General features: G+C 43.8%; 2 protein-coding genes and 2 pseudogenes across 3 annotated transcripts; 3 read left to right on the top strand and 1 right to left on the bottom strand.

Moving 5' to 3' along the window:
* The first annotated feature begins 14380 nt into the window (after positions 1-14380).
* LOC106007722 (olfactory receptor 2A12-like) lies at positions 14381-15339 on the top strand (annotated as a pseudogene).
* Positions 15340-32773: 17434 nt separating this feature from the next.
* LOC101711215 (olfactory receptor 11L1) lies at positions 32774-33787 on the bottom strand. Its single transcript, XM_004875344.2, is given in 1 exon segment — positions 32774-33787. A coding segment is annotated over 1 exon segment (1014 nt).
* An 11616-nt stretch (positions 33788-45403) lies between these two features.
* LOC101703341 (E3 ubiquitin-protein ligase TRIM58) lies at positions 45404-56861 on the top strand. 2 transcript variants are annotated; one of them, XM_013065325.3, is made up of 7 exons: positions 45404-45896; positions 47803-47898; positions 50655-50885; positions 51052-51074; positions 51180-51280; positions 54710-54821; positions 56138-56861. In XM_013065325.3, the coding sequence occupies exons 1-7, from the start codon at positions 45468-45470 to the stop codon at positions 56682-56684; spliced, it is 1539 nt and encodes a 512-aa protein (XP_012920779.1). In that variant the 5' UTR covers positions 45404-45467; the 3' UTR covers positions 56685-56861. The 2 variants fall into 2 exon arrangements, with proteins under 2 accessions (XP_012920779.1, XP_004864337.1); XM_004864280.4 differs by lacking the exon at positions 56138-56861 and having other exon boundaries at positions 54710-55780.
* Positions 56862-64483: 7622 nt separating this feature from the next.
* Positions 64484-65429, top strand: LOC101716524 (olfactory receptor 2W3-like; annotated as a pseudogene).
* The last annotated feature ends 6660 nt before the right edge of the window (positions 65430-72089 follow it).

The following is a 72089-nucleotide window of genomic DNA, read 5'->3' as shown; positions in this document are numbered from 1 at the left end:
AGTGGGGTGGGTGCTGTTGGGGGTCTCATGGATGCGGGGATGTTTGGTCTAGGGCTACAGCACAGTGTTTATACCCAGAATTGGTGTCTCTGAGCCCAGGCTTTGCAGACATGGGACCCACACATCTTAGGGCCAGGGATGAAAATACCTCTGTCCTCAAGTTTCTGCAGGAGGGACACAGTGGCTGGGGCTGAAGGTGTCCTGAAGGCAGCTCAGGGCAGGAGGAGCTCCCACCTCTGCCTCCCTGTTACATCTGACTCTGCTGTTACCTTAATCCCTGTGAGCCAGAGCCTGCTCAGCTCTCCACATTTATTACTTAGGAAGAATCTATCAAAAAGCTGGTGACACAAAGTTTTACAAACCTCAATTTCCCTACTTTGTCTCATCTTCCCTCAAGAGGGAGAACATGAAGATAACAGAAATACAGTACACCACAACTCTATCAGACACTGTAAAATTGGTTCAAACATTAATTTTGATCAAACTAATTTCCATCATCATGTAAGAAGATATGGAATGACTAGGTTTTATGCTCTTTTGTCTTGTTTTATATGCCTTTATGTGACATTTAGTGTAACACTTGACACTTGCTATACATTCCATATTTTCCTTGGAGGATTATTGTTCTCTGTATCTCCTCTCCTGTGTATGTGTGTGTGTGTGTGTGTGTGTATGTGTGTGTGGCTACAGACTTTTCTGCTAGTATTTAACCAGTAGTATTCAGAAATATATACATATTATCAGAACCCATAATTTCTTGCTCTTAAAAACTACATTGCTGAGGGGGGAATTCGAGTTGCTATTTTGTTTAAGAAATCTGTCTCCCCATGCTTTTATTCTGGGTCCTATGTTTTTATCTCCCAATATCTATAAGAACCCAGATTCATTAGGGAAGTGAGGAAGTCTGTTTCACCACCTATGAGAGCTGCTAGAAGAGAAAGGAATTTCAGCACACACTCAAGCCAAACCTCTCTCTCTCACATAATTTTAGTTGTTTTGGTGATGTGTGTTGAAGCCTGAGCCTCCCCCACACTAACTGCACATCTGTCATGGAGCTATATCCTGACTCCCACAAGCTCATTTTACCTGAGATTCAGGAGAAGCAGGTGTGGAGAGGTGAGGATCCTAGAGTGAGAGTGTGGAGATCTAGGTCAGAAAATGCAGACTGTTCTCAGAAGGCCAGGGATTTAATGTGGAGTTGCAACTCATAACAATCCATGGGGAGTTAATAAGAATACAAAGGGGGGAAGACTGAGAGGGAGAAGGGGAGGGAGAAGAGGGAGGATGCTGCTATCTTGGGGACCCTCTTGAGGTTTATTCCCTTAGATCCTCTGACACCTAAGCAACTGCATGTGGATAATTAATGCTTTGATGAAACTTGTAGAGATGAACTTTCCATAAGGAATTTCCCTTCTTCCAATTTATTAGTCTTTAGGGTCATCTTTTCCCTGAGGAATTTGCCTGGGTGAGTTGAAGATAAGACCACAAAACAATAAAATTATTGCACAGAAATATTGAAATTCTCTGAGACTTCTATCAAAAATTATGCATGGGAGCAGACTCTTCCTATGCACACAGGATTCAAAAATAACTTTCACAGTTAATTATATGTGAAGTAGTACACTTTAAATAGAAACACTCCTTCTGTAGAAAGTTGAGAAGGTCTTTAGTTGATTGGAAATTTATTTTCTTGTCATGGCACAGTTTTATCACAATGTTTAAAAAGTTTGTATGTCAAAATATCCATTCTGACTTTGTATAATATAATTTTTATCACTACGTGTTTGTGGTACCTAATGATTACATCCCTTGTGGGGAGTTGGTGCATCTACAAAACAGATCTTACCTGTTTTTATAAATTGTTCTCTTCCCGCTTGCCCTCCCTCTATCTCTTGGTCCCTTTCCCTAATATAAAATATCTAATTCCATGTTTTCCATTCCCTGTTATCTATTTTTCTCTTAAAGTTATTTCTACTTTGGGATTCTCATATAAGACAAATCTTGTGATATTTAATCTTGCTTCTCTGGTTTATTTCACTTAATGTTGTCTCAAAGTGTATTCATTTTTCTAAAAAGAAGACTCACAAGAGGAAGGTGCTTCTGGGCCACCATTCCACCACTCCAAGTGCAGAGGAAGGGGCATCTGGGCCACCGTTCCACCACTCCCAGCTCAGAGGAAGTGGCTTCTGGGCTGCCATTCTATTGCTCCCAGCCCAGAGGAGTTGACCTGTGAGGGTGCCAATACCACACCCCCCCCAATCAAAATGAGAAGACACATAAACAAGTCTCTAAACCAAACTTACAGATGACATACAGCAACCTCAAAGGGAAACGAGCTGGAACAATCTGATACTCAACCACCTGGATGGCCTGAACTGGCAACAAAAGAGGATCTGGAGAAAATGAAATCAGAAATACTTTCTCAGATGACAGCAGAGAATGCACTAATAGTGCAAGACATGATTAATAGATCTAGAGAGGAGCTGAGGAACATGATGGAATCCCAAAATAGGAAATAAATGGAGTCCATCAATCAGCTGCAAACAGATTTCCAAGAGATCAAAAACTCCACTGAAAGTCTGCACAGAAGAAAGCGCTAATGTGAGGACAGAATTTCAGATATAGAAGGTAAGATTGCAATTAGTGACCAGGAAAAGAAAAAATGCTTCAAAATTGTAAGGGACCATGAGAAATCAATCCAGCAGCTGCTACACGATGCAAAGAAGAATAATATAAGACTGATTGGAGTCAATGAAGAAACAGGAGAATGTGCAGATGACATAAAAAACTGTTCACAAAAGTAATGGGAGAAGACTTTCCAAGAGGGGAAAAGAACTTGACATACAGATAAGTGAGGCATATAGGACTCCAAATACCCTTGATCAAAAAAACTACACATAGACATATAATTGTTAAGATTCCAGAAACCCAACAGAAGAACAAAGTTCTACAAGCAGTTTGAGAAAAGAAACAAATCAAAGGAAAGCCCATCAGAATCACAGGATTCTTCTCAATGCAAATCATCAAGGCAAGAAGAGCTTGAAGTGACATGGAAAACAGCCTCCAACCCAGATTGGTGTACCCTGCAAAACTATTTTTCAAAATTGATGGAGAAATAAGATACTTTCATGACAAAGAGCACCATATGAACTTCATTAATTTTAGACAATATGCTAGGAAGAGACAATATGGATCACAACCCCAGGAAGCACAACAGAATGAATCCATCAGGTGTGACCAAGAAATTAAATGAAAAAGGGGAGAATGCAAGAAAAAGAAAAAGTCATGACAATGATAACTCAATATGTGTCAATTGTAACAATCAATGTTAATGGTCTGAATTCACCAATCAAAAGAATTAGACTGGCAGAATGAGTCAAGAAGCAAAATCCAACAATATGCTGGATAGAAGAAACACACTGAATTCAAAAGGAAGCTCATAGACTGAAAGTTAAAGCATGGAAAACAATACTCCATGCCACAGGAACCTCAAAAAAAAGCAGGAGTAGCTATCCTCTTTGCTGATCAAGTAGATTTCAAACCAACGCTGATTAAGACAGACAAAGAAGGACACTACATCCTTGTAAAGGGAAGAATCCAAGAGGAAGAGATGACAATCATAAATATCTAGGTACCACACACTAATGCACCCAACTATATAAAACAAATACTAACGGACATGAAAAACCATATAAGGACAAATACAGTTGTAGTAGGGGACCTCAACATGGCACTGTCACAAACAGATAGATCAACTAGACAAAAAATTAGTAATGAAATACTAGAACTCAATCGAACTCTTGAACAAATGAACTTAACAGATGTTTACAGAGCCTTCCACCCCACAAAATCGAATACACATTCATTTCAGCTGCACATGGGTCGTTGTCCAAAAGAAACCACATACTCACTCATAGAACAGGTTTAAGTAAATGCAAAGGAATTGAAATTATCCCCTGCATACTATCAGACCATGGTGTGATGAAATTGGAGATCCATAGCAAAAGAAACTGAAAAAATTTCATAAACATGTGGAAATTTAACAACACGATTCTGAATAACAAATGGGTCACAAAGGAAATTAAAGAAGAAATCAGACAGTTCCTACAATTAAATGACAATGACAATACAACATATCGGAATCTATGGGACACAATGAAAGCAGTCCTATGAGGGAAGTTCATAGCAGTGAATGCACATATTAGGAAAACAGAACTAGCTCAATTAAACACCCTGATGCTGAACCTCAAGCTTCTAGAAAAAGAAGAACAGGACAAACCAAAAGCTCATACAAGGGAGGAAATTATAAAGATCTGAGCAGAAATCAACTCAATGGAGACTAAGAGAATGGTATAAAAAATTAATGAACCCAAGAATCAGTTCTTCAAAAGAATCAACAGAATTGACAAACCCTTAGCCAACCTTATCAGAGAAAGAAAAGGCCCAAATCCATGCAATTAGTAATGAAAAGGGTGAAATTACAACAGACCCAGATGAAATCCAGAGGATCATTAACACCAAGTTCCAGAACTTATATGCCAATAAGATGGAATACACAGAAAAAATGGACAGATTCCTAGATACACATGAATTAATAAGTTGAATGAAGAAGATCTAAAAATTCTAAACAACCCAGTATCAATCAATGAAACCAAAAACATAATTAAAAACTTACCAACCAAGAAAAGCCTGGGACCTGATGGTTTCACTGCTGAATTCTACAAGACATTTAGAAAGGAACTACTGCCACTACTGTTTAAACTCTTCAACCAAATTGAAAGAGAAGCAACACTCCCAAAATCATTCCTGGAAGCAAACATCACCTTGATGCCCAAAGCAGAGAAAGACTCAACCGAAAAGGAGAACTATAGGGCAATCTCACTAATGAGCATAGATGCAAAAATACTTAATAAGATACTGGCAAACAGAATGCAGAAGATCATCAAGAAGATCATATACTCTCATCAAGTGGGATTCATCCCAAGGATGCAGGGATGGTTCAACATATGCAAATCAAAAAATCTAATACACTATATCAATAGAGCCGGGGACAAAAAACATACAATTAACTCCATAGACACAGAAAAAGCATTTGACATAATCCAACATTCATTTATGATAAAAACCCTACAAAAAATTGGAATAGATGGTCTCTACCTCAAAGTGATAAAAGCCATCTATGAAAAACCTACAGCCAGTATCATACTAAATGGTCAAAAATGGAAATCCTTCACACTAAAATCAGGAACAAGACAAGGATTTCCACTATCACCACTCCTGTTCAACATAGTTTTGGAAATGTTAGCCACAGAAATTAGACAGGAGAAAGAAATAAAAGGAATATAGATGGGAAATGAAGAAGTTCAATTGTCGTTATTTGCAGATGATGTGATACTCTACAAAGAAGACTCAAAGAACTGCACCAAAAGTCTTCTAGACTTAATAACCAAATACAGTAAAGTAGCTGAATACAACGTCAACACAAAAATCAATAGCTTTCCTCCACACAAACAACAGATTCACTGAGAGAGAAATAGGGCAAACAATTCCTTTCACAATACCATCCAAAAAACTGAAATACCTAGGAATCAACCTAACAAAAGAAATCAAAGACCTTTTCTCTGAAAACTATGGCACTTAAAAAAGACATTGAAGGGGATACCAGAAAATGGAAAGACATCCCTTGCTTCTGGGTAGGAAGGATCAACATAGTGAAAATGGCTATACTTTCAAAACTGCTATATAGATTCAATGCAATCCCAATTGAAATCCCAGCAGCATACTTCATAGAAATTGAGCCTTGAGAAAACAATCCAAAAATTCATTTGGAACAAGAAGAGACCCAGAATAGTAAAAGCAATTCTAGGTAACAGAGACATTGCAGGGACTATTACAACCTCCAACTTGAAACTATTCTACAATGCCACTGTGGTAAAAGGGCATGGTACTGGCAAAGAAACAGATCTGAGGACCAGTGGAACAGATTAGAAGAATCAGAAACAATTCCAGACATACTCAGCCACCTCATCTTTGACAAAGGAGCCAAACACACTTGCTGGAGGAAAGATAGTCTCTTTAATAAATGGTGCTGGAGAAATTGGGTTTCAACTTGCCAAAGACTAAAACTAGACATATCTTTCACCATGCACTAAACTAAAATCAAAATGGATTAAAAATCTAAATATAAAAACAGAAACCTGAACCATCTGGAACAGAGTTTAGGTAGAACTCTTGAAGACATTGGGGTAGGCAAAGACTTTATGAACAAAACCTCAGTTGCCCCTGAACTAGCACAAGCAATCAACAAGTGGGATCTCTTTTTACTAAAAGCTTCTGTGCAGCAAGAAAAACCACCAGCAATGTGAAGAGACAAACCACAATGTGGCAAAAATTTTTCACCAGCGGTCCCTCAGACAAAGGTCTACTATCTCAAATCTATAAAGAAAATTTAAAAACCTGACCTCCCAAATTTAAAGACCCAGCCTGAAAATGGGCATCTGAAATGAACAGACATTTCTCACATAAAGAAGTAGAAATGGCAAATAAACATATGAAAAAATGTACAACATCACTGGTCATTTGAGAGATGCAAATGAAATCAACACTGAGATTCCACCTCACTCCAGAAAGAATGGCTGTTATCATGAAATCAATCAACAAAAAATGCTGGCGGGACTCTTGGGAAAGAGGAACACTGCCCCACTGCTGGTGGGAGTGTAGACTGGTGCAACCACTGTGGAAATTAGTATGGAGATACCTCCACGAACTAGGATTGGAAATTCTATTTGACCCAGCTATTCCCCTGCTGGGTATCATCCCCAAAGAATTAAAAGAATCATACCACAGTGATATATGTGCACCCATGTTCATAGCAGTACAGTTTGTAATAGCTAAAACTTGGAAATAGCCCAAATGCACATCAACTCGAGACGGCATCAAGAAAATGTTGGGGTTTTTTAATAAAATGGAGTACTACTCAGCCATCAAAAATGAGAAATTAGAGACATTTATTGCTAAATGGATGCACATTGAGGCAATACTCTTAAGTGAAATAAACCAGACACACGTGTAAATACTGAATACTTTCTCTAGTGTGAGAAATTGAAAGTGAAAATAAGGACTAAAATGCATAATAAATAATATGAAATAGGGAGAAAGGGGGCAAAGGGGAGGGGGAAGTGGTATGGGTAGGGAAAAGGAAAGAAGGGAATGGAATTAATAGGAGAAAATGAAAAAAAGGGAACAAAGTCTTTGTAAATAGGGGGGAATTGAGGGGTTGAAGGGAGGGCAGAGGAAGGTGGAAAAAATAAGAACCAAGGGAGTATGTAAAGGTGCATATCTCCAATGATGAATGTCTTTATATTGTACACCTAAAATGTACCAATAAAAGGATATACAAAAAAAAAGAATCCTCTCCCAAAAGAGTTATTTTTAAAATATCACACTCTTGTCTCTTTTAGGTCTTTACTCACTGTTATATCACTTTGCAGATTAGCCTCTGTTGAGTACAGTAAAATTCAAAATACATTAGTAAATTTTAAAATCCATAATATTGGCTCATCTAAAGGATGAGAAGCAAATTCTCTTGGATTTTTGCAATTGGCTGGTCATCACTAGCTGAAGCATGTGGTCCATTTTTAGTACATAAACATGAAGACTGAGATGGCCTGCAAGCTCGAGGGTGCTCTACACACATAGGCTAAGTTAGCTCTGGTGTTGAGTAATGTTTCAAATATGTGACACAAGGCTTGCATTGTAGACATAAAGATCAGCTACAAAATTAAATTACATGTGATTATTTAAAAAAGATCAGATTCTTGCTTACATTGAACAAAATTAATTTTTCACGTGATCACAATTACGTATACAAACAAGATGTATATATGTTGTGATTTCTACATTTTCATTGAGATAGGTAAATGGTTAATAAAGATTGCATTACAAACATATATGTCTGTTTCCTAACCATGAGCAACACAACTTTTATATTTTTTTATGTGAAAGCAATAAGAGTAGTTGAAAGCTAGCATAATTGCCAATCATAGTCTGTCTTGGCTAAAATAGAGCACAGAGGAAATGACTGAGCTCCATGTATCTTAGTGACACATGCTGGTCCCTTCTCTGCCTCACGGCACTCCCTCCACCCCAGCCTGGGGAGGCTGCTTGTGATTTTCTGCTGTCCCACTGGGTGGCAGTCATCAGAACATCTTCATTTTTACCCTGGCTCTTTTGAGCTCCAGCCTTTGTGCCTATGTGCTTCTTCCTTAATAATCTTTCAGTGCAATGTTAACCACAACTAGTGTGCTTCCCACAGTGTTAACACACTTCTTACTGGGAAGGAAAAGTATTGTACTGGGTGGTGCTTTGCCCAGTCGCATACTTTCTTTCTGGAGGCCCTGAGCTTGCTCCTCTGGTTGTCCTGTCTGTGAATGCTGGGTGGCCCCTAGCAGCCCCCTGCAGTGCACTGTGGCCCTGATCAGGTTCTCTGTGTCCTTCCTGGGTGCTTTCTCCTCATTGTCACACCAGTTGTTCTTACCAGGACTGCCACAGTGTGGCCTCAATGTGACAGATCGCCATTGCTGTGACAGGTCCCCTCCTCCTTGTCCTGTGTCCCTGAGCCTCTGCTCTTCCTCACCTCTGGGTCCTGCTCCTCGGCTCCCCATCATTCATGTGGTCTCTTATGGTGGCATCATCTATAACATCAGAATGTTCCCATGGGCTCAGGTGAAAGCAAAGCACCTCTCACTTCACTGTGGTCACTGAGGGCTCAGGGATTCCCCCTTTGTCTATGTCCACCCTCTCAGAAAAGCACCCTGAACTTTACCAGATCCTTCTGTCCTCTCCAGGGCCAGGGCTTCTCTGTTGAGTCCCTTCATCTTCAGTCTATGGGATGAAACCTTGAAAGATACACTGAAGGATGCCTTGGTCTAGACCCTGACACCCTCGAAGAGATGAGGCCCAAGTGACAGGAACTCTGTGATACATCCCATGCCTGAGCATCTCAACTTTGCAGGAGATGAAGTGAGCAACTGGTGATACCAGAAGGGAGCACCCATGCTGCAGCTCACAGTATTCACATTCATATCTCTGGTGTGGAGGCCACACTGCTCTCCCATGATCAGCACCCATGAGTGAACACGTGCATCAAACCCCATTCATGCCACATCAATTGTCTATTATATGCCCAATTAAAAATTAAATAAAGTTTAAAAACAGAAAATTGCATTTAAATCATTATGAGTCTCTGCTACTTACATGGAATTTTGTAATCTTGCTTTTGCATGATAATGAGATCCTAGTGCTAAAAATCTCAAATACAGTCATCATTATTAAACAGAGCATGTTTCTAGTTATCCCTTATTCTCACTGTGTGTGATGATTGTTCTGTTTTCAAGTCCTTCTCCTCTTGCTTATATTCCATGCCTTTTTGCACTGTGTTTATCCCCTGGGTCTTACCCGCTCAGAGTTCAGAGACTCTGGTCCTTGCAGTGGATCCCCTGGGTGGCTCCACCAGCTAGTCACCCTCTAAGAGGTGATGTGGTTTCCTCATAACACAGTCTATGGCTGTCACTATTAGCAAGTGCACTGAAGTTCTACACCTGTATCTGTGTCACTGCTGTCTTATCTTTGACAAAGAGGGCACATTTGTCATTGGAAACATAGCATTGGACACACACCCTGGAATTTCCTGGTGCTGGCACAGTGTTTGGTCTTGGCCAGTGGGACAGACAAAAGGATGCCTCCTGACACCTGTGGTGGGTGTGCAAGGGCAGGGCCTGCAGGTGAGGAAGGTTGGACAAAGGCCTCATGGAACTTTAGTAAGGTAAATAAGAAAACTCACTACAAGCAGTTTCTGCCCTCACAGGTAGACCCTGCAGTTAGGGTAGTTAGAAAGGCAAGGGAGGGAAAAGCTGACCAGACTTGGGGAGGCCCAGGCACCACAATTACCAGGAGAACCACCTCCCTTCACCCACCTGACCAATGCAAGGGTGATAAGAGACAGCCGACTAGGACTCGTATTTAATATGCAAGACACACATGCATACACACACACAAACACCTACACATATACACATGTTAAAGTGAGAACACTTTAACACCAGTATAATATTATACAGATACACACATGTACGTATGTTTCCTCATAGGGCCTCCTGTTCACTTATTCATTGCATAGGAACAGGAGGAAACCAAATGGCCAGAAGGCCGAGGTTAGGCTCAAAGTCAGCCAGGGCCACAGCTCAGACAGTGCCCAGCACCCACCAGGGAAGGGGAAGAAATTGATCTCCAGTAAAGGGTTCTTGGGCTTTCAGCCCTGATGCCCCCAGCACCTCACAGTAGCTGTCTATCCTCTTTCTTTTCCACCTTTTTCCCCAGGTAAACTGTCTTTTGTTATACTAAACTGCCTTTTCTCAGTTCTTTACTGATTCCAGGTTCAGAATCAGGAGCTGCATTTTCAGTAGAGCAGCAGCTGGTGTGACAAAGTGTTGTGAGCTGTCCACCCCTGGACATTACACTTGGATGATGAACAGGATGCAGGGGGTTCCACATCAGAGGCCAGCATGTGGGAGCATCTCCAAGCCAGATCACCTAAGTCTACATGCAAAGCAGCATACAAGTGGCTCCTCTCACATCGTAGTTACTGTCCAAAATCAGAGACAAGAAACAGCCCTGGTCTGGTGGGTGCTGTCTGCAGGGGACCAGTGGGTAATAGGCATTGTAGGGCAGCATGGAGACCAGACCCAGGGCCAGCAGAATAGCCATGCAGCACATACTGGCATAGTGTTTGCATTGATGTTATGTTCATGGAAAGACTCAGGGGCTCAGAAAAACAAAGACAGAAGACTACAAGGCTTTTGATCCTGGGAAGATGAAATTTCACTGATGCACTCTGGAAGTCATCCTGCCTGAGAGGAGAACTGGCTACCAGCGACCAGAGGGTGAGCAGCCTGATAACCCTCTGATGAGTCCATTTCAGGCTCTAAACTGATAACCTGAGCTCAGCTACTTAATGGGGGAGGCTGGGGTGTAGGGGGCGAGGGATATAAGAACTGGTGTCTCAGATTGTCTACCTGGAAGTCACAGCATTTCCAGGAATGGGATTGTGGCAGCTGTTTGGTAGAGTTTTTCTTCTTTGCTTTTTTTTTTTTTTTTTTTTTGGTACCAAGGATTGAACTCGGGACCTTGAGCGTGTGAGGCAGGCTGTGGAATTACTGAGCTAAATCCCTGGCCCTTGTTTGCTTTTGAGGGTTTACTTTTGTCCACTTTTAGTCATCAGACAGAGACAACACAAAGCACACAGGTACTGGCTGCGGTGGTCACCCAGGCTCTAGGAGCCCTTGAGACTGGCCAGATACCCTCAGGGCATGGGCTGTGTTAGGTTTCCTCCTTGTTGGATATATAAGATAGTGACAGATGCCAAGGGGAGAAGCAATGCATCTAAGGAGCAAAACCTGGCACCAGAGGTGACCCAGCACCCACCTCCCAGATCGGATGGGGCGGAGCAGAGCAAGGGGCATTGCTGCCATGTGGTATGGGGGTTGTTGGGCAGAGCGATGTCCACACTGCACATGGTGGTGGGCACAGAGAGAGTTCACAGTGCCAGCTGGTCCTCCTGCAGAAGGACTGTTATCTTGCAGCCCAGGGAGTGTAACTGCTCTGCCAATGCCACCCCATGGTAGCAGGGGGCAAACATGTGCACCAATTCCTACTCTCCACATTTGTGGTTCATCCCCAAACACTGCATGCAGAGGTCCTTGTGTGGATTGGCATCTGCTCTGTCCACAGCATGGATCACCCAGATCTGCACCAATGACAGCTTGTCCCTGCATTGGAATACTCACTGTTCAACCAAGAACATTTATTCTGAAATATATAATTGAATTTATTATAGAAGTTAAAGTATAGCATAGAACTGTATTTTAGGTAACTGAAAAAATTGCTAATTATTGCATAGCTAAATTTGTTCTTCCAATATGTGATTCCAATTTGTTAAGAGTTATTAGTGGACATAGGCCACTGTTTTGATCTAATTTTCTGAAATGAGAAGTTTTCCCAATGCACTAATCTTTTTACATTTGATCTTAGCCAAAAGGCCAAGAAGCGATTGCACTAATCTTTTTAAAGCCAGATCAGAAGACTTCTTATATTAGAGTATTATATAATGACTTTTACCTTAATTTTAGTTATGTCAATAACATAAGTGAATTCCCCTAGGATTCTATAGTTTCAATAATGAAAATTTGTGTATAAAAGATATGATGTCATTCGCACATTACTTTTAAAATTTTATAAACTTTCAAATTGAGATGTTTGTCTCAGAGAAGTAGTGGAGTTAACATGTTCAGCCATAAATAAAAAGTTTTGAATTACATTGAGCTGCCTGTCACTAGAAGTGGACCAATGATTAATTTGTTATTTCTTACATAAAGTTACTGGTCCCCTTTGAGATTTAACTAAAACTTTACCTCTGTTAACAGATTCCACTCATTTGTGGATGTCTCCACCCTGGGCTTATAATGCCTGCAAAATGACTTTTGTTTATTATGCCCCCTTTTCAGTTGTTACAATGTAATATAAATTGGAGCTCATAAGGAGAAGACCTCAGAGACTGTGAACAGCATCTACACTGAGATTAATAATGTGAAATCAGGCCCAAGAGTGCTAAGGGTACAGATTAGCAGCCTCAGTTCTCCTTTTTCTTTTCCTTTTGGTACTGGGTGTGAACCAGAGCTTTCTCACACCCAGCCTGTTAAATTTTTTATTTTGGGGCAGGGTCTTGCTAAGTTGCCCAAGCTAGGGGTGAACTTGCCATTCTCCTGCCTCCCTCTCTGTGAGCCCCCCTCTCTGTGAGCTGAGATTACAGGTCTGTGCCACTACGACAGACTCTCCCATGCTCTTCAACCTAATTTCCATGGATCAAAGGAGAAGATTGTGAAATAAAACAAATTCTGGACAGTGTTAAATAGGGTGAGCTCTAGAGGTTGAAAAAGGCCATGTTCTCCTGCCATGGCCTTTCTAGGTGAGGATTTGAAACTTGGCTCCTCTTCTGGAAAACTAACATACAGCCTGGCCATCCGACTGTGGGTTGATCAGGTCTTCTGACAGAGGATGGTGGGGTGTGTGCTACTCCTCACCTGAGCTTGTGCCTTCCCACCTGGAATGGAGCTCTTCCTGTGGAGATTTCAAGCTGTCTCTCTCTCTCTCTCTCTCTCTCTCTCTCTCTCTCTCTCTCTCTCTCTCTCTCTCTCTCTCTCTGTCTGTCTCATCAAGTGGTTCTCTTTTTTTGTCTCTCTCCCCATCATCCACCACTTAGAAAACATAGAATCAAGGAGGTGACACAAAGAAAATGAGGAGATTTTAACCAAGAAAAGGGGATAAGCCTAGAAGTTAGCAGAGGAGAGGTGTTGGGTACAGGAAGATGGAATCCACATTAACTTGAGGCCCCAGGCCCTGATTTATGTACCTCGGTAACTAAAGTAGTCTCAGAAACAGGGTTAGGGATCTGGCTGAGCTACAGGACCTTGCCTGTGTGCCTGGTGCCCTGGACTCAGTCCACAGCTCCAAAAAAGAAAAAGATCACCTCGCAGCAGCACTGTTCTGTTTTTTCTCAGAGTGTGTTCCTGTGCTAAAATTTTGTGTTGCAGAAGATATTCCAGTTTATGCAGTGATTTCAGCCCACACTGGAGAATTTAATTTGCGTTTTCTTAAATATTAGTTTAAATTTCATAAAGGCAATTCACCCTGTGCTTAAAATGATCAAAAAGCCTGGTTTGAAATAAATACATTATATTCTATAAATCATAAATAGAAATCTGAAAACTCAGTTGTTGGGAGGTTGAACTACAGTATGTTTACTACTACTGAAGTAGTTAACATATTCCAAATAATTAAGTTAGCTATGTTGTTCTACTTTGTAAGATAAAAACTCATTTTCTTTAGGGATCAGGAATACAGATTTCATCTGTTAAATAAAAACTACATAAATATATGTTTTTAATGCTGTTGGAGAATAGGTTATTTTCAGCTTTGTATTTTCAGCTATGCATGTTAGGTAAGAAACTCAGTTTTACTAAGTCTATTGCTTGTTTTAAGAAATGGGTAAAATAGTCAATATGGAAAATATAGCAGACTGCTTTGTAGTATATATGACAAAATGGAAAGAATAGCATGATATGTTCACCTTGGAAGATCTTTTGTAATTAATTAAAGTAGGTGATCATATGATAAAAGTGTGACTTGGGATTGCTCTGAATGTAGAAGATCTCACACATGAATGTTACAATCATCTAAAACACGTCCAGCTTCAGCACTCAAGCTGCTGTTGAGGGATGCATCTAACTCCCAGTCAGCCATGAGCCTCGGTCTCTGCCTGGCTGAGATGCAGCCTGAGAACTGCCATACTGCCTCCAAGCTGGTCCTCCTGGGCTTCTCCAACCACCCCCGCTAAGGGGCCCCTCTTCTTCCTGTTCTCTGTGATCTACCTGACAGCTGTGGTGGGAATGCCATGGTCATCACTCTGGTGGCCCTGGACTTCTCTCTGCAGATGCCCATTACTTCCTCCTCTGCCATCTGGGTTTCCTCACCATGTTCTCCAGCAAGGTTGTGGTTCCCAAGATGCTCTTCAACCTTCTCACCAGCAGGAAGGTCACATTGTCCCCCTTCTGCATCACACAGACCCATGTCACCCTGTCCCTGGAGGCCACCAAGTGCTTCCTGCTGGCAGTGATGGCTGTGGATGGCTGCATGGCCATCTGCTAGCCAGTGAGACACTTGCTCATCATGAGCTGGTCAGTTGTGTGTGGCACTGTCCTCGGGGACCTGGGCCATAGGCCTCTTTGCCTCATTGGTGCCTCTGTACTTCACAATCCTCCTGCTGTGCGATGTCCCCATTGTTGACTGCATCTTCCATGGACTGCCTGTCCCGCTGCACATGTTCTGTGGGGACACAGCCCTGCAGGGGACCATGATGGTAATGGGTGGGCGGGGACCATACTGTGCCCCTTCCTCCCAATCATCCTCTCCTACCTGCACATCCTGGTTATGGTGATGAGCATGGACTCAGCAGAGGGCATGAAGAAGCCTTCTCAACATGCACCTCTCACCTGGCTGTGGTGAACAACTACAACAGAGCAGGACTGATTCGGTACCTGAGGCCCAAGTCCCTGTAGTCAACAGAGGGGGACAAGCTGATCTCCATGTTCTATCCAGTCATCAACCCCATGATAAAACCTTTCATCTACAGCCTGAGGAACAAGGAGGTGAAGGGGGCCATGGCAAGGGTTATGAGGAGGCTGGAAAAAGCACGAGTTGCAGACTGGAACCCTTAGAAGGTAAAGGTGGTGATCCTGTTTCTAATGTGTTCAGACCTGACCAAACTTCTTCAGCAGATGCTGCAGTTTGGCTAACAAGGTTTCTACAAACCTCTCCAAATGTTCCCATTTCTGATTTCTACTCTGGAGGAGTAAACACTGATAGATGTTCACTTAGAAAGTATTAAAACCATGCTGTGTCCACTCAGTCAGCACTGTGTTAGTGCGATGAGGTGACCCAGGCCACAGACTGCTCATTCTCTGCATCACTACCTTTACCATATAGTGTTTATGATTTCCCGTTCATTTATAAACCACCCCAAACTGTGGTAAAGCCTGCATTCCTGTTCCACCATGTTGGGGAGAGCAATCTGAAGGTGAGCCAGCTCTTTCTAGGAATTAAGGAAATTCAATGAAAATTATGGGATAATATGGTGTTCGATATTATAAGCAGAAAATATATTTAAAGATACTAATGAAAATTTTTTAGCAGGACAGGTTTTTTGTCTAATTTTAGTTTTATGTTTCATTCATCTCGATTTTTTCTGGTTTTAATAATTTTAGGAAAAGTATTTTCTCCTCTTAAATTTAAAGCTGAAATTCTCAATTGATTTAATTTTAATTTGCACCATATGGAAGATGACTGACATGACTAAGTAATAACAGTAAGTGCATTGATTTATGTTTTTGCACATGTAAGTATATTGAATGCAGTATATTAACTGAGGTGTTATTTCAAAAAACCATATACTAATTAACTTAGGATTGCTGAATTTGAAGGATGTTTGCAAATTTATCAAACAACTTCTCTGTGGATACATTTGCCATTTAACAGGATGTGTGCATGAGTATGTGTGCACCTATGTGTTGTCAGAGAGCTGAGCACACATGAACATCTAAAACATATGAACATGCTAAAACACTAGATATTCTGATGCTATCACTTGCCATCTGCTACAAGTGAGAACAATTTCATGCTGGAATTTACATTTGCTTTAAAAAATCTAATGTGTTGCAAACATAGTAAATGGACAACTTCTCTACTGTCTTCATTAACCACTGTTGGAAGATGCTGTCCCCATAGAACTGAATATCCATTCTTCCAAGGCCATGTGCTTAGAAAACAGTAGGGGTTCTATCTATACAGTTAGAAGTAAGTCCCAAGAATGTAATGGGTTTACTTAACCTGCTACATGTCTGTGCATAGAGTAGAAATAACAGTTCCTGTCACATAACTGGACTTTGATGTTTTTGTGAAGACCTTTGCTGTTAAAGACATTTGCAGCTAGGAATTTGGCTTTGTTCCCCAATCTTCAATTTCATTATAGTTTTATATTCAATGTCATAAAAAACTAGCAAATATTAATCCAGAGTGAGACCATGGTCACCTAAATCATGTATCCATGTCTCCAGTGCAACTATGCTAACAGACATGCTGATGGTATTGAGTATTCTGAACTGTACGTTTTAATTTCCAATTTCTATCTATGAGTGGCTTTTGTTTAAAGCCTCATTGTCACTAAGGTGATCAAAGCATTTCCATCTTACAAATATAATTATACATTGCGATCAAATCTTGATCTCATAGTCATTGTTTCAGCTAGCGCATGACCCTGAGGAAATGTTTTCTTGGGAAAAAACACTGGATTAGAGTCAGAACTTCTGACTAAAATGCTTAGTCAAACCCAATTTTCTAAACATAAGGACCTATTTTATTCAAAGTGAATTTGATGGTTAGATTAGTCTTAAATCATGACAACTTGATCATTTTCTGGTTTTAATGAGTCTTTCTTATATGACTTACAATGTGCAAACAAATAAAAAGTAAATGCAGCAGTACTTTATGAGATTCCAGTAGGGATTCCATAAATGTATAATTATATATATAAGATATATAATTATATATAATGTATGCAACAAAAGGATTGTATTTGTTTCTATTGAAACTAACAATGTGCTAGGTGAAAAGATTTTTAAATAGCACCAGATAATGGAATTTTGAATTTGTGAATTTGTTTAGTAGAAATCAACATTAATCCTGATTAAAAGATTGTGTTTTGTAGAGAATCCTTATAGGCCCTCATCTGTTTAATTTTAATTTTATGCTCATTAGCTGTAACGTGTTAGACATTTCTAAATGAAGAATCCCTGTGAACATACATCCATCTATTCTGTTGTGACTCCCATTGCTTGTTACTTTTCTGGCCTCTCATAATAAAAACAAAATGTATGCATTTAATTTCCTTGGTTATAATCTCTGTTAAAGCCTTTGGGCAACCACCTGAACTTTACTAAGTTTTACACCTGATCCTGTAGATATCTAATTAATTCATTCTCATTTTTGGTTAGTCCAAATATTACACTCACTTCAAAAATACATTTTGAATTGGCTATAAACATGATGTGGACACAAAAATTTAGAAGAATTCTCCAAGGAAATCTGTTATTGGAAAACATAGACAAGAATAGAAGAAGACAAAAGATTGTCATTATAGGAGGATGGTGTGGGCTTAAATCAATTTCCCTTATGATTAATTATGAGAATGGGCCAGGGATTTAGTTCAGTGGTTTGAGAAAGTTTCTGTTCAAGTGATGACAGTGCAGTGTTCCTAGGAATTCTAAAAAGTAGGAAACAAAGTTTCTTAATTATGGCTCAATACTCTCTCTCTCACACTTGAAGACAATGCTTAGAGGGTTAAACATGACAGTGAATGTTCAGAAAGACTCAGCTGGACTACTGGAGATGATCTGTACAGATAAACATTACATAATACAAACACATTTGATACATAAATTAATGGTCAACTAAATTACGATGACACATGCATTCTTTTTTTTTTTTAATTCTTTTATTGGTACATTGCAGGTATACAACACAATTACATTTCTCATTGGGAATTGTACCTTTACATAATGAATCTTGGCTCTTATTTTTTCCCCATTCCTAGCCTTCCCTTCACGCCCTCCACCCTTCCCTATTTACAAAGACTTTATTTCCATTTTTTCCATTTCTCAGCATTTTTTCTTTCCCTTCTTTCCTTTCCCCTGCCCCTCCCACTACCCCTACCCCTTTGGACCTTTTCTTCCCATTTTACATTTTTGATTATTCATTCTAATCATTGTACATTTTAGGTATACAATATAATGACATTCATCATTGGAAATTTGTACCTCTAGATAGTCTCTCTTGGTTCTTATTTTTCACCCTTGCCCAGCCCTCCCTTCAACCACTCCATTCCTCCCTATTTACAAAGATTTTGCTCCTATTTTTCCAATTTCTCATATTAATCCCATTCCCATCTAACCTTTCCCCTAGCCCTCCCACTTCCTTCCCCTTTGCCCCTTTTCTTCCTATTTCACATTACCTATTATACATTTAGTCCTTATTTACACTTTCAGTTTCTCACACCAGAGAAACTATTCGGAAATTATTCACATGTGTCCTATTTATTTCACTTAAGAGTATCGATTCAATGTGCATCCACTTAGCTATAAATGTCTCTAATTTCTCATTTTTTATGGCTGAGTAGTACTCCATTTTATTAAAAAACCACATTTTCTTTATCCAGTCTCCAGTTGATGGGCATTTGAGCTGTTTCCAAGTTTTAGCTATTACAAACTGTGCTGCTATGAACATGGGTGCACATATATCACGGTGGTATGATTCTTTTAATTCTTTTCATTCCTAACTGCGTGGATTTGGGCCTTTTCTTTCCTTTTTCTGACAAGGTTGGCTAAAGGTTTGTCAATTTTGTTGATTCTTTCAAAGAACCAGCTCTTGGCTTCATTGATTTTTTTGTATCATTCTCTTAGTCTCCATTGCGTTGATTTCTCCTCTGATCTTTACAATTTCCTCCCTTGTATGTGCTTTGGGGTTGTTCTGCTCTTCTTTTTCTAGAAGCTTGAGGTTCAGCCTCAGGTTGTTTAATTGGGTTCGTTCTGTTTTCCTAATATGCATATTCACTGTTATGAATTTCCCTCATAACACATGCATTCTTATTCCACTAGTGACTGCACAGTCTTGGGATAGTATTCTGAAGGTGACTGTCAGCTCTTTCCAGGAGGATAGGTAAAGCAATGACAATTATGGGATACATACATTCTGCCATGTTACAAGATGGAATAAAAGTCAAATTGCTAATGAGCATGTTTAGCAGAAGAGTCTCCTTTTGTTATTTTTTGTTTTACTTTTATTCATCTAAATTTTGCTTATTTTTGTATAATTTTAGAAAAAGCTCATGGTTTCCTTAAATTTGAAATTGACAGAAATTCTTTCCAAGTGCTTGTAGTTTGCAACATATGAAGAAATTGGGTTGGTTGTTGGTAAAATGTGGATCTAAAAGTATAAACAATCTTTCAAACAAATCTGTTACTGGAAAACATAAGCAAGAGTAGAAAAAGGCAATGAACTGCAGTTATGGGAGTATGGTGTGGACTGAAGTCAATTTCTGTAAACATTAAATGAGAAACTTTCCACTGAAGTGATGACAGTGTGGTATTACTATACACTCTAGTAAGTTCACAGTAGGAAAAACGCTTCTTTGGAACAACACTCCTGCATGCACACATACACACACACACACACACACACACTCACACACAGGCACAACTGAAGAAATGTTTTTAGAGGTTTAAATACACTGCTGGATCTTTAAACAGAGTTAGCTTGACTAATTGAGATGTGCTGTTTAGTTACATAAGTTAATTTAATACAAACACATTATATAAATTAAGTAAATTAATGGCCTGCAAGTTTGTCCCTCTCTGTCTTGCAAAATGGGCAGATATGTGGCTTGCGTGTGTGTGTGTAAGACTAATAAGCACTTCTTTGTTGTGATTTTTAATCAAGTAAAAGTCTGTTGTACGGCTAAATACTTAGAATCATCAAAATTTGATCGGTATCAGAATTGCATTACAAATTAGAAGTAATCCTCTCAGTCCCAAATAGTAGTGTTGTCTACTAAAAAAGTTTTATATCTCTTCTTTTATCATAAATTACTTTATAATTTATATTTATCAGCTTTAAAAGGTTTTACTTCATAAATAAAAATTACTATATGTGATATATTTTGATTTATTAACATATTGCAAAATCATTTGATCAATCTTATTAAAATATCCATCACCTCACATACCATTACTTTTCATATGTGGTGAGAACATTTAAGATCTCCTGAGAGGTGTTTCAGTCTAGAATGCATCATTATTCACCATAGTAACCACATACATGAGGACCTCCTGCTTTGGGATCCTGTGTTCCTGACACTAACCAGTATCTAACCATCCAACCTCTGGAAACCAGCATCTACTCTTCACTTGTATGTATTTAACTGTTTAGAATAGCACACAAAAGTGAAATCACACAGCACTGATTTTTCTTTTTACCTTATTTTAGGTAGCATAATGTTCTAAAGGTTCATACCTGTTGTTGCAAAGAGCAGAATTCACATTTTTAAAGGCTGAATTGTATCATATATTGAAAACACACACAACATACATGTGTATGTGTGCCTGTATGTATAGTATGTATCTATGCACATCTCCCATTTTCACTATCCATTTATCTTTTAACTGTTTATATAACAATTAAATGATCTAATTAACAAATTAAATAATATAATTTGGTACCACAGGAATCAATTTTAATGTATTAATTTCCAGCTAATTTATGTATATTAGGAGGGGAAACCCTTCATTTAGAAAGCAAAAATTCTACTTTAGCTTCTAGTTCATTACAGTGATAAAGAAATGAAGCATCACTTTATTTCTTAGAAGTGAGGTGTGGAGACAGAGTAAAAGCCATGGGTGTCTATAAGACATCCCATAAATCTGCATTTCAGTTCCTGTTGCTATTCTACAGTTCCACCAGCTAAGCTGAGAGCCAAAGAGTCAGTCTCCTGCACCAAGCTATGTGTGTAGAGTGGGCCCTGATGTCTTCACTCAGCCTGCAGAGCTCAGTGTCGGGAGCAAAAAAGGGAGGCCAATTCTGAACTTGGCCTCATTCCACCCATGGTGTCCACTGACTTTAAAATCACGTGTCACTCTTTAGAATAAAGTCATAATATTGTAGTTTTTAATATACAATTAAGAGAAATATAAAATCAGTATGAATTTACACATTATTCATACAGTGAAATTGAGTTTTTTTGAGAGGATAACCCTACTACTTGTCAATACTTCTATTAATTTTTTGAAAAAGTAAATATATTTTAACATAAAATCCTCCTTTATGAGGAAACTATGTCATCTTCTCTTTCAGTAGTTTTCTTAAGCTGCAAAGAAAACTATCTGGTAGAAATGAGTACAAAGTTCAGTTATCTGAAGCCACAGTTATCTGTTCAACTCCTTGCTTTTGTGCCCATTTAAGCCTTTGTTTCAAGCCCTCCAATGCTTTCTCATTTTTTAAGCCACAGATCTCACAAGGGGACTCTTGAAAGTCAACCAAGCCACTGAGCACAGGGCCACCCACTGCCTGGCACCTGGGTTTCTCCTGAGTGAGACTTCTAGGTCAGGGTGGGAAGGGCCCAGCAGTCTGAGGAGTCACAAACACAGCCGCTTCTCTGTTCTCCCCTGAAATGCCTTCCCGGACTTAGTGTCCTTTATCACTCTTTTCTGGAGTTCCTCTGTGGTTCAGGAACCTAAGCCATCAAGTGACTCTGTCTCTGTTAAAAGTCCTGTATACCATACAAAAAGTGGTAAAGTCCTGTACACCACATGTGTAAGTTCAGATCTTAGGAGTCAGCACCCAGTTGGTTGCCACACAGATTGTAGCTAGGTATCATTTGATTATAGTATTTCCATTGTCTTTAGTTGTAATTACCTAAGACAAAATTCTGAATGGAAGACTTTCTCAAGAAGCTGCTTAGGCACAGGAAAAATAATTACCTGAGGTACCAAAAATAGAGCATCTTGCACCATCAAGTATGTTAAGATCAAATATTTGACCCCTGTGCAATGACATTTGCTTTGGTTTTATTTCAAATGTTCCGAATTTTCCTGTGTCCGGAAGTGCTGCATCACGGGGTGCTGTATACACAGGGACTCATCCAAGGGGAATCCTGTGCTGAGTGTGCTGCCAGGGTCTGCTTAGAGGGGGTCCTGGGGGTCACCTGTGACCCAGAAGGGCACCTCCCTCCTAGCGCCCCCCTTCTTGCTTTGCTTCCTGGCCCAGGCTCTGAGCAGAGTTCTTCTTCACAGGCCCTTACTCCCTCCTGCTCTTCCTACCTGGGGGCCAGCAGAACATGGACTGAATCTGAACAAAACAAATCTCTCCTCCTTTAAATGTGGGTGTGAGTGTTCTGTCCCTGAGATATGAAAATGTCTAAGTCAACAGTAAATAAGACCTAATCTTTATGCTGTAACAGAAATCAATACTACTATTAAGTAAAATAAACCTGTGTTACCTGTGTCAGATAAAAAGTACTTCATAGCATGCGAGCTGCACTTCCTAGAGCAAGAGGGATGATGAGATGTCAGATGACTCGGGACACGTTGGTCTGTATTCACAGAGTTTTCTTTCACCAGATACACTTAAAAACATACAGATTTGCGTATTTTTCTTCCATTTTTTTCCTGGCCATAAACTGATACTAATTCACCTCAATTTTTCAGTTTTTATCCAGTGATTTTACAGAGGAGAGTTGCAGATGCCCTGTGATGTCTGGATGCCTGTCTGCCACTTTATGACCTAGAGGCTGTCATTCCCAGACACTGAGGAGGTGGGGACCTTGGGGTGTGGGGCTGCAGGAGGGGACAACGCTGTCTTCTCTTGTGGATCCCACTTCTTCTGTTCCCTCTCCCGCTGTGAAACACTGATCCTCTCCATACTGATCACAGCTGTTGGTGAAGTCTCTCTGCTCACTCCCTCCTTATTGTGCTTCGTACTTTCAACCTTGTCATCTTTACTATGAAGAAAGGGGACCTTTTAAAAAAGCTTTCTTACAGTTGTAAAGAAGGCAATTTTTTCCTAATGGGAAAATACAGAATATTAATGCACTTCAAATCCCTTATTCTTCCCAGGAAAGGTTATATTGAACGTCAACATCAAGAAAATCAGATCTGAAGAGATGGATACAGAAGTGGTTTGTGCTTAGTGAAAGATATACCCAGAAGTGCTGTGAACCACCCAAGGTACTTGGCCTTCAGCTCACTGGGGTGGGAGAGGGAGGAGCTGAGACTGAAGCCAGTGTGGCTCCTGGTCAGTTCCTGATCTGAGAGAGGAAGGAAGCTCATCCAGAAATGACAGTGAGTACAAGGAGTAGCCTGCAGTGGTGCTGGAGGAGAGGACAGGCAAGGGGTGTCTGGAGCAGAGGCCTTTCCAGAGAAGCACCAGGCTTTCCTCACTGCTTCAATCTAGGACCTGTAGCTCTAAAGCTGCTTAAGGCCAAAGTCAAAGTTTTACACTCCAATTATTTTGCATTTACTCCTACTGAGCAGATTTTGACCTATTTAGAGCCTATTTTTTATACTCCAGAAAACCGTCAACAACATCTGGTAGATATAGATAAGACCAAATGTGCAACCGTAGAAGTCACAAGTCACCCTGTGCTTCCTATCACTGTGAGCCTGGGGCCTCGGTGTCCTGGGGCTTTGTGGGATACAGGCACCTTGTCAGACCTCCCATCAGGACCTCATCACCTCCTCCCTCTGCACAGCAGCCCGGCTCCAACCTCTGCCAAAATAAAGCCATTCTGTCGCACTGCTGCCAGCTGGTTATGCTCTTTCATCTAATCAACCCTCAAGCTCACTATCATAAATGACCAAGGAGGAGTGCCTAGAATAACATAAAAATTTACAAGAGTTTTCTCACTAAAGTGAAACAGGGCTGAGAAAATATTAATTAATGAAGTTACCGAAGGATTTTAATCCATAAATAATATATTCTCAATGTTGTGGATCAAACAGGGCCTCCTGCGTGCTGGCCAAGCTCTCTACAAGTGAGCTACATTCCTAGCTCTCAATGTTGATCTAATTACCTGGAAGTGCCTTGGAAATGAGTTGGTGTCATGAGCAGATGAATTCACTTTAATACATGAAGTAACCCTGTGGATGGCCACATTGTCTCTTCAATGGTTTCTCTTTAGAGTATGTGGACCTGGTGCACATATTCTTTCATTTATCCATGTAGTGCATTTACTTAAACTGAAGTCAGGTCATTTTCCTCTAGACTACTCTTGAACCATGACATTCTTAACTCTTTCTTAAGAAACACTATGGCCACTCTCATTGATGGTCTCTTACTCTAGCTGGGCTCTTGGGATAACCCACAACTGAATGTTTCTGTGATCTCTGAAGTAGCCCCTAACAGAAATTCTAGCTATTTGCACAAAATTCCTCTGCTACCACCTCTTTGTTACTCTCAGCAAGTGACAACTTGTTCCATAGGGGACAGTGTACAGGGTGCACCAGGGAACTACTGAACAGGTAGGGCTCTCTCCTCAGTTCTATTCTTTTGACTCACACAGATTTCTGTGTCAATAAATCATCATTTCGTGTAAGTCTCCAAGGTGCTTGCTACAACACTGCATTTGTTTCAGTGTCCCTAGTACCCTACTCTAAACAGCAGCATTCCAATAAGCTTAAGCCATGTAAACACAAGTTCTAAAAAGTGAATAGAAAAATAAGAACCAAGATACTCATGTAGTTACAAGATCCCAATGATGTGTGTAAATATATTTTATACCTAAAATGTACCAATAAACTTAATGGGTAAAAAAAAGTGAATAGAAAGTGTCTTCACAGCAAAGGAAATGAGAAAATAAATACACAAACTACAGAATGGGAGAAAATATTTACATCCCAAACAGATAAGAAATCACTACCAATAAATTACAAAAGTACTAATACCTTTAAAACTGGAGAAGTGGCCAGATTTTCTTTGGATATAATCCCCCAAACATAGGCAAACAAACAAAACTAGTCAAGAATTGTACTAAACCGAAAAGTATAGGGTCAGTAAAGAAAGCAATTAGCAGAGTGAAGAGACAGCCTAGGAGGAAATATTGATAAACCATTCATTTGATAAAGAGTTACTACCTAAAGCATTAAAAATAAACACACTTCAATGGGAAGAAAATAAATAAGTCAATTTAAAAATGGGCAATGGACATGAATAGACATTTATCAAAAGAATGGCCGATAAATGTATGAAACCATGCAGTGTCACTAATCACCAGGGAAATGCAGATCCAATCCACCATGAGATGTCTCTTCACACATCTAGTAGAGCAATGAGCAAACTGAAACTAAAAACAGTCTGTGTTGGGAGGATGGAGAAAGAGCCCCTTGTAAAGTACTGGTGGCATTGTGAGCTTGTGTAGTCACAACAGAAAGCAGCACAGAGCACTCTCACGGGCTACAGAAAGACCATCATTATTCCTACATCCAGTTATTTATCCAAAAGAGTTTAAATCGGGATCTCAAAGCAGTATTTGTACTCCCATATTGATTGAATCATAATTTACAAAAACCAAATTAAAGATATCTCTATCATCTATCCATCATCTATTTTTCTGAAGGAAATTATATCAGCACCATGAAATCATATCTGCAATCTCATGCTCTATGTAGCTATTTGCAAAATATGAAAGCTACTCACATGTTCATAGTGGTTGGTTGACTATTAAATACTTTGTGGTCTATATGTGCACAGAAGTAGTATTCAGCTTCATAAAAGTAGGAGATGCTGCCTTTGTAACAGCATAGGTGAAGGTTGAAGGAATTTTGCAGATGGAGCTCAGCCAGACACAAAATGGAAAATGCTTGTGATGCTCATGGTCTCTGTGATGTGTGGTGTCAGAACCAAGACAAATGCACAGAAGCAGGGCAGGGTGGTGATGGCCAGAGGAGGGTGGGATGGGGTGGTGTTGGAGTGTGCAGGGAGATCCAACTATGAACAGTGAGTAACTGTGGAGACTTAACTATCATGAATGGACAGGGAGGGCATCGAAGGGCACAGAGTTTCGATGAGACAAGTGGAGTGATCTCAGAGAGTCTATTATAGCACAACATGGTGACCACAGTTAAAAATAATGTACTGCATAGTTGAAAATTGCTAAGAGGGGCATTAAATAGTCTCACTACAGAAAATTAATTTTTGTACATGAGGTCAAGACCATGATAATTAGCTTAATTTGTTGCTTAAGGTATATGTGTATATGCATACGTATGCATGTTAAGTGTTCCAAGAGAGTAGAATTTAGGTGATCTTACTAAAAATGAAAACAAAATGTAGACAGGTACAATGGTGTATATGTTAGCTGGGTTGGCTATGGTCATAGTCCCATGCACCTGTTCATCAAAACATTGTGCTGTAACCTCAGCATATACAGTGAAATTTAATTTTAAGAAAACGAGGAAATGAGTTGGAATGGATAATTTTATATTTTCAAAATGGAATTTCATGGAGCATTAAAAATGAAAATTTCCCTTCTACACCTGAATTGCTATCAAAAATACAACTGTAATTAAAAGGAACTGAATGAAAACTAGAGAAATACAAATTCATTCATAAAATTTTCAAAAGGAGACAATGCTACACACTACACTCCTTAGGGATATACAGGAAGTGAAACCCACAAAGTTAAGTGAAAGAATGCTTATGGCAAACTTCAGAGTAGCAGTTATCTCAAAGAGAAACAAAATCTGTTGTTCTTTAAACTAAAATCTTCAATGAGTAGTCGAAAAGAACAGAGAGATTTTCCACCCAAGTTTACTGAGGTGCAGTTTGTGTGAGCTGAGGTCACTGATCGGTTCCGTTTGGGTTGCATGCTGGTTCAGAACCCCAGGTAGACCTGGGCAGCCCTGAGGATCTCAGGCCCAACACAGGCTCCACAGATCATTCTGGAATTGGCCGGGGCATGGGCACTGCAGGACTCTGGAACCCAGCTCCATGTGGCTGTGTCTGCTGTTTTGACCCTCTATCACCAGGAGACTGTTGGATTTGCAAGTGACACTTAAGATTATGACATGATTTCAGTGTCACTTATTCTCCTTGAGTATTTTGTATTTCCTTGTGTATTGAGTTGGCATTTCCCTAGCAATTAATGATGCTGACCAATGTTTGTGGACATATTTGTAATTTCCTTTTTTCTTTTATAATGTATTTGTGAAAATCTTTTGACTATTATTTTAAAAATTGAGTCATATGTATTATTATTAAATTTAATCAATTTTCATATGTTCTTGACATAATCCCCTTATCTGATGTGTCTCATAAAGATTTTCTCTTAAGAAAAGTTCCAAAGGGGTAGGAGAAGTGGGAGGAGAAGGGGAAAGGAAAAAAGGGAAAGGAAAAATTATGAGAAAAGGAAAAAATGGAAACAAAGTCTTTGTAAATAGGGAAGGGTGGAGGAGGTTAAGGGAGGGCAAGGGAATGGGAAAAAAATAAGAACCAAGATACTCATGTAAAGTTAAAAGATCCCAATGATGAATGTAACTGTATTGTATAGCTAAAATGTATGAATAAACTTAATGGAAAAATAAATAAATACATATTTTCTCCTAGATTTTAACCTGTCTTCATGTTTTTAGTACAATCATTTATGGGCTAAGATTTTACTTTTCATCAATATATCATTTGTTTTTCTTTTGTAGGTCATGTTTTACATGCCTGGGAAGTGGTTACATTAAAAAACTCAAAGAATTTTCCTGTGGTTTCCACTAGAAAACAGTAAAATATAAACTTTATAAAATGTAAAACTTTATGCCTTAAAACTATGACAAAAATAATTACACATATTAAACATGAGATATAAAAATATAAAATTTTATAACAAAGTTTAGATTTGGGCAATCAATGGTCTCTTTTGAATTAAGTAGCAAAAACTGTTGTGAGATAGGCATCCAGGTTTTTTTCTTATATACGATATCCAGAGAAAATGAACCACATTCCCCACATGCATAATCTTCATTAGAACCTTTTCTTAAACAAGAAGATGGAATCCCCAAAATTATAAGGGATAAAATCTGAAAACTTGAGTATATAAAAATTAAAACCCTTCATATAATGAAACCATTACAAACAAACGAGAAAGTAGGTTAAATATCTTTATCACATTCACAGAGGAGTTAATACATGGGGTACTCCTGTAGCGTCTCAGCAGATGATGGTGAAATACAGAAAGTACAGTGAGCACTGTGCATCTAGGGAAGCTCCGATTAGCATGTCCAAAGGCAGATGATGAGAGGATTTGCAGTCACGGTGCTCCTTCATCTCGGCCCACTGACACAGCATGTCTCCATCCTCTTCATTCCTCATCCCCCCATCCTCCATCTCTAGATCCCCTTCCCATTTGCAAAACATTTATTTCCCTGTTTTCTATTGTGTCTTCTATTTTTTAAAAAAAATTATATATACTTTGGTTATGAGAAGAAACTGTGCAACATTTAACCTTCCATGTCTGATTTATTTCACTGAACATTATGGTCTCTAGCTGCATCCATTTTCTACAAATGATTGGAACTTATCTCTCTTCATGGCACAATTGTGCTCCCACCATGTTGTCTCTATCCATTCATCTGCTAATGACACATAAGGCCCTTCTAAGGTTTAGCCATTCTGCTATAAACACAAGTACACATGTATTTCTGTAATATGATGTCTTTAGCTCTCTTGAGAAGACACCTAGAAGGGGAACAGCTAGTTTGAATAGAATTTCTCATTTTATTTTTTGAAGGATCACTATACTGATTTCCAAAGTGGATGGAACAGTTTAGAGTCCCACCAACAATGTACAAGGATGCCTTTTTATCTTGCAGTTTTCCAGCATTTGTTATTGTTTTTTAATTTTAGCCATTTTTGGAGTAGAATGGAATCTTACTGCTTTTAAAAAATTTTTCCTCTAATTCCAAAGATGTTGACTACTTTTTAATATTTTTTATATATTTGTATTTCTTCTTCTGAGAAGTGTCTATTCATGTCAGTTTTTTATTGGGTCTTTTATTTTGGGGGGTCGGGTTTGTTTGAGTTCTTTGTAAATTCTAGGTATTCTTCCTCTGTCCACTAATAACTTCTGTAGAAACTGCCAACAATCAGCTGCCTAGCAGGTGCTCAGTGAACAAAAGTAGGATATGCACTGGAGAATTCTGTAGAATACTCCAGAATTACATGAGTATCCAGTTTCTGTTGGTGAAGAAAGAGGTAATGGTTTGCTGGGAATGCTTACAAACCCTTCTAACAATGAACACACATGAAAGCTGTGGATTTATGCAGTATAAAGCTTCCTACCACACTGAATCTTAAAATACCGACAATGACATGAATGCTGCCTGCAACATTACCAGTTCTCTTTCAAACCAAGAGAATACAGCACCAGCAAACCCTGGAGACACTACTGAGAGCCAACATGGAAGCAGCTCTAGCACTCACGACATGTGTGAGTATGCAAAGTGCTGTATGCTGATGCCCTGAAGATGAAAAAGAATCAGGAAGTGTATGTCCATGTAGCAACTCCTCACAAGGAGTGTTATCATTAGGTACTACACATATGTCCCAAGAAAAGTAAATATATAAATAGATAGATAGATAGATAGATAAATTCTGTGTGTTACAAAAAGTTTACCCAGTTTAAAAACAAATGAAATTCTGACGTGTTACATCATGCATGGACTCAGATTTATAATACTTTCAGAAATAAGCCACCCCAAAAGGACAAATAACTGTATGATTCCACTCATAAGAGGTACTGACATTAGTCAAATTCACAGAGACAGAAAACAGAATGGTGGTTCCTAAGCAACAGGGGAAGGGGAAATGTAGAGTTCACTGCTTCCAGGCTAAGGCATTTCAGTTTCAAGGTAACAGGGCTGGAACGTGGACAGTGGTGATGAGTACACTACTTGTGTGTCTAACGCTATGGAAATGGGTAGTACAGACCGCCAAGATGATAAGCTTTAGGCTGTGTGTGTTCCACACAATAAAAGCTCAGGGAAAAACACATTATTCATGATTAACTAGGTAACTGAGGAGGAAAACTATCCTAGGGAGTGCAGCATTTTTACATCTTTTAAACTGGAGTTTCTTAAGCGTTCACTGATGAAATGCAGTGTAGCCCATGCTCTCTCCATTTAGAAGAGGGGGTGTCTCACACCCAATGGCAATTTCTAGAAGATTCCATCCTTGAAGGTCAGTGGCTCAGTGGAAAGGGGCTGGCAGAGGAGAGGGGCTCACCTCTAGAGATAACTGCTTCCAGCTGCAAGGCCCCCTCTTCTGACCAGGCCCCTGGCCAATAGCTGCTGCTAAGGTCCATCTCCTTCTAATCACAGGGGCTGGGGGAGGATTGGGCCCAGCCCACAGCCAGGGGATGGGGCAGGGGCCGTCTGTCCTGCATGCTGTCACAAAGGTGCCTCCTTTTAAGCATCCATAGACTGTGTGAGCCTGAGCCCACTGAGGGTGCTGGTCAGGTGAATGGATGCCCTGGCCCAGGCTGCACCTCCTCCCTCCTGCACACACCTGCCCATCACTCATTTCCAGTGCGGTGCTTCATTTTCCACCTTTGGGAACACAGGCGTCAGGTGAGAGCAGGGGCCGGGTCATCATGTTTTGCTCAAAGCACAGATACAGTGGAAATTCATCTTGAAGGGGACATTTATACTTCCAGAACTACACAGAGAATGCCAGGATCAGCTGGAGTCACTGGGGGTGAGCATTTATTCCTGTGCTTACCAAAGGCAGACACAAACATAACTTACAGAACACACCAAGTGCTGATGGCCCAGAACAGGGCACATCTGCTCGTTCTGCATTTGGTAAGTGTGTGTAGAAGAACTCAGATTTCTGAAATGATTTCTTTTAAGTATGAGACAGTTTCTCAATGGCTGGAATCAAAATAAATAAATAAAGTCATAGAGTATTGGCTCACATAACACTGAACACAATGGTATGGTGATCATTTGAAAAGGAACTGAGGATCAAATTGTCACACTGTATCAGCCACATTGTGTCCTCCTCCATCAGTGTGGTGTGAGGATATTCTACGAAGGCTGGTGACACACAGGAATGTCCTCTTGCCACGGTCATTCCCCCCTCGCCCATTTGGGCCTTGCTCTTCCTTTAGTTGAGGTTATAGTTTCAATTCCTTCATGTTCTGCTTCTTCTTCTCTTGACTCTGGGTTTGCAGTCTCCGTGAAGCTCTTCCTCTGGTGGGTTCCATTACCAAACCCAACCCCCTGGATTCCCACTCCCACATGAGCTACTGCCGTGACCCCAACTCTCCTGGCTCTTTTCTCCAAATGACCATGAGGTTGTAAATGCAGAATTTATCGTGTTTGAGTACCCTTTGAGAATCAGTCATTTTTCCTAGCCCCAACATCAGAACCTCTACAGGGCTTTAAATGACCTCTGTCTCCTCACTCTCTCCAGACTCTGCACCAAAATCCATCTCTCACTGCCTCAGTCTCATCCTCCTGTCACTCGCACCTGTGCCTACCAGGCCCACACCTCCCACGGGTGCTCTCCTCATCCTTGCAGTGTGCAGAAGAGCACAACATGAACAGAGCTTTGCTAACTCTGTGCTGATTTAGACCTTGCTGCTCCAAGGTCACAAGTCTGCTCAGACCTCACTGCATCAGTGAAGAAGTACATCCATCATTCCATTGTCATTCATTCTGCATTTCTCCTCCATTCTAGACCTGGCGCTTCCTTAAGGCCACGTCTTCCTTGACCCTTTCTATATCATTTATCTCTGGACAGTTCAGACAATAGCTCAAAACAGAGTTTGTGTGGAGTTAATGGCTGGGATACTGGGCAGGAGTAGCAGAGTTCTCCTACACTGTCATTGAATTAAAGAAAATAGGAAAGGGATGTAAGCACTGTTCTGTGCATCCTCTGGCTCCCAGGGTTACTGTTACACAAAGTACTTCAGATTTTCTTTTTCTTTTCTTTCCCTTTCCATTCTTCCTTCCTTGCTTCCTCCCTAAGATCTCCCTTCTTTGCTTTCTTTGTTTCTTCCTTTTCACTTTTTCTCTCACTGTTTCTTAGAATTTCACTTTGAAAAGCAACAATAGTCTAACATATCACACAGAGATCTTTGTGCTTCAATAAACCTGTTTTTCTATTATTACTAGGAGATAATCCAGGTCAACATCCATTTCAAATATCCCATTTTTTCTTTTTTCATTCATTGTTTCATAGAACTATTTAATAAGCACCAACGTCATACACCAGGCTTTAAGTTGACAAGGCCAGTCTCCTCACAGTACATAAAAATGCAGAATTTCTATACATAGAGGAATAATATGATTTTTGTTGCAGAAACTGAGGGTTATGTGTGCCCGGTCACCGTGCACTATAGCTGTATAATGAGATTCACTTCAAAAGAAAAGTGAAAGTATCTAGGGACAGAATTTCCCCAAAGAGCACAATTTGTCCCCTGCTTGTTTGCTGGCAAGGGGCCCCCAGGAGACAGTTTCCCTGTGGCTTGGAGAGTTCTACACAGCACCAAAGGGGATAGTCAGTGAGGGCCTCATTCACAGCTGTGCTCCTCCATGTGCCTCCCAAGACTCTGACATCTGATGAAGATCCCTCCCCTCACCCTCACCCTGTAGCTGCTGCACTTCCTTTCCATGGCTGCTCTCACAGCCTGTTTGAAGTCTCTGTTCCTCAAGCTGTAGATAACTGGGTTCAGCAGTGGTGTGACCACAGTGTAGAAGAGAGAGATGACCTTGTAGGCTTCAGGAGACAAGTGCACATTGGGACGCACGTACATGGAGATCATGGTCATGTAGTAGATGGTGACAACTGCCAGGTGGGAGCCGCACATAGAGAAGGCCTAGGTGTGGCCAGCTGCTGATAGGATTCTCAGGATAGAAGACACAATGGAGATGTAGGATACAAGCATCAGGAAGAAGCAAACACACAGCACTGCAATGGAGAGGATGAAGATGAGCAGCTCTGTGGAGTGGACACTGGAGCAGGTGAACTGCATCAGCAGGGGAAGGTCGCAGAAGAAGTGGTTGATCTGGTTGGGCCCACAGAAGTCCAGCCTACAGATTGTCAGGGAAGGCAGGAAGCCAGTACCCACACCTGCGAGCCAGCAGAGAACCACCAGCCGGGTGCAGGTGTCTGCACTCATGAGGGAGGAGTAGTGTAGCGGGCTGCAAATGGCCAGGTAGCAGTCATAAGCCATTGTGGCCAGAAGGAAGCACTTGGTGGCCCCAAAGAACATGAAGAAGTAGAGCTGCACCATGCAGGCAGAGAAGGAGATGGTGTGGCCCCTGGAGGAGAGGTTGGCCAGGAGCCAGGGCATGATGGTGGAGGTGTACAGGATCTCCAGGAGGGACAGGTACTTGAGGAACATGAACATAAGTGTGTGCAGGTGTGGGTCCTGGCTCACCATGATGATGACGAGCAAGGTCCCTGTGACATTGAGGAGATAGATGCACAGGAAGATGACAAAGAGGAGGGTTTGCCATTCCAGGAGGCTCCAGAACCCCAGGAGCTGGAACTCAGCAATGCAGGACATATTCTGGGGTCCCATTGCCTGTGAAGGGCAGAAAACACTTTTGAAAAGCACACATGCAAGGCACAAAACATTTATAATTATTAATGTTTGCAACTTCAGAGATTTTAAAAATTGTGTACCCTTGTATGTACAGGTTGTTAGATGAATAAATGCATAACTCCATCTTTCTTTAACATGACCACATTTTGAAATGACAAGCTGAAACTGAATATTAGATCTTAGGAAGGGACAATAAGTTTCATTTCTTGGGCTTCTTTTAAATATTGAAGTCTCCAGCAAGGGCTGGGGATGTGGCTCAGTGGTAGAGCGCTTGCCTAGCATGTTTTATCCCCAGGACTGAAACAAAAAAGATACAAAAAAGAACTCCAATTAGTCATTCACACACATGCAAAAAAAGAAAAAATTGCAACTATCTATGGTGATAGATATGTTAATAAAATTGAGAATAGCAATTATCACAATAGACACACATATCAAAATAAATTGTATGTCTTAAATACAAACAACTTTTACTTGTCACTGTATAAGAAACTAACAAGAACAACAGCACTGGATCAAAATTACGCACTTATGGAAGAAACAGCCTCTGTTCTTTTGTGTCTCTTGTCTGGTGGAGAAGACAGACACAGCATATTTCCTGTGACACCGTTGGGGAAGTTTGTTCACTTTCCTCAGACACTGTTTATCAGCTTCCTGCTCACCCTGGTGGCCTCTGCAGGTTGCACCCCAGAGCTTAGGTTGCCCTGCTTTCCACAGAAGCTTGGTGCTGAGCACCCCTCTCAGTCTCTGTCCTTCGTGGCTTCCAGAAGCCTCTTGCTTTATTCATATATGTGCTCACTTACTGTCCTGAGGGGTGGGAGGCAGGGCCCACACACTTGGGCTTGAATTCTCTCCCTGCTCCTAACCCACAAGCTTGGAATGAGCTTGTGGAAGCAGCTCCCCTGTGTGACATGCACACTGGGGCCTGCTCAGCCTGGGGAACTCTCCCCACAGTGCTCCTGACTCCTTGTAGTTCCCAACTCTCTCATGGGCTCAGCACTCTCCCTCTTCCTCAGGGAGGAGACCTGGAAGTCAGCCCTTGTTTCTCTCAGACCCAGTACTGTATTTTCCCAGATCCGATCTGATCACCGCTCACCACTGGCACCACTTCCTCTCTGGAAAATGCCGCATCTCCACCTACATCCTCATAGCTCCCTCACACAGCTGCCCAGGAACTTCAGCCTTCCCCAGGAAGCAGCTCCCATGACACATTTAAAACACAGGGAGCTTCCTGAGGGAAGATGAACTCACTGAGCATCACTTCTGGTCAAACAGCCAGGGCCAGTCAGATTGCCCACCTGTCAGTGACCCACTGCTCTGCTATCCATCTTCCTTTCCAATCCCTGGGGCTTTTTCTGTCTTGTTCTGTTTATCTCCATTGTGGGTAAACCACTGTGAATATCATCCTCATATGACCATGGGATACTAATGCCAAGGGAAGCTATCTTAGCACCTACACCTTTCCTATCAGAAGCGCAATAGTGGGTGCTTCACAAAGATGGGGCCAGACTGTGCTTGGCTTCTCAGAGGATGCTCAAGCAAGGGCAAAGGAAGCTTGGAGACCTCGATAGTCTCCTGGGCCCTGCTGCCTTCTCCTCCCTCTCCCTCCAAGCTCTTCCTCTGCTCTTCTGCATCCCATACTACTGCCCTTGGTCTTCAAATTAGCAGGACCCATGTTTTTTCACTCAGCAGGGTCCTCTCCTTGGGACACTGCAGAGGCTGATTCGTCATGCGTGCATCTGCTCTGCCTGACGGCACTTTCTCCAGGATGCCTGGGTGACTTCTCAAGAACTCAGTTTTAGCTACTTTTCTATTGTTATGGTTTTATATCCTGGACCATTTTGGCAAAGTCATTTACTATTTCCAAATAGATAGCATACCTCAAAGGCTAAGTTTTCCTTGACAATGAGGAATAATTTATGGGGCTCAGTGTAATTTTAGATTCCAACAACCAGAACCAGAACAAATCTACAAAAACCTGTGTGTCCCTCTGACACTTAAACATGTACCGCCCTGGCCTCCTCCTGAAGAATCGCATACTCATCTGTAGGAGAGCCCCTATCCTGCCCTTCCTGCCAGCATCCCCAGGCTCCAGCAGTCCCTGCTCCCATGTCAGTGTCTAGCCCCTCGAACCTGAGTCCCCACTGTGCTGTCATGGTGCCAGCTGGACCATGCTATCTTATGCCACTGTCTGATGCTGGGTGAAGCAGATTCTCCTTTTAATAACCCCAGGTTTCCTGTGGGCCTGGCCCTTCTGAGAATGCTGTCCCCAGATATTCTGTAATTTGCCAATGGAGCTAGTAAACAATGAAATCAGCCTTCTGATACTAGACTCTGCCCATTGAGGCTCCATTGTCAAAAAAACACTTGTGGTGGATGCAATTTTTTCATTCCTTTAGAAATAGATCTTTTAAAGTTTAACCTAGGACAGGTCATAATAATGGTGAATTAAAAACCAAATCAAACTAAAGGATTTCTTTAAACCCAGCAAGCAGTCCACTTGTGGAGGAACTGTTCTCACTCATGTGACAGCTGTGTTTTGCAGAATGGCATTTCACCATCAGGACTTTGTTACAGAGGTGGTTAAATATAGACATATATATGGAAAACAATTCACTAATTCAGCTAGAGAAATCTACATTAAAGGTTCTTCTAATGCAAATTTCTCAATTTAATTACAAATAAGCAATATATGAATTGGCCTGAGAAACCATGTTAGAGTTTTAGAAGGTAAGTTGAAGAAATTATTTGCAAAACATTTTCAATATAGCAGAATTTAAAAAATTCTTAATTTATGAAAATAATTAGTAGCAGCTAATGTATTAATACTTCTAGTTAAAATAAACTTACACTTTTAGTTTGAAATAAAATATTTTGAGAAATCTTTTTACTATAATTATTAGCATACATTAGTTACACAAATTAATGGGTTTAGCTATGACATTTACATGCATACATGTATCATGCTTTGATAACATCTGCTCTCCCTTCTACCTTATCTTTTAAAATTTCTATGCGTATGTGTCTGTGAGACGTAGTAACTACATCCATCTTGGGGACTGATACACACACATCACATTTTCATTAGTTTTATTCCCTGTCTGCTCTCCCTTTTCCTCCCACTACCTTCTCAGGTTCCTGTCCAATCTCCACAGAGTGTAGCTAGCTATTTCTTAATCTCTCTTCTTTCATTTTGCTTTGGAGCTTATTTATATTTTGAATCTCTCATATTAGAGAAATCATGCCATATTTAGCCTTTTATATCTGATTTATATTACTTAGTATTATGGTCTCAAGATTCATCCATTTTCATACAAATGACTCAAATTTATCTTTCTTTATGGCAGAGTAATATTCCATTTATAAATTCATTTTCCTTGTCATCTGTTGATGGACACATGGGAAACTTCCATGATTTAGCTATTATGGACTGTGCTGCTGTAAACATGACTATGCATGGTGGACTGCAGTCTGAGGATTTCAGCTTTCTGGGGAAGATACCTAGAAGGGGATTACTGGGTTGAATGAAATTTCTAGCTTTGGTTCTCTGAGAAGTCTGCACCCTGACTTCCCTGCTAGTTGTGCTGGTTTACATCCCAGCAACTGTGTTCTTTCTGTGCTTTCCTGCAGCCCCTTCTCCCTCTTCTCTGCCTGCCCCTTCCTCTTACCTCTTCTACTGGAAGAAAATATTGAAAGTTTGAATATTTCCCCTCCCTCATTCCCTTCCTCTTACCAAATAGTCCCTCATCTACTGAAAGAAAATATTGAAGGTTTGAATAAATAATGACCAAAAACAAAAATATGTACTTTTTTGGTTTTTAATCATCATTTTATCCATTTAGCATGCACTGTATGTTTGAGACTGGCATAGACATTATATCAGTGAATTCACATGTAGTTGAAGGGAAGTCTGCATCATTTATTATTTACTGATGATTAATTCTAATATGTGTTGTCTCAAAAGAATATGATTTATGATTTCAGAAACATGATTCATAGCTTTTAGAGAATTCAGCAAAGGAAGGAAATATAGGCCGAAATATGTCTTCTAGAATACCTACAGCCCTGTCTCCCAGAAGTAGGCATCCAGCAACTCACTTTCCACACACAGTTGAGTGCCCCACACACACCGTGGCACAATTGGGTTCCTGCATGTGGCTCACACCTTGGGTCTCTCTGTAATACTTCCATGGTAAGCACTCATCATAGGCCTTTCCTCCTGTCCAATTTTGGAATAAAAATTAAAATGCCCTTCATGGACGCACAGTTGTCCCCTGTCACATGAAGGGCTTTTGCTGTCTGATCCAGTGCAGATCTAGCTGCCGGCTCGCAGGGACAGCAGAGCGCGGCCTGCACAATTGAGCGTGTACACTTTTCCTGTCCGTTGCAGATACTAATGAGGAAACTCCCATGCATGTCAGGCCCAGCTGGCCCTGGAGCTGGGTGGGTCCTCAGGCTCCCAAAGACCCTCACACCCACCCATGGAGCCAGCCATAGGGGCCTGTGACATCTGCATGTGCACAGCCACTAGTGTCAGGCATCACTGTGGCCTCCAGGGAGAGAGCTCAAGGCAGGCAGAGCATGTCCAGAAGCTGCCATCCATGTCCAGTACCTAGCCAGGCCACAGCAACCTGATGTCTCTTATTCTGCAGCAATGGAGATATTGGATACAGGTGACTTTCAAGAGTGCAGTGGATACAAGGGATTAAAAGCACGCAGCACGGAGTATGCAATTACAGGGCACAGTGTACATGTTTACATTTCCAGCATCTCCAGGACACAAGTGTGTTCCACCCAGGAGCCACCAGAAGAACAGTTCTGAAGGTGCTGCTGCTCTGTGGCCCTCTCCCCTTGGCCCTGCTATGGCTTGAGCACTTTTTGTCCCTCCAAGGTTCCTGTATAGGAGGCTTTATCCCCGAGCTGTGGCACTGATAGACAGAAGGCCCTGTAGAGGGTCCCGAGGTCACTGGAGGACCACAGGAGGCATTCGAGGTTCTCTGGCAACTCCTGGATCAGTCCTTACAAAGCCTGAGCCTGGCCTGACCACTTCCTCCCTCCCTAGGTGTCCTGTTACCACCATCCCCACCAGGGCACAGAGCCTGGGATGCTCACCAGAGCCCAGCAGAGCTGACCTTCCGCCTCCAACACTGAGCTCTGACTAGATCTTCAGGAAGCCAGCCCGTCTTGGTGTCTTGTGATAATGGTGCACCTGGACTAAAACTGTCGCCCTCTCCTCACCTCCCACCCCACGTGCCTGGGCTCTCTTCCCCAAAGCCTTAATTCCCCAGAGGCAGCAGGGCTTCTGATGCTCTGTCAAGACAGCAATTCACCCTAAGAAGCCCTCAATTATTCCCATTTGCTGTACATTCAATTTTATAGATCGAGAACCCTAGTATGGACTCCTCATTGGAAAGATTACAAAGTTATGTTTGACCATAATTTTTTAAATATTGATTAAGAAGTCTGCAGTTAGGCTAAAAATAAATATCCATTACATATACTAAATCAACACATTTATATAAATATTCCAATTTTATCTTGAAATAGTATTTCAAATTTGTTCTTTTATATGTCCTAATAATTTTTTAAAATTTTCCTTTGAAATGTTATGATTAATTAATCAGCATACGGAGAAACTTTGGATTGAGTAATTATATATATTAACATGTTGTGATTATTATGCATAGCCTCATTTAGTGGCAGCTGTAAAGGTGATTAATGTCGCTAGAAGAAATTGACACTTAAGAGTAGCACAAATATTACAATAATAATAGCATAGTAGTTTAATAAAAACAAGCTATGCTACCATATGAAATTATGACATCACTGTAATATTGCAGCCAACACTTCCTGAGCCTGTCTTTAGCTGCATACTTTGTGGAATGCATTAATGTCCTGGGACAGACATGGGCTCCGTGGCTGGCTGTGTTTTAGAACCATTCTCTGGAATCAGCCAACTGAATAAAGGCAATGAATTAATCAAAGCAACCAGCCTCAGAAGATAAATGTCCCATCTAGGGACCAGTGACTGTTGCTTTCATGGAGCCACACTTGAAATTAGCAGATGCTGTTATGATCTTTTATCACCTGGCACCTAATCAGAGCAGAAGCCTCATGTCTGAATACTCCCATGTTGGACGCACAGTGGAGATGACAACACTGCAGCAGCACAATCAGCTCTGCAGATAACGGAGCAGATCAAGTCCCCTCCCTGGGGGTTCTCTCTTCCTTGTCTTTCTCTCAGGTGCATCATGGGATGGGAGCCCAGAATGAGCAGTTGCTGGGCAGATATCAAAGTCCGCACCTTCCAGGCACAGTGCCCCACAGTCCTTACAGAAGGACTCGCTTCCCCCAGAAGACCCAGGGCAGGTAGGCGTGCAGAGTGCAGTGCAGGGCTCAGGGTGCACAGGAGGCTGAGGTGCATCTGCTCTGTGGCACAGCAGAGTTCTTCTGCCACAGTTGCTGCCCCCAGTACCATCATGGCGGCTGCAGTTGCTGGAGGAAAGGGATCCATGTCAGTTATGTGAACATTAAGGTCTCTTGTCCAGCTGGGTATTCAGGCGCTGGTGATAGCAGGAGCCCCACCCATCTAGAGGATGCAAGTCCAGATGCATACAAAATGCTCTGTGCCCCTTTACAGCACACTGCACAGAGCAGGGGAGGTGCACAGGGGCGGGGACCCACTCCCAGCTCAAGGAGAGCCTGGTGGGCACACAAGCGGCATCGGTCTGCAAAAAGACAGTGTGACAGTGTGATCTATGCAATGCAGCTAGGCCTGAGGTTCCTGTGCAGTTGGCAATAAAATCCTACAACTCTGGGATCCCTCCCACCCACTCTCCAGAGGGAAGAAGCCTCTAAGTGACAGCGATCCATGATGAAAACTACTGGGAAAGATAACCCAGGGTGGTGTCCAGGTCCATATCCTGTGGTAATGGTGACAGCCTGACATTGATATTCATTGCCTGTTGATAAGAAGTAAATGTGGGGTACAGCATGCAAAATTAGCCCTTATCTGGTCTCCCCAGGTTGCCACTTAACAAGGAGCAGCTTCAAAATACTCCTGCACCAGAACTGCAGACTGGAGAGCCCTAGTCCTCTGCTGGGCTCCCCTGGACAGACAGAGCCAGAGCTGCCCTCTCTGATGGGAACAGGGATGAATGCAGACCTCAGACTCTCAGAGCTGTATCCAGAGGGGCTCTCCGTGCCCAGCCAGGTCACAGGGCACCCCTGCACCCCAAGTCTGGGGATCCCCCATGTGTTCCTTCTGGGTGGTGATTCTGAGCAACCCTTGATCTGGACAGGCTCAGAATGAAGGGGCTTTGGAATAAAAACACTCTTCTCCTGGAATTGGTCAAAATAAGTACAATAACAATGTGAATCACTCTTTAGCATAACATTATTTTTAAAATGAAGTAAGATATGCTATGTACACGAGCCAGCTCCCCACAATGGATGTAGTGATTATATACTGCAAACATGAACTAATAAAAATTAAAAATAAAATAATAAAGAAACATATTACTCCTTAAAAAATGCAAGAGAGCAAGGGCACAGAGAAGGAGCCAGCATGCTGAGACCATGCAGATTCAGCCTCTAGTCTTGAACTCTTGGCCTCTAAACTTTTGTACTACAGAAATAAACTTCCATGAACTTAGAAATGAATAAATAAATACACAGCACTATCACATGTATGTGCCTTTGTGGGCACGTGCTGGTGTGGCACCAGCTCAGCAGCACCTGCTCCCCTGCCTGCCAGCCAGAGCTCAGGCCCTATGCTGATCCCAGTAGCTGTCTCTGTGCTCACTTCTTGAGAGCTCTTCCACAGGGAGTGAGAGGTACAGGGTCACCAGCAGCCCTCACAGGTTTGTACACTGTTGGTGAAAGTATAAAATAGTGCACCCCAGTGGAAGTAGTACAGAGAGTCCTCAGGAAACCGAAAGCACAATTACTTTGTGACCCCACATTTTGACTCCTAGTGTGCACCCAAAAGAACCGGAGAAGGGTCTGGAAAAGGTCTATACATCAGTGTGCATAGCGACGTCATTCAAAATCTCTACAACGCAAAAGCAACTCAAGTGCCCATTGATGTGTTAAAAATTAGAATGTACTTTTGGGTAATGAGATTTTATTCAGCCTTAGCAATGGAGGAACTTGTAAGATGTGTTGTGATGTGTTTAAGCACTGAGGAGCTTACACTAAGAGAAGTAAGTCAGTCACAAAATGACAGACATATAAATTAACTTAGGTAAATCCCCTAGAGTAGTCCAATTCAGAGACAGCGGTAAGAAGGTGATTGCCAGCATCCGAGTGGGGTGAAGGGGCACAGGAAGCTGTTATGTAATGCATAGGAAGCAGCTATTGATGAAGCTAATCATCATGTGCTGCAAACGTACTAATAAAAGTAAAAATGTAAAAAGTACTTTCTGGGTACAGAGCTTCAGTTTTATAAGATGAAAAGAGTTTTGTCAGATTCCACGACAGTATAAATTTGCTTAACAGTATTGAACTGCACAATTGGAGTGGTTAAGGTTGGGAACTTCTGTGAGGTGTCTGTTACCACAGTAACACAGGGGGTGGAAAAGCAGGGGGAGACTGGGTGGAATCACGTGGTGAAAACAGAGGAGCTCTGCAAATGAGGAAGTGCTGAGTCAGGGCTGAGCTTTCCTTTCCCTGTGCTGGGCTGAGCTGGGCTGTGGGGCAGGTGGGGAGGCTGTGGGAGCCCTGGGCCCAGGTGGTGCAAATAAGGCCCCAGGCAGGGGAGCAAGAACTGATATGCTGGAGACACTGAGTCAGGAGCCCAAGCCCACAAGCCTACAGGCTGGCAGCGAGAGCCTGACTGGGTGGGGCTGAAGGATCCTGTGCCCTGTGTGTGCCACTTTCACAGGAGGAGTGCAACTGCTGTGTGTCACACCCAGCCCTGTACTAATAGAAAAGGTTTTTTCTTTGGAGAGAAGGAAAAAAAGAACAAGAGCTGAGAAAAGTGTTCAGATGAGTTGCAGTGTACATTTCAGGGAATTACCAGGATGTCAGGACGCAAGTGCAGGGAAGGGTAGATGAAAGTTTAGGTGTACACAACCCATGACTGGGTTGGAGGACTGAGTTCAGGGAGAGGTTATGTCAGAGAAAGGCTTGTCTTGGCCTAAAAGAGAAACCATAAAAAAAATCCAAATTTAAACAGGAAAACGTGCGGAGGCCTCGACCAGCAAGTGTGAACAGCCAGCCTGGTTGTTGCACACCACACGCATCCAGCTGGAGGGCCGTGACAGGACTGTGCTCCCTCATCTTCTGGTCTCCTGGGATCAGAGAGCAGACAGCCGTCGCCCGCAGCTCTAAGCCCACTGGTGACCGCACTCCTGTGACCCCCACAGGGGCCCACCAGCACTGGGAGACCCGGGTCCTCCTGAAGCACATTGTCACCTCATCCATAGAGCTGAGCAGGTGAATTATTACTCCATGTGGAACAGAAGTGAGGGAGCTGGCGCTGAGCAGGACCGGAGCATGGCAGGGACATCACCACAGTGGACCAGAGAGGAAGCCCCTTGGGTAACCCATCCCACACAGAGTGCGCCCCAGGTCTCCCCCGGAAGTTCCACTTGTCTGGGCCAGTGTGCAGCATGAAGGGGCCTCAGGCCCCAGGGTGACCCCAATGGAACCTCCTGGGCCACCACAGCTGAGGGTGAGATTGGTGCTTCTGGTGCAGAGGACGGCGGTCCCAGCAGGTGCGAGGACCAGAGCCATGGCTGACCTCTCCCTGCAGGTTCATCTTGCTGCCACCTACCAGGCCCTGCGTGCCCACCTGAGTCATGGGTGCAGTGGCTCCTCCCGCCCACACACACACACTCATGCCTGCCCAGCCTGGGGTCCTCCTGTGGCCTGTCACCCTTCTGGACTGGCTCAGAGCCTGCAGGGGAGCAGTCTGCTCCTGGTTAACAGCCTGTGAGGCTCTCTCCCAGACCTGAAAGATGAGGCTCAGGAGGCAGCAGCAACAAACAAAGGGATTTAAGTTTAAAACTTCCTTACAGGAAAAGACACATTGCCTAGAATCCCCTCAAAATCCTCCCTCTTGGTGGGAGCACACTCATCCCATGTCCTTGCCACTTTCTGCAGCACCTCTAGAGTCCTCTCTCCTGAGTATCTTTAAGCTGTGCTCTCCTGGCTACCTCCATGTCCTGAATGGATTCAAATCTTTTCCCTTTCTCTTCATTTTGACCTTGGGGCAGAGCCCAAAGTCACAGGGTGCCAGATCTGGTGAATCAGGTGATGAGGACACAGCCTCGTGTCGTTATGAGCTGCCTTTCTGTCCAATGGTGCTGGGCGGCAGCAGTCACCATGTTTTTGATCACACCTGGTAAACACCCTCAGGGAAGAGGACTCCAGAGCTGCTCCAGGAAGTGGTGAGGACGAGGGATGAGTGTGCTCCAAGTGATGGGGAGGATTCTGAGGGGCTTCGTGGCAGTGTGTCTTTTGTTCACTGTATATTTGATCACCCCTTGTATCTCTTCCTCGTCTTCATGCCTTTTGCATGCAGGGCTGCATCTGAGACCCACAGACACACATGTGTGGAACAGACAGTGGCCATGCTCCCTTGGTGTCCAGCTTCTCGCTGTGAAGTTACCTTTGGCTCAGGTGGAAGGGGCTCCCCTGAACCCGCTACTTTCTCGATGGCATTCACAGGCCCCGTGCTCGCCCTGCTCATACCTGTGGGGTCACTGCTGCCCAGGCGCTGGCCCTGCCCAGCCTTTCAGCCCCACAGCCAAGCTCTGAAGGGCAGTGCTCCTTGGCTCCCCAAGAAGCGGCTTAGCTCAGGCAGGACAGGCAGACATTGGTCCCTGACCCAGGCCCAAGGTTCATGTAAATGTGCAGAGCTGTGGCCAGCTGTGCACCTTTAAGCAGTGGTGTACGTGTGTGTGTGTCAGAAGAAGGAGTAAGGGAGAATGAGTGTGCAGCACAAACAGGACCCAGAGTAGTCAGGAAGGCCAGGGAAGGGGCTGGCCATTCTCTAGGTCTCCCACAGCGAACTTCCAAGCCAAGAGCAAGTCCAGTCACACCAGTTTGGGGGTTCGCCTGTCAGCTGGTGTGCACCCCACTCCCACTAGGTCCTGCTCCTGTGAAACAAGTGTAGTCAGATTCTGCAGCTTTGTTAAGAGTCCAGGAATTCCCTCCAACAACACAACACACTCCAGGAAGCTGTAAAATTGTGTTTACAAAACGTTTAAAGTTTTTTGAGGTGAAAGTTAAACTTGAAGCCCGGCTTGGCAGAGCAAACATGTCATTCCAATACTCTGGGAGGCTGAAGCAGGAGGATCACAAGTTAGAGCCTAGCCTGGGTAACTTGGCAATTTAGGAAAACCTTGTCTCAAAAAGGGGTGGGGGGGGGAGAGACAGAGAGAGAGGCTAGAATGTAGCTAAGTGCAAAAGCCCTGGGTTTAATCCCCAATACCACATAGTAAAATGAAATAATCAAACTTTAATAACTTTTCATGGAGGGGAGCTGCGTCCTGGGTGAGGACTGGCCCTCCCTGCTCTGCAGAGCTGCGCACTCACCCTGGCCTGGCCCCCTGATAAGCCAGTGCTGGCTGGCCCATTACAGTCCAGGTGCCTCCCAGTGCATACACAGCAGGCCTGGTCTGCTTGGTCGCCCCATCCAGGGGCCCCAATGGCATCAGGCCCCGGCGCGCAGCTGCAAGAGGACGCGCGCTGTGCCGTGTGCCTGGACCTGCTGCGCGCGCCCGTGACCGTGGACTGCGGGCACAGCTTCTGCGCCGCCTGCGTGCGCGCGCTGCTGGACGCGCAGCCCCGCTCCCCTGCGCGCGCGCCCCGCTGCCCGCAGTGCCGCGCTGATGTCCGGCCCGAGGGCGTGCGGCCCAACCGGCAGCTAGCGGCGCTGGTGGATGGTGTGCGGCGCCTGGCGCTGGCCGAGGGCGCCGCGGGGGATGCGGAGGGGGCGCGGTGCGCGCTGCATGGCCAGGAGGTTGCGCTCTTCTGCCCCCAGGACGGGCGCGTGCTGTGCAGGGTCTGCGCCGCCGGGGACGAGCACCAGGGACACCACCCCACCGGGCTGCGGGAGGCCATGGAGGAGCACAGGGTAAGGGACCTGGGATGGGGCAGGGGAGGGGACCGGGGAGAGGACAGTGGAGAAGCAAGTGGGGTCCGGCAGGTGAGGTTTCCGTGAGGGGGGACATGCTAGGAGCTTTCAGGAGCTACAGACAGAGAAAGGGAGGAGGAGCTCCCAGGTGAAGGGTCCCATCTGGGGGCCAGGCCAGGAGAGCACTGGGGACCTGGGGAGGAGCTGACAGGGGCACAGGTCCCCAGAAAGGGAGGGAGCCAGGAGGAGAGACTAGAGGAGAGGGGGAGTGAGAGGCGGAGAGGCCTGTGCCCCCTGAACCTCCCTTGCTGCAGTAGGCCAGGGTCCAGCATGGGTATGCGTCCCGCTGGGAGCCATGCTGCCCAGCAAGCAATTCCTCCTCCGACCACCTGGGCTCCTCAGAAGCCCCTGAGCACATTCCTAGGGCATCTCAGCTCCCTGCACCAGGATCACCAAGACCACAAAAGAGGTCAAAGCCCTCTTTGCAGACCTTTTTAACCCCTGAGAGCTGTGCTGTGCTGTAAGAAATCGCACACACTGGTCTTGTGAAAAGTTGTACTACTTTGTTTGTTGTAAATTAAGGTTGGGATGTTTTACATCAACACCTCTTGGTGGAGCTTCCTGGAAAAAATTCTCTCTTAGTTTTTCTTCTTGATTTCTGTTATCTTCTGCAAAATTCAGACACTAGGTTCTTTCTAGGTAGCTTTCTGAAGTGTGTTCCTACCTGTTTGAGTCCAGAAGGAACTAGTACAGCATGGCCAGAGTGGGTTTCTGAAGGTGCGCTCTGTATTTTCAGTGGCTCTTTAACTAAGTAGGAAGTAAATATCACCTGAAGCCCTCACCCTGCCCTTTAGACCCCTAGGGCCCTGGGTTGTGTTCTGGCTGCTGTAATCCCAGCCAAGTGGGATGCAGTGAAAGTGGCCCAGTCACTGCTGCCCAGGGAGACTGAACACTGCTTTGTTTTCACCTCCTTGCCTTTGCTCATGATCTCTTTGATCTGAGGGAGCTTATTCCATCTACAAATGTCACAGTTCCCCATTCCTTTCCAATAGCAAACCAAACACCACTTTCCCCAAATCCTGGGATGCCCACTGTGAATGCTAATGTTATGTGCAATGCAGTAAAAGGTATTATAATGTTGTCCTTTTAAAAACAAGTTGACCTGTATGTAGGATTGATTGCATGGCTCTGGTGATAGAATTTGTATTTTTTCCTAGTAAAGGTGAATTTCTCTATCTTGATGGGTGTTCTCCATAAATGAAGTCTATATACTTGCCCCTAGCCAAGGGCCCCATCATTGAAGGAAGATGTAAATTTTGTTGTGTTATCATTTTCTTTTTGTATAATTTACAATATAGTGTATGCTTTTATTTAAAATGTTCACCAGGTTTATTCTGGCCAAGTAATACTACTAACACTATTAATGATAAAACATTTTCTTCTCATGAGTAATAATTACTATTCAACCTAGCCTCACAATCCAACATTTCATCTAGTAACATCTTTACCTCTACCAGGTTTTATATCTTCATTATAGAAACCTTTTACAGGTTGGCCTTAAGTTTTGTAAAATACATTTACTTTCAGATTATAATTGCAATTGTCATTACATACCACAGTGCATCCCATTTATACACTGTACTGTTCATATAAAGTAGTTTTGTATGTTCATATTTTAACATCTGGTTAGTTGTGGTGTTACTACTGTAAATAATGATGTAATGAGTGTGCTTTTCGATAAGTCTTTGTATCTGCTATTAAACTACATTTATGTTTAATTCACTTGTTAATGAGGGACATTTCCCAGGCTGCCTGGGAACATTTCTGTGCTCACTGCTGCCCTCCTGGTCTGGTGTCCTGGTCTTCAGGAGGCATGGATAATGCTTCTCTGTGTCCTTCGGAGCAGGTGAAGCTGCAGCAGGCCCTGGAGACGGTGCAGAAAGAGATGGAGGAGGCATCGGCACAGGAGGTGAATGTGGGGAAGAAGACTGTGGTGTGGAAGGTGAGCCGGTCCCCGGCTTGGGGAAGCTCTCTGGGCCCAGTCCTCCTTCCCGAGCTTCCTCATGCAGCGCTCTGCTCCTGTCCCAGCTCAGGAGCAAGTCTCAGCACTGTTCTGGTCTTCGGGTCCCTTCAGATCATGCTGGTCCTCTGCTTCCTTCTTGCCACCTTCATCAACAGCATGAACCACAAATTGCACTTTTACTGTGACCTTACTGTGAAACTCACTGCTGTGTGCTTTCCACTTTGTATTGTAGTTTACAAATACATCAGTTGGAGGAGGGAACAGATTATACTCAGTTATACAGCTCTGCAGCAGATGGAGGAGGGCTGAGAGAGGGAACATCTGCCAGAAAGGCAGGCAGAAACTGGGGTTTCTCTTCAGTCATCCATTCATGTATTCCTTCTCTTCTGCACACTACCAACACTTCGTTCTCTTACCTATCACACACACACACACACACACTCACTCACACACACACACACACACACACACTCACATGTACACAGGTCCTCAGCCTTGAGTGATTTTGCTCTTTTCAAGAGGCGTTTTGGAAGTTCTGTTTCTGTAGCAAAGTATATGCCTTAGGTCTACTGAGAAATTTTGTCTGTGAGATTTGGGTAGAAACCAAGCAAATTACTTGAAGTTAAGTATGAAGGATACCGAGTAGCTTTCAGGTTTTCCTTGACTCTTCAGAGAACATTAATTAATGTTAGAGTTAGGGTAAGAGTTAGGGTTCAGGGGTTACGTTTAGGGTTTGTCCTGTGTGGAAGTTGTGCCACTTGTCAGGATGTGGGAAGGTGGCCTGCGTTCCTGGCACTGTTGGGCAGAGGCAGGAACGTGCTGAACACCGTGAAGTATTCAGGCAGTCCTCACACCTCAGGAGACTGTGGAACCGCAGAGTGAATCTGTGGGTGCATTATACTTGGTGTGTGTTCTGTGCTACAACATGGAAAGGTATGTTGTATAGAATATTGCCATTTCCCTCGTTTCAGCTAACCAGTCTTTATTGTTTTTTATATTTTTCTAATTCTTCCTTGTTTTGCCAAAAAAGTGTATTTTTACACAGTTGGCTATTTCCATAAGGGTTAAGTTTGCTACATTTCTTTCTTCTGGAATTTCTTATCCTTTCCAATATGCTGTTTCCATAGATAAAGTTACACAGTGATTCACAATTTGTGTTGTTTTCAGGCTAACAATCCACGTTCCTAGTTTTAAGTTCTGGCCTGACCACATATTTATGAAAGCAGAATTCTGGTCTTCAAGATCCGGGTTCCTATATTTTTTAAACACTCCGCTGGTTGTTTCTATGGAGAGGTGGTTCTAAGACTCCAGTCAAAGCCTAGTAAATGTACATGAGTTTTCCTCCCAATAATGCCTTTGAATGAGCCAAGTGCAGCAAGCACAGTTTTGATAAGCATGAGCTCTAAATTCTGCAGAGGCTGTTCTTTCTGTATCTGCAGATATAACTGCAGTCCTCAATGATGGCAGAAAAGAAGAGGGTGGCACTAAACCCCTTCTCGCTGCACCATCCCTGGTGCCCCACAGTGCCACTGTTTCCTGGTGGCTGAGTTGTGAGCCACTCACAGGAGGCGCAGTCTCCAGTGGGGAGCATTGCACATATTTCACAAGAGTGATGTGATTAAGGGAACACTGAACTCAGAGTTGGTTGATTTTAGGAACCCAAGATTGAATGAATCCAGTGATTATGAAAATCCTAAAAGGAGCTGGCAATGGAATATTAGAGGAAGGAGTTGACTCTTAGGAGTTTTGAAGAGTTATTTATTATTTCACTTTAAAACATAGTTGTTTGTTCAGTAAAACCAAGAAAATATAAGATATAAAAACAAAGCAGAGAATCCAAGAGGTAAATACTTTGGGAGGGTAATCGGCCTCCCATACTCTGTTTAAATGTACTAATCTCAAGACAATAAAGTTTAGGCATAATAACCATGTAGCAAAGTACTCCACATGCCTTAGATCTACTCAGAAATGTTAGCTGTGAGATTTGGGTAGAAACTAGGCAAATAACATGCAGTTAACTTTGAAGGAGGTGGGCAGAGTAGCGTTTGGGTTTTTCTTGACTGCAGAAAACAGCCTTATGGTTGATTCATGCTTGCTGCATTATGAAAGATTCATGCTTTCTAATCCCTAGGACTTTTTTCTTCATATCTGCAAATCCTGGTCTCCTTTATTCTCCCTTCATAGCTCAGTTATTTCCATGTGTCTGGTGACTAGTAGTGGGATAGTTGCTTCTGTTGTATGCATGGCTACACCATGCTGGTCCCTGTGTTCAGCAGATGAATAGATGTTTAACTGTAAGCCCCAAAGTCTTTGTTTTGCTCTGTTTTATAGGTGATGCTGAACCTGTGTATTAAAATGCCTTGCCTCCAAGTCTGCAATGAAATGGGAATCCAAATCCCAGTCGTTCTCAGACTCTGAGTTTAAAAACTTTCCCAGGACCTTCGGGTTGTAATGGTTCCAGGTTTCTACATGTTGTTGGGATGTCACCTGTCAGTCCACTGCAATAGATCTGAGGGTTGGGACAGCACATACACAGAGGGTCAGGGACATCATTTTACAGAGTTGAGGGTTAGTTATGTCACCTACACAGAGGGTCAGGAACATCACCTTGAAGAGGGTTGAGGACATCACCTCGCAGAGCTGAGGGTTGGGACATTGCCTTCTCCAACTCCGTGTCCCACACACAGTGTAGGACCCCTACCCCTCTCCCTGCTGACCACCCTCTGTGTCCCCAGGAGAAGGTGGAGGTGCAGCGGCAGCGGTTCCGGTTGGAGTTTGAGAAGTACCGTGGCTTTCTGGCCCTGGAGGAACGGCTGCAGCAGCGGTGGCTGGAGGAAGAAGAGCGGGCGACCCTGCAGAGGCTGCGGGACAGTAGGGCGAGGCTGGCCCAGCAAAGCAAGGCCCTGAAGGAGCTGGTTGAGGAGCTGGAGCAGAGGAGCCAGCGCCCGGCCCTGGGTCTGCTGGAGGTGAGTAGGGGGCGGAGATGGTGACACTGAGCACTTTGGAGCAGCCTCACTGTCTCCCCCGTTTTATCTTTATTTGTTCACAATTTCCAGTATTTCCTAAAGAAATTCCCCAGTGTGGCCGTTGCAGTGGCCTCAGGCCTGACTCCTGCTTCTGCTTGTCTTGCAGGGTGTGAGTGAGGTCTTGACCCGGTATGTTTGCTTTCCTGTGACCCAGCGGGGGTTGGGGGCAGAGCCATGGTGGGGAAGGAGGTTGGGGGAGCACAGTGACACCTGTGTGTGCTGTGTCCTTCCCAGAAGCACGGCTGTCACACGGCTGGAATGTGAGACCACCCCGCTGGAGCTGAGGACAGTGTGCTGCATCCCTGGGATGAGAGACATGATGAGGAGGTTCCAAGGTGGGTGGTTAGGTTTGCGTCACTGCGTGTGGCCACAGCCACTCAGTGGCAGCCACAGCAGAACTGGATGCCTTCGGGGCAGAACTCACAAGCGTTTCTTGCATGGGCCTGCAGGGGCTTCTGTGCCACGTCTGTCCCCCCAGACCCTTGCCATGCACTCTGCTCCTTCCTGTGCTGGACATCATGGGCCAGGGTGTTTTAGACAGCAGGTCTCCAGTTGAAGCCAGGCAGCATTTAGGACTTTTGCCTGTATCTAACTCACTTCTTTCTGCCACTACCAACCCAGGGACAGCATCAGATCCACACTGGGAGGCTTGGGTCCCTCATAGCTGACCCCGCTTCAGGGGTCAGGGCTGGCAGGTCGGCTGTGTCCCCACAAACCAGCCGTGCATTGAGTTCCCTACAGACCCTCCTTGGAGTAGCTGGCTTCTCTACAGCAGTGCACAGAACCCGCTCCTCTTAGGCAGTAGAGAAGACTTCACTCTGGTATAGACGAGCTGCACCGGAGCGCCCGTGCTCAGCATCTGGAATCCCTCAAAGCTCTTGTTTTACAGAAGCTTCCTGTGTAGACAGGATTGACAACCCATCTCCCCCTCCCCAGACTCCTCCCTGGTGTCTCTTGTGCCTGCAGAGTTTACCCTGAGATAATGCTGCATGCATTAGTGTCCTAACCGTATCCCCAAGGCTTGTCACGAGGTCTTGCACTTTATCATTACTGCAGTGCTCTTGTGTTGGTAGTCTGGGAACAGAGCATGTCGTCCTATGTATAGCATGCTGGTTTGGTAGTGCTATGGGATTTACTTCAGCCTCGGAGAGTTGGCTTATGTAGAGTTAAGGGAATGCTGGCAGTAAGCTGGACTTGGATGTCTTTATTTTTTTTAAAACAGGAAATGCTAAGTCTGGCCATCAGTTTATCAACTGAACTTTCTGGCCCTCTGTAGCCCCTGAGGTTGTAGGACTGGAAGTTCCAAACCTCTGATCACCTCATTGGGTCCCCTGGCAAGCAATTCCATCCTGAGGCCTTCTGGGGCCCCAGGCACCTGGTATCTCATTCACATGCAGAGGCGCCCTTCCCCTCTTGGAGACTCCCTTAGTTTAGGGGCTATAATGAACTGGGTGGAGACCTAATGCACATTTCACAGTGGCACAGGGACTAGTGCACTGCTCCTAAAGGCATCCGTGCTGCACTGGACATGATAGTGATAAGAGAAATTCACTAATGTGTCCAGGGTTTTAGATCTCAAGAACTAACATCATAGCCTGGCTCAGAGGCCCACACTTGTAAACTCAGCATGGAGGGGGGCTGAGGCAGGAGGATCACCCTGGCAACATAGCAAGATCCTCCCTCAAAATAAAAGTAAAAATGGGCTGAGAAGTAGGTAAGTGGTAGAGCAGCTCTGGGTTCAATACCCAGTACCACACACACAAAACAACAATAAAAAGGCCAGCATCTTGAGCCTGCTGGCTTACCAGAAACCCCTGAAACCTTACTGGAAACCTTTGCAGTAGGCTCCAGTCCTCTGCTCAGTGTATGACACAACCCTGAGAAAAAAACTAAAAGAACTAAGAGAGACAGAATACTGATTTTTATTAGTAATCAATTGGGGTAAAAGTAAGCTATGTGCAAGGGCAGAACTGCATGCAAGGATACACAGACATGAGGTTTCTATGGAAACTAATGTTAATCAAGGCTCCTAAAGGACAAGACAAAGCATTCTCGAATTAGGAACAGAATAGATAAAATATATGGTTGTAATTAGAACATTGTCCTTCTAGTTAAGAAAGTTTTAGCTGTGGGAATGGAATTTGGGTATGAGGCACTCTGACCTCAGCACATAGGCTTTACTGGACTCACTTCTATCATCAAGCCAGTTGGGGGTTAACTCCTCACAGCCTGCACTGCTCACAGCCTGCTTTGGGCACAGTCAGTATTGCGGTCCCTGGCACTGTGTACGTACACTGGTGGGTGAGGCTACAGGTGAGGCAGGAGGAGGGTCAGTCTTGGACTTAGTGATGATGTTAATGGAATGAGGAATGCTGACCATGCATGTGTCAGGCAGGCAGATGAACTTACAGAGGTGGAGTTTCAGAATGGTTCAGTTAGAAATTTGCCTTTGTAATCAGCTGACAAGTGAGTGGAGTTTAATAAAACCAGAACTTAGTGAAAGAGACGACCTCCGACAGAGGGAGTCAGTGAGCAGGTACAGAGGCCTAGACCAGAGTCCAAAGGCTTCCCAGTGATGGTGGGCAGAGGAGAGAGCAGCCAAAGAGACCAAGAAGGAACAGGAGACTGAAGGAGAGCATGGAGATGGGGTCCCAAAAGAAGGGAAGTTCACAGTAGAGCAGTGAGCTGGAAACAAAGACTCTGACAAGTGGCGTGGTCTACATGGAGGTCACAGGGGACTTGGGAGATGCCAAACTATGGTTGCCATAGGCAGTTGAGGCTAGGAGAGAAGAGATAAGCACAGGCAATGCCTGTGATCCCAGCACCCTGAGAGGCAGAAGTGGGAGGATTGCAAGTCTGAGCCCAGCCTGGGCAACTCAGTGACTCAGCAGTATCTCCAAACTCTTCTAAAACAGAGGAGTGGAGGTTGGTAATGTAGCTTAATGCAAAGGTCTTGGATTCAGTTCAGTAACACACACATACATGCACACACATACACAGAGAAACAAGAATAGAAATCATAGTGGTAGTATTACTGCTAGTAGTAAGAGCATATTTGTTATGATATAAAAATAAAAGTACATTGGTTTATTCTTTTTGGGTATTTATGGGGAAAAGTGCTTTCCCTTATTCACAGCAGGCTCCTATCTAGATGCACGTGTTTATTTGGTAGGAGACCAGGGTGCATCTCTAAAAGATAAAGCCCCTACTATCACCTTACTGTGCAATATTAAAGGTTTTTATTTTGTTGTTTTGGGTACCAGGGATTGAACTCTGGACCTGTCACTTGCAAGGCAGGCAGCGGAACCACTGAGCTAAATTCCTGGCCCTGTTGTTGATAAGTAACAAATTATCACAGGTTTACCTGCTTTGGACCACACCCATGTCCTGGCCCTTGGTCCATAGACTGGACATCTGGGTGGAGTCAGCCCAGTGCCCTGTGTGTGGATCCCCAAGTTCAGGCCCTGACCTGGGGTTGGGCCCAGGCCGTGTTGAGGGAAGAGCTGGCTCCCAGGATTTTCCCAGCTGTGCATGGGGCACAGGTCCACACAGGGGAGCCCTGGACCTGGGGCCACTCTGGGACCCGGGGAAACCCTTTCTTCCTCCTGGTGGCAACACCCAGGCCCAACCGGAGTACTGGGTGTGGTTTGTACGCTGTGTCAGCGGCCTGCAGGTGCTAGCTCCTCCTCTGGCCAACAAAGAAAGGGGTGTTTGGGTTCACTCAGTGGCCTTGGCTTCTCACTGTCCTCCTCCTCTCCCCGCAGTGGACATGAAGCTGGACCCCAGCACAGCGCACCCCAGCCTGCTGCTGACGGCTGACCTGCGCTCCGTGCGGGAAGGCGAGCTCTGGAGGGATGTGCCAGGGGACCCGAAGAGGTTCGACACCTGGCCTTGCGTGCTGGGCCTGCCGAGCTTCTCCTCTGGCCGGCACTACTGGGAAGTGGCAGTGATCAAGGGCGCTGAGTGGGGCCTGGGCGTGTGCCAGGACACAGCGCCGCGCAGGGGCGAGGCGGCCCCAACCCCCAAGCTTGGCGTGTGGGCGCTGTGGCTGCTGCGGGGCACCGAGTACCTGCTGCTGGGCTCCCCGTGTGCACCACCTCCACCGCCATCTGGGCTGTGCCGCGTGGGGCTCTTCCTGGACTGTGAGGCCGGGGAGGTCTCCTTCTATGATGCCCACAGTGGCTCCCACATCTACACTTTTGGCCACCTCTTCCCTGGCTGCCTGCGGCCCTACTTCTTTGTCTGTGACAAGAACCCCCTGGTTCTGCCCACTGTGGCTGAGGCCAAGTCTGAAAGTGAGGCCTGCAGGGCTCCCATGGGCCTAGGAGCTGAGGGTCCTGATGGCCCTGAGTTGCCTTCCTGAAGACAGCGCAGGGAAAGGTGCCTGGGACCGCCAGGCCTGAGCTTCTAGTGACAGCCACTCCTGTGCCTCCACATGACCACTCACAGGGTCCTGTGGTGGGGGTGCTTCCCCAGGAGAGAGAGAGAGAGAGAGAGAGAGAGAGAGAGAGAGAGAGAGAGGGAGAGAGAGAGAGTATGAGACTCCCTGGGGAGGAGAGGATTTTGGAAATGGAGCAGTCTCCTCACAGACTATTTCCAGATGGCTCCAGGAACATTCTTAAGGGCATGACCACTCACAGGGTCCTGTGGTGGGGGTGCTTCCCCAGGAGAGAGAGAGAGAGAGAGAGAGAGAGAGTGAGTATGAGACTCCCTGGGGAGGAGAGGATTTTGGAAATGGAGCAGTCTCCTCACAGACTATTTCCAGATGGCTCCAGGAACATTCTTAAGGGTTGTCTTTCAAATTCAGGATGCTGCATTAATAAAAGACCCCTATACATTCCTTATAATAGCTCATTCTTTTACCATCCTTTCATTCTTAGTATTTTACCTATAAGGTCAGAAATGGCAGTTTTTCAGTGAGCTCAGAATGGGCTTGTTAGTGGGCACCCTAGTGAGCCATTGGTCCTTCCGGGCTTTTCCTGTCCTGTTCAAATTGGGTAGAACAATTAATGAAGGTGAAAGTTAAACATTTATTTGAGGCAAAAGAAGAAAAAGAAGCACAAGAAAAGTGCTCAAGAAGAAAGTGCTCTGGAGAGCAGGTGTGGCCCAGTGGGAGCAGGCAGGAGCTGTGAGGAGGCTCACCGCCAAGAGCTGAGTGACCACTGCCCTTCATGTCTTCTTTCTGATGTCAGATCTGCGTGTCCATCGAACCTGCTGGATCTTCTGCTGGAGGACAGGTGTCAGGTGCAGGGCTGTGAGCTGCTCCCTGGAGCCCTGTTCCTGGTCAGGCTCTGCGGCTGCCGGGTCACACCCAGCAGCCCAGCCACACTGCTTAGGCCTAGTCTCCTCCCTCCATCTGGCATTGTCATTGTTCCTCATCAAATCCGTGATTGTGGGTTTCCTCCTTTCATCTCCTCTCCTCCACATTCTGACCTCTCTGTCTCTGTCTCTGTCTCTCTGTGTCCGTCTGTCTGTCTCCCACTTGACCCATTCACTCTCCTTTCAGTGGCCCCTACAGGCCCCCAGTCCAGCTCTGGGAGGTCCTGCCCAACTGCAGACCCCTTCAAGTTCCCCAGTGCACACCTTTCTGCCCTTATCTCCTGTGGGAGGCTCTTCTCCCATGAACTACACATCAGCCTCTCATGTATTGTATTGTTCTCTTATTCAGTTTTTAATTTGTGTTTCTCTCCTCGTGTGATAGGCTGTGAGACCTTGAGGGGAGGGGAATTTGTCTATTGACCATGATGTTTTTCAACATCCCACGATGTTCTCCAACATGGCTTTGTACATTGTTATCTCTGCCCATTTGAGGAATGAATGAATGAATGATAGACATTCTGGAAGGTGGAATTAAATGCTAGATCCGGAAGTGTTTTGTGGAATGTAATACAATACAGTGACATTGTTGGTAGTAGAACCTAGATAACTGCTATGCAATCAACTTTAATGCCAAGTGCTAAATCAGTAGAACTGATTTTCAGGTACAGAGATAATTAGAAATAAGCTGAGTTTGAAGAGTCAGTGGATTCCAGTGCCAGGAAAGCTGCACGTGTGTGGGTGCAGCCCACCGAGCTGGTGGGCTCTGGTGACATCACAGCGACACCTTTGCAGTGTGCACTGCCTCCTGCTCCACAAGCATCTCTCATGCTGTCCCACTGGCTAGGAATCCAGGGAACCTTCTCTGAAGCACTGAATTTTATTAAAAAGTGGCTTGTGATTCTGTGTCCCTCTTTGTCAGAACTGTGGAGGAGCAGAGCTCCCTGCAGGGAAAGGAGGTCCTGCATCACCTCCTCCCATGTTTTCCTCCTTTCTGTGCACCCCTTTGTTACTCATCTTGGGTTTCCCGGATACACCATTATTAATTCTCTCCTCTGATGTATCCTTAAGCACTATGCTAATGATCACCAAATTCCCTTCTTCCCTGTAAAGGACAATCAAAGACACAGAGGCCCTGCCCTGCAAAAGTAAAAGAAAAACAAATTGGCCCTCAACTTCAAACACTAGTTTCTTAACCTGTAACTCTAGAACCTTTTCCTTATGGACTCCATCTGCATAGATTGGTGTCTGCTTCCAGGAGAGTGAAGACTGAGCCAGATAACTGATTTCCCAATTGCTTTCCTCTCTCAGGCTCCCTTTCCTCCACCAAGAGACAAGTTTATCAGGGAATTAACAAAAAGCTTTTCTTGTCATGCCCAGAAGGGAGCCTGGATCAAAGAAGCCTGCAGGAGGCTTCTAGGTGGTGCTGGCTGGAGTAGTAGTAATATATTCTCATTAGCTGAGAAGGTAATGGGACACATTCAGAGAGGATTCCCTCTCCTGTGTCCCAGAGGCAGAGAAATTGGGAACAGAAGGACTTATTAAGCCCGTCTGCGCTCCTAGCCTGGGCCCTTGATGTAGGATTTCTATCTGCTCCTGGGGCCTGCAGGGTCCTGTTCCTCCATGGCACAAGGAGGGGACGAGTTCAACTCTGGCTATGAGAGTCAGTCACACCACACACATGTTCACCTCCACAGATGAGCTCCTGGATTCTGTCTGCATCTGCCCTCATTCCACACTGACCTTCTGATGCCTTCCCAAGTCTGGTGACACACAGCCATGTGTCTCCTTCCTCTCTGACACTGCCTTCCCTAAGACATGGCAGAGGCTCTGTCTTTGTGCCTGTTTACTTTGTCATGATCATGGGTACATTTTCAAAGCCTAACAAATTAGGAGCCCAAGATATTTGCTCCATGTCTTTCTAGTTCATTTTGAGACTAAAATATGAACCCCTGTAGATGACAACTCTCTCTTAAATTCAGAAATAAAAGCAAGTCGTCCTGATAGCTCCTTTATGTTTATGAGCTCTTTGTTAATCCACAAACCAGTGGAGTCCTTTCTGTAGCTAGGACAGAGGATTTTTTCTTTTCCAGACCTACACTTACTGGTATGGAGTTGTCAAGACACTTTTGCCCTGCTTCAGGAAGGAAATCTAAGGAGAAAAAGTGTCATCTTGCCCTAGGGTAGATTGGGCCCATGACACCTCTCCTGCTGTTTAGCGCTTAACTGTCCCTGGGAATGGGGAGGGAAGTACATGGCCTCTGCTTATCAGTGTGTCTGATACAGCAGTGAATTAAGGACCCAGATTCTGCCTACCCAAGGTACTAAGCACTTTGTATATAAAAGGACAAGGCCTCCTGGTCCCCCATTTCCATGGAGACCCAATGGGAGATGGGATTCTGAGGAGGGGAAAGGCTATCCCATACCTCAGTGTACCTGCTAATGATCCCAGGGGGGTCACAGGGTCCCTAGAGAGCATCTGGGGGTCCAGATCACTCTACACCACTGTCCTCATCTCCTCAGGAGAGCGCATCAGCTCCCAGCTATAGCCAGCTGCTCTGTACAAAGCTGAGCTGGTCAGAGAGAAGAGCTGGAGCCTGCAGAGGGCCTGGTTCCTCCACATCTGCCATCTCCTGGCTCCCCAGCTGTGCACCACCAGGGACCCAGACATCGCATGATTTTCAGGCCCTTTCCCTGCTCTACACTTCTGGAAGATTCATTCTCAGTGGTAGCCCCCGGCATGTAGGTGAACATGGTGAGGTGAGCAGGGCTCTTGAAAGGGGCTCCTCTCAGAGCTGCACCTCTCACCCAACTGATAAGTAGTTAAGAAGCAGGATGTGCAGACAGCTTGGGGCAGTGTTGTGTGGTCTTCATGGGCTCCGGGTTTGATCCCACAAACCAAAACGGAGCCTTGAATTTGTCAGGCAGAAGTAAGGGAACCAAATCTGAGGTGTTAATTTTATTTTGCTGCAAGAAAAAAAAGCAAAACATCAAAAGCATGTCATCGGCCTCTTGTGAGGGAGACGCAGACTGTTTTGTGACCAGATGAGCCAGGGCTACATGTGCCCTCTCCTGTAATGCTTTATTTATTGTGTTCATACTTTTATCCAAGTTGCAAATTCTTTGATCTTCGAGGCTGCGAACTAATTTGAAATACATTTAAACTTTAAAACAACTAATTTTCATTTAAATAATTTTAACACAAGTTGAAAGTGTTAATCCTGTGAGCACTTCCCACCCTCTAGAAACTGCAGAGTGTGTGTCCTTATCTGGTGGCCAAGGAGGAAGAGAGCAGGGGTGCGAAGTCTTCCCAGGTGCCTGCTCTCTGCTCCACAGGAGGCATGCCGTTACCATGACACCCTGTCTGGACACACAGTCCCCAGCACAGGAGTGGAGCCCAGGCTTTATAAACAGCCCCCTTCTGGTGGGGAAGCTGCTCACTCTGCTGTCTTCATGTCCCTGCAGTGCCCTGTCTGCACAACACTGTCTCAGCCTCTCCTGGCCTGTCCCTGTTGCCTCCCTGTGGGGATGCCCAGGTCTTGGGGCAGAGCCCACTCCTGCCCTGTGCAGTGCTCCCTGCTGTGTCACAGGAGGCTGGGGTCCCCCAGGCAGGAAGCGAGACAGCCCACCCAGGGAGCTCATAGCTCCAGAGCAGCTCCTTCCTATTGTACCTGGTAAAGGGTAAAGGGATGGGGTACTGAGCTCTCCCTCAGCAGGAGAGGACCTGGGGCTCACGTGACAAGTCCACATGCAGACAGGAGAACTCCCTACATGCAAGAGCAGATGCCTGGTTGGGGCATGGTAGTCACAGTGGCTGTGGGAAGTGAGCACCGGTAGAGGCATTGAGAGCTGTACTTTCTGGAACAGTGGTGGAGAAGACCTCTGCCCAGGAGGAGGAAAAACACTGGCTGCCCCTCCAAAGTCTAAATTCAGGCATAGAAAATGTGTCCCTTTCCAGGACCTTTCAGGAGGTGACAGTGTCTGTCCCTTGTCTTCCGGAGAGCAGTGAGCTCCTGGGGACACCATGCTGGAAGGTGCAGGGGCAAGAGCAGCCCCTGCCTTTTAGAGACAGCACATGTTCCTGTTTAAAAATAATGCTCAGTAGAATCAAGTTTGAGCTAATGCGTTTTATGAAATGCAAAGGTTTCCACAACAAAGACCTCCAGCCACCAGCATAAATTCATGTTTTCAATACCCAAAAGAGTGGAAAAATACTTTTTCAGAGCAAGGAGCCAGCGTCTTGATGCAGAGCTGATAGGGTATGGGGAGTCAGCATTGGCAGCCCTTTCTCTGGTGCAAACCTTCCTGAGAAGTCCTCCTGCCTCCCTCCCAGCTGAGAAGGCAGATCCATAGGAGACTGAACTCCAGCTCCCCTGCAGCCCAGACTCTTGCCCTGCCCATCGCCCAGCCTGGACATCAGTGCTCACTCTGGTCTGGTTTCAGAGATCCAGAGATTTGGCACTGTGAGCGCACACTGAGATGCTTCACATGCTAGGGTGTCACTGTGGTGATGGGAAGCTCATTTTGATCTTTTGTTTTTCCTGTTTTCTCATATTTCTCCCTTTTTTTCCTGTTTCATTTAATTTTTAGAAAGAATTATTGCTGAGCAGGAGAAAGAGATGATCTTTGAAGAGGAGAATGGAGAAAGCTTAAGCAGTGCATTAACCAGGTACAACCTAATTTTAGAACATAACCTGAATCCCACCTATGATATTTACACACAGGGTATATTTTTAAAATTCCAAGATAATTTTTGATAATTGGTTATTGCATTGTAAAGGATCATAAAAAACTGAAAGTCTTCCTTCACTCCCATCTCACTCTCTAAGAGTATGTGCTTCCAGGTGTCTTTTTTGTTTTAAGACCAATGTCTATTTAAACAGATAGATGGAGAGAGAGAGACAGAGAAAGAGAGAGAGAGAGAGGGAATGATCCTACTATGCACTATGCCAATATGCATTATGTTTTGTTTCTCTACTCATTTGAAACAATTATTTTTGTATGAAATTCCAGGGGATGTCAGATCTATATTTGAATTTAGGAATAATTTTATCAAGTTCATAATGATATAGGTGCACATTACTTTGTGTCTCTGACTTTGTTTCTGGGCTCCTCTCCTTTGCTCTGTTCTCTGGGAGGGTTCTTAAGGGTGTCTACCTCTAATTCACGCCTGATGCCTGCAGGCCAGGCTTCACATTGTGCACGGAGAAAGGCAGGAGTTAGCAGGTCAGTTTCCACTGTGTGAAAGCCAGATGCTGCTTCTGTTAAATAACCTGTGTGGTGTCAAGGTTCGTATGTATTTTTAAGTGGGGATTTTCTCAAAACAGATTTCTGTAAAGACACCATCCCGGGTTCAGCTCTGTCACAGGGTCATGGAGAATGAGCTCATTTTACTCTCTTTTAAGTGCTGAATAGCACTATATTTTCTGTTTTTAGAGCAGATGTCTCTGTTTAAGTTTATATCTGCAGACATCAATGAGCAGCTATCTCATGTGTGAAGGGCAGGTGTTGGTAAATGGTTTGTTTTCCTTTGCAGTGCTTCTTCAAATCATTGCTCATTTTAATTTTCCCTCAGGTTTTTCTTGCCAATTTTTTGAAAAAAAATATTTTAACAAGGAAGCCTTTTGACTTCTGAAATTTCTACTTTTGACTTTTGAATTGTCATTATTTTTAGACTTTTGTTAGCAGTGTTTCTTAGTATGTACATTTTTTATTATGTGAACAAATTTTCTCTATTTTACTTTACAGTATTTGATAAATGAAATTTGATTTGAGAAATCTTTAATCTATGTTGATCAGGAAAAAAAGAAAAATCTGTCATGCCTTCTTATAGTAGTCTTTTTAAAAATGTTTAAATCTATATTTTATGATTTGTTTTTATATAAGTGATCAAGTAGGAATACACACTTTCTGCCTCCTCCTCAAGTATCTTGGTTGTGATATTTTAATTATTACATTTAAAGCATGATCAGGCATATATTAATATAGTTTTCCCTCAGAAACTTCTTTTCCCTAAAAATTTCCCTACTTAATCTCATGGATTTATTTCATACTCCTTGATTGTATGATATATAAGCTTCATTTCACATACAATGGACCATTGACTTAACTCTGTCAGTTCTGAGGGCTGGTTGTAACTACGGCTGAGATCTGGATGTTTACCTGGATGTTTATGCTATAGATAACAAGAGGCAGATGAACCTTCCAGTAAACTGATTAACCCAAGTTGTTCATATGTCAGGCCAGTCGTAATTTGAGGGTCCACTGTATGAGGAAATTTATATTTACAAACTTTATATATTTTATGTATTTATGCATTATTTTTTCTTAAAAATCTCAGAAGTTATCTGTAAAATGTCTAAGTAGATTTAATTATTTCCATTGATGGTGAGAAAACATTGAAATGTAAATGAGCTTCCAAGGTCTCATAATGATGTCCTGTTGGTTAAATGATTGCAACTGAGCTATACATAGACATATGGCCTGTTTCACATTTTTAATCTGCTTCTCTATGTCTGTCTGCAAAACTTGTAATTACTCTCCTCAAATATGCTTTATGTTGAAGATTACCCATGTTAGGAATTGAAATTCGATAGAAGTTCCTCCACATGTGTCAATTGTTGCATAAAAACAGTATAATCCATTACAAAATGTTATTTCATTTTTTCCTCAAGTGCAAGTTTCCCCATGAAATGTTCTATTACTTCAGGATCTGACCAATTAAGAGACAGTGAAAAAGAGTGTTTTTGAGGCACTAGGGAATGCACCCAAGGCTTTTGCTTTAAGCAAACCCTCAGTTGCAAGCTTCCTATGGTAGACACGGGAGGTGGCATCAAGTTGTCATCCTGTGTGACTTGCGCCATGGTAAATTCACCTTCTCTTTTTACTGTTCTTCCCACTGCAATTGGTACCACGTATGGTCTATATCTTTTTGTGTAAATTTTGATAAATTGTAACTTTTTTGTGGTACTGAGGATTAAATCTAGGGCCTTCTCAATGAGCTACAAACCCTGTGTATTTTTAATTTCTTATTTTGAGACAGGGCTTCCCTAAGTTTCCCAGGCTGGACTTGAGCTTGCAATTCTCCTGCCTTGGACTGCCAGAGTGCTGTAGGAGTCCTATAGAAGTGCTCACCATGCCTGGCTACATTGTGGTGTTTCACAATAGATTTAGATGTATTTTACAGTGGTACATGAAACACTGTAGTATTATCTATATATAATTTGTGCATTCATTAATACCAAACTTGTTCTTAATTTTTTGTCATTTCTAAGCTAAATGGTTTCCCCCTTGAGTTTTATTAAGTTGTAGCAACTCTCCAACACATTTCCCAATATGTGCATTGAAAATAAATCCACATCAAGTGGCCACACAAGATTCAAATCTTCCGTGTCGAAGCCTCAGCTGTACTTAATATTTGATTCTCTTGAGCTTGGTTTTGTGTCTTTGAGGTTTCCAGGAAAACCCAGGAACATGGCACAGTCCCAGTCAGACTCCTCTCTTGCTTCTGTGGAATTAGAGCCACCACTAGCAGGGCTTAGGGTGAAGAGCTTGGCCACATTTCCAGGGTTCAAAATGAATACAGTCCCTTTCTGTAGGTGACAAAAGTGACATGCAAGTTCCTCAGTTTCCTTTTTGTAAGTTGAGGTTTTATTTTTATACTAATAGTGCCAAATCCATACCATTGTTGCAGGGTAAAAAGAGTAGATAAATGTTAAATACTTAAAAGAGGCCTGGTGTGGTGGAGAACTCCTATAATCCCAGCACTCTGGGAGTCAGAGGGAGGAGAAGCTCAAATTCAGTCCCAATTTGATCAATGTAGTGACTGAGCAGAATGTCACAGAATTAAAACAAAAATGGCTGAGAATGTAGTTCAGTGTGACAGACTTAAGTTTGATCCCAAGTTAAAAACAAACAACCCATAAAAGAATTAAGAAGGGAAAGGAAAAATTATGAGAAAAGAAAAAAAAAAAGGAAACAAAATCTATGTAAATAAGGAAGGGTGGAGGGGGTGAAGGGTGCACAGGTAATAGGGGGGAAAATAAGAACTAAGATACATCATGTTCAGGTACAAGCACCCAATGATACATGCAAATGTATCATATACCTAAAATGTACCAATAAATATATGAATAAAAAAAAGAATTCCTGGCAAATAGTAATTGGTCCAGTAATATCAGCTGTTACCAGTACTACTGATGTTTTCCTCAGGTGCACTAGCAATGTTTGGAACCAATGACAGCTCCCACGGACCCTTCACCCTGCTAGGCTTCTCTGAGCACCCCCACCTGGAGAGGATCCTCTTTGAGATCATCCTGGTAGCCTATCTCCTGACCCTGCTGGGCAACACCACTATCATCCTTGTTTCCTGGCTGGACCCTCACCTCCACATGCCCATGTACTACTTCCTCACTCACCTGTCCTTCCTGGACCTCAGCTTCACCACCAGCTCCATCCCACGGCTGCTCTACAACCTGGGTGGCCCAGACAAGACCATCAGCTTTGCGGGCTGTGCCCTGAAGCTGTTCCTATTCTTGGGTCTGGGTGGCATGGAGTGCCTGCTCCTGGCTGTCATGCAGTATGACTGCTTTGTGGCTGTCTGCAAGCCCCTGCACTACATGGTGATCATGAGTCCCAGTCTCTGCCTGCAGTTGATGTTGGTGGCCTAGTGCTGTGGGGTGGCCAACTCCCTGGCCATGTCCCCAGTGACCCTGCTTCTGCCATGCTGTGAGCGCCCGCCATGTGGACCACTACCTATTAGAGATGCCAGCCCTGATCTGCATGGCCTGTGTCAACACAGTGCCCATTGAAGGTACTGTCTTTGTACTGGCAGTGGTCATTGTGCTGTCACCCCTGGCATTCATCTTGGTCTCCTACAGCTACATTGTGAGGGTCATGTTGCAAATTCGGTCAGCATTGGAGATGAAAAAGGCCTTCAACACATGTGGCTGCCATCTCACAGTGGTCTTGCTTTTCTATGGAAACATCGTCTACATGTACATGCAGCCATGAAACAGCTCCTCCCAGGACCAGGGCAAGTTCCTCACCCTCTTCTACAATATAATCACCCCTCTCCTGAACCCCCTCATCTACACCTTCAGGAACAAAGGGGTGGAGGGGGCACTGAGAAGGCTGCTGCTTGGCACGAGGGAGGCAGGGAAGGATTAAGGGCAGATGGGAGAGCCAGGCAGCCTCAGCCTGACTGTTTCCACCACCCAGGGCCTTGATAGCACTGGGAATTGTTGGAAGAGGGCTGGTGCCAGCCTGCAACTCACAACTCATTTGCCTTCTCTGGACCTCCATGGCTACTTATGTTCCAGTGTAATATGGGTATTGTTTTGTTTTGTTTTTCTGGCATTGGGGTTTGAATCCAGAACCTTGTCAATCCAGTGTTATATGTCATGAGTGAAGTATATGATGCCTGTCATGGTGAAACTCTTTGAGATGATCCATCTATAAAACTGGTGCACAGAACATAGCAAAAGAAGTAGTTCTAAAGATAAGTTTTCACCAATTTGTACTACAGCACTAAACAAGAAACAACTTTTCTTAATCTGAGCTTTGGTTTTGTTGTTTCTTTTTAATTCACTTACAGCATTCTAGGAATTGAAGTCAAAATGACCCCAGATCTTCAGGACTCTTGATGGGCCAAGTGCCTGTTCATTGACTGTTATCAAACATTGAATCCAGCACAATTTGCTCCTTTCTCTTTCCCAAATTCCCTTCCAAAGCCTTTCAAGAAATCCTATAGGTTTTTTAAAGTCTAGTGTAAGATTCTGGATAAACCAGAGTTAAGCTAAGAGGATGATATGTGGGTCATTTACATCTGAAAGCTTCATAAATTCTCAGCTATGTTTTGTTTTTTTGTGTGTTCTGTGTTTGTTAAGTTCCTGGGAGAAGCTCTTCATTCATCTAATCTAATGTTTTCAGCATTTGCCTAAGGTCAATGTAATCATTAGCATTCCTACTTTACTAAGCTGGCACTTCTCATATGAAGGTCAATCATTTTCTCATGGAGAACTGAACCAGAGACTTATCACAAGTTGTGCTGCCTCCAATTCCAGCAGCTGCCATTGCCACAAGGACTTTTAGAGAGAAAAATCCCTTGAGCATTCCACAAGCGCTGTCACAGATCCTTTGAGCTAGAGGATTTCTGACTCCATTTGAGGCTTCCCCCACTTCATGTACTCACAGTCACCCCAGCTCCTCTGCAGAGTTAGACTCTGACACTGTGGGTCACAAGGCATCCTGAAGCTCTGCATTTGTGCACATCCCCAGGTGAGGCCTCACTCCTAGGATGCAGGACCTAGCAAAGACATCACCCACTGCTGTCTTTACAGGAATTCCTAGGGCAAGCACATCTTGGTAAAAACCTATGAAGCATTAGAAGAGCAGAGAAATGCACTATGATATCATGGCCCGTGGGCTGAAGGGGTGTCTGGTCAGGTGAGGTTCCCAAGGAAAAGAACACATGTGGAGCAGACCTCACAAGAAAGCAAAAACCAACTTTAATTTCAGTATCAGGGTGGCATCAGAGCATAAGAGTTAGAGCTACAGCTGCAGAGGTCAAGAGCTGCATGGCTTTATCAGCTTTTCTGAGACACAGTTAAACAAAACAGCCACAGGACCATGCATGTAGCCATGTGGTACATGTGTGCTTGTCCATGCTGATTTATTATTATTATAACAAACTCCATCATACACTTGAACTAAAGGGCAGATTGTGTGTCCTCAGATGCCTAAGCTTTGACACACCTGCCAGTGGACCTCTACACATTCGAAGGAAGTTGCTGAGTCTTCTGCTCGCCCATCTATTCTCAGGCCCTCTTCACCATGGGCCATGTTGCTGCCCTCTCTAATTTCTGCTCTCCATGCCACACATCAAAAGGCACCAGTCTGGAGAAGAGGTCAAGGGGAAACAAACCAGAGCCCATGTAAAGAGGTAATCCAGGGCTTCAAATCCAAGGGGAGCTGGTCTGCATAATCAGAGGCATACCCATCTGTGGAGGTGAATGGAGGTTTTACAGGCAAGAAAAATGCAAGAGTTGTGGGCTCAGTAAGGCTTCCACCGAGATTTCAGAAGAAAACCTGGCAGTCCACCTGAGAGAGCAGTGTGGGAGGCTGTGAGAGTGGAGCTGAAAGGACAGTGCAGACCCCAGGATGCTGGAGATACCAGAATGTGAGACATGTGCTAAGGAAATCTTCAGGCAGGGACTGGAGCCAGCCCTAGAGAAAGAGCATGAAGACTTCAATTGGCAATGCTGAGGGGGTAGAGGAGCACCCAAGCCACTTGGAATCCACTTCTTACCACAACTTCCCCAGGTGCTACACATGGAGCTACAGAACATATGCTTTCTCCTATTGGGTTTCAGGGTTGCTTTGGTCTACTTCCATTCTAGTCCTCTATTGTTTCTATTTGCAAGGAGATATTTACCCTCGGCCATTGTATGTTGGAAGTATTTAACTTTCTGTTTGATTTTTACAGGGGATAACAACTAAGAATTTGCCTTGAGTCTCAGAGGAGACTTGGAATTTGCAGCAGTGCTGCAACTGTTGTGATTTCAGAGCCTGTTAAAGATAGACTCAGCACATTTTTCATACAGAGATGGACACAAGTTTTTGAGGGGCCAGAGTCAGAATGTTCTTTTATATCCCAAATGTTCCCCAGAGATCTCATGTGTTTGGGGATGATTGGATCATGAGGGAATTGTATTCAGCAGTGAATTCACCATTAGCTGAATGTGCAGTTACAAGGGCTCCTAGCTGGTGTTGGGTCACTGGGGATGGCCCCTGTAAGTCATCCTTGTTCTCACCCCCTGCCTTCTCTATTTCCTGGCTATGATGGGATGAGGATCTTTCCTCCATTTAGGGTGTTCCACCACTTCTGCCTTGGAGTCAGACAACCATGGGCTGAGGTTGTGAGCCAAAATAAACCTCTCTTCCTGTAGGTTATGAGTGTCTGGTGTTTTGTTTCAGTGACATAAATGTGACCAATGAACTGTCTAAGCCAGGAAAAGTTGATTTTATTCAAGTCCTGAGCTTACAAAAATAGTCACAAGTAAGAAGCCTGATGTTTCCCTGCTGTGGCAAATGGCGCAAAGAAAGGCCTCACTCACCTGTGTTCGGGGACTGTCCACACTCCCTCAGATCACCTTCATCTGTGGAAAGGGAGCTGGAGCCAATTTTGGTTTTATTTTTAGGCAGAGTCTCAGTACCTTGCCAAGTTGGTCAGTGTTGGCTTGAATTTGAGATTCTCCTGCCTCTGCCTCCTAGCATGATGGGATTACAGGAATATGACACCATGGCCAGTTCCTTCTCAGGCTCCTGTGGACTTACATTACCACCTTGTTCAGCTGTCTTGTCAGTCTCCAGATCCCTTCTTTTTCTTGTTGATGTGCCTCATTAATGCTGTTTGTTCAGTCACTGGGATGAGACTGTTCAGCACATTTTCCCTCATGGCTATGATTTTTAGAGTATGTTAAACATGAAGAAAAATGTTAAATGTCATGGTATGAGGTGGAGGAGAACAGAAATGTCTCTTTACATGACCAAGTTTCTGTTCAATCATTGTTTGATGACCGGTGCTCTTTCTGGAGTGGTGAGACCAGGTTGAAATGTTAATGTTTAAAGCTGAGCTATTTCTCTAGCTTTCTCATCCTGACACTGATGACTGCTGCGCCCTGCCCTGGGACTAAGGGATTTTCCATCCATTTCAGGGATTATTTGTCTAGGCCTGAGGATGAATCTGCATCTAGATATTTCCTGGTTTGTTCTATTCCCCCGTAAGTGAAGGCGCTTCTGTGCATTCCCAGAGGTGGAACAACTACACTCCCTATTTGGCCAAATCGTGAATAAACACACTTTTCCATATTTGTACATTTTACACACACTCTGGGCAGTGGGCAGATAGTTGAATTGATAGCCGAGGGTCAGATCTGTGCCTGGCCTGTGGAGTAACAGGTGCACCCACCTGTTCTGAAGAGCCACACATTTCACCTTTGTTTCATCTGTGTTTCTTCATCTTTTAAAAGAATTTGTGCCATCAGTAATACAAAATATTGTTGTCCACTTTGGGGGAATTGGCACATGTGTATCAAGTTTCTAGATCATTGTCCGCCTCTTTCCTCCTTCTTCCTGCCCAGTTGCCCCAATCCCCTTCTCCACTTCAAAGGTCAATTTTCTAGTTTCCTATCATTTCTCCCTTATTCTCTTCCTTTTCAGATAATTAATTTTTAAATTCTTTTATTCAATAAGTTCATATTTTAGATGAGCCATGAAAACATAAAGGTTGTACATATTATTGGTATAGTATATATTTAGATAAATAGATACATGTGTAACATTTAAATCCCATTAAACTTTTCTGTCTCCTCAAACATTTGAGACTTCCTTATGGTGATAATTTCCAAAATACTCTCTTCTAGGGAAGCAGCTCTGGATACCTCTTTTATGAATGTCTTTAGTTGTGCTGCTCTGGCTGCCTTGATGTCCTGAATCCATTGACCTTTCATATAATTATTTCAGCTTTGGGGCAGAGCCAGAAGTCACATGTTGCCAGATCCGGTGAATAAGGCAGATGAGAACACAGTCTGGTGTTTTTACAAGCTGCCTTTCTGTTGGATGGCACTGGGCAGCAGCAGTCACCACAGCTTTGATTTTGCTTTGTAAAGATACTCATGAAAGAGGACCCCAGAGCTGCCTCAGAAAGTGAGGACAAGGAGATGAGTGTGTTCAAAGTGAAGGGGGGGTTTTGAGGGGCATTCATGTCATTGTGCCTTTGATTCTAATAATTAATTTAATAATGTAGTGTATGGTTCATTCAACACTTGAACAACTAGGACTCCTTCTTTCATTAATGCCACTGCCCTTGAATGCCATTAAAAGGTACTTTTTGAGAAAGGTACAAAGCCAACCTCTGTCTGAAGGGAATGGTACTGAACACCTAGGGCCCTGTGAAGAACTCTCCTGGGCAAGTGTGCAGCTGTGATGAATGGAAGAAGTGTAAGAGGCTGGGATTTCAGAACCAGGTCATGAGCACAGCTACAGAGACTGTGCAGTGTCTGTGCTGGAAAAGGAAAAGTGACTTCCTTCCCCTTCCCAGGTCCTTAGAGAAGGCTGTGAGTTACACTGACACACACAGGTTACCAGAGGAAAGCCATTTAAGTGACTTCCACAGGCACAGGAGTCTCCCAAGAATATGAGATGAATGTGCGGGACCGCTGAGGAGTGCATGGCGTCCTCCAGTCCAGGAAGGAGCAGGACTCCAGCTCAGGGCGACCAGCAGCAGGAGGGGCAGGAAGGAGATGCAGGGTGAATGAGAAAGTCTCCCCAGTCCAAGAAGGAGCTCCCCACAGGACTGGCTGTGCACAGAGAAGTAGAGACTGTGAGCTATATGGTTTCCTAGACATGCTACAAGCCCAGTGGAGGAGGAACTCACAGCCAGGCCTGTGAGATGCATGTAGGGTCCAGGTCCTGCTCTGTTTTGCCATGTAACAAATCCAGATGAGCTCAAATAAATACTGAAGTCCCTGTGGTGATAAAGGCTGCCTGGAGCAGTCTCCTCCTGGTAGATAACTTTACCAAGATACATTTCCTTTACAAGAGGACAGTTTTTCAGATCTATTCTTGTGCCCCTAGTTTCTCTAAATAACCACCATGAAGTCATCAGTGTGGCCAACAGGTGTTTCAAGTGGTGTATTTTGGTCACCCACAGTCCTTTTTTGGTGCTATGTGGTGACCCCTAACATCTGGTGCTTGATCTTTATCTCCAAGGTGCTAGAACGAGAAGGGTCTACAAACATCCAAAGATCATAAATATATATGTGTGTCTACCAACCTTCAAGGAAAAAGAAGATATAAATAAATGTGCTCTCTCACTATTTTATAGATAATTCAATGACTCTAGATTTTCAAGTGTTAGGATTAAGAGAGTTCTGTGCTCACACTCACTAATGTTTGGTAAGCAGTGCTCTTGGTGAGATGGAATGCAAACTACTCAAAGTGTCTTAACTTCACTGATTTAACTGGACAAGTGTTTGGTGAGGTCTACTGAGGATCAATAGATGGAAGATCATTGTCCTTACAGGCCCAGTCTGGTGAGAATAGACTGTTAAAGCATCATGTTTAATGTTATCTCTAAGGACACTACTACAAGTAAGGATATCTTCATTTATTAGACTGAAATATATATATATGTGTGTGTGTGTGTGTGTGTGTGTGTGTGTGTGTGTATCATGTATTTTAGAATGAGTTATCTATTCATCAGATATGATTCTAATCTTAAGCTCAAGAAATTAAAAGCAGTTATTAAAAGAATGGACAAGAGTTAGAAGCTGATTAAATATTACTGAAGTAAGGAGCTTTGTGTAGGTGGAATATTAGACAGCAATTCCTCAAATACCATATATCCTCAGATCCCCCTCAAAATAAAATTTAAAAAAGAAAGCAAACCAGAAAAATGTAAAACTAGACAGAAAACGATACTAAAAATGTCTTCACTCAATTTGAAAACAATAAGAGAGACATTGTTCTGGCTAACATGTAGTCAGTCACTCTTTATACCACCGATTCTCAAACCTTAGCATGTAATGGCAGCATCTAGAGGAATTGTCAAAGTTGCAGGATTCTGATTCCATCCGGGAGGCATTCAATGTCTCATGGCCCCCAGTGAGGCTCAGGAGTCCAAACCCCAGAGTATGACCCTGTGAGCTGAGTACACCGAGCTGACAGACATTGAAAGGGCTTCAGCAGTGGTCTCTTGTGATCTCTTCCCATCCTTTCCCTGATCCACTCTCTACCCCACAGCAGCCCACAGGAAGTGAAAGTTAC

Source organism: Heterocephalus glaber, unplaced genomic scaffold, assembly GCF_053883595.1.
Source record: "Heterocephalus glaber isolate CG9 unplaced genomic scaffold, H.glaber_assembly_v1.0 deba00001673, whole genome shotgun sequence".
Lineage (NCBI taxonomy): Eukaryota > Metazoa > Chordata > Mammalia > Rodentia > Bathyergidae > Heterocephalus > Heterocephalus glaber.
Note: the sequence above shows the minus strand (reverse complement) of the source record. Positions and strands in the feature narration are given on the sequence as shown.

Excerpts from the sequence above, each read along its gene's own strand:
- LOC101703341 (XM_013065325.3), top strand. The coding sequence starts at position 45,468 with ATGGCATCAGGCCCCGGCGCGCAGCTGCAAGAGGACGCGCGCTGTGCC. Across the intron at positions 45,897-47,802 it reads AGGCCATGGAGGAGCACAGG|GTGAAGCTGCAGCAGGCCCT; the intron begins GTAAGGGACCTG and ends CCTTCGGAGCAG. Across the intron at positions 51,075-51,179 it reads GTGAGTGAGGTCTTGACCCG|AAGCACGGCTGTCACACGGC; the intron begins GTATGTTTGCTT and ends TGTCCTTCCCAG.